We start from the raw sequence: 72,089 nt of genomic DNA, 5'->3' as shown, positions 1-72,089 counted from the left end.
TCCGGCAAAATTAAATTCCTATTGCACTTTAGCATCCAAATAGAGTCTCGGTGCTGCCATCTAGTGTGGCAGAAACTAGACGTCCAAATTAACATGACCAACGGTATCTCATACCATTTTGGTGGTCCTGAAAGAGTAGATACCACCTATGGAGAACGCACTAGGTCTGCTCATCGGCAAGACCGATTGTGCAGCTCATTGGAAATAAAAAATATCTATATAATATAATATAATATAATATAATATAATATAATATAATATAATATAATATAATATAATATAATATAATATAATATAATATAATATAATATAATATAATATAATATAATATAATATAATATAATATACGCCCCCTGCTCGCTAACGCTCGCCAACCCCAGAAAATTGGTAAGCAATCTTATATGGTTTGCTTCGCAAAACAAGCTCGCTTCGCTCGCTACCAACTTAGGTACATTGCAAATGCGCAAAACTCTAAGAATTCAAAACAATCATTCAAATCCATATAACAACTTTTTTTTAAAAAAAATTACTTCTTTTTAAGAAATACTAAGTCTTTAAAATAAATTTGAATTCAAATAAATGATATGTAATTCGTTAAACCTAATAGAAATGTGCTAAAGTATAAAATTTTAAGATGAAATTTCTAAAACTGATATTTCTTTAAAAAGGTTAAAATTTTGGATATAATTAAGTCTATTAAAAATTGAAATAAGTGAATTGCAATGGAAAAACCTGCATAAACAAATAAATTCTAGTAAAACAAATAAATTCGTGATATAAATCAAAAATCGTCAAATAAATTCGTAATGTATGAATTCGTGAAAAAAAAACGCTTTCGACAAAATACTAAAATAGAGATCTATCGACAAAGACTACTCACTTCTGCCTAACTTATTCTCTCTCTGGTTATTTCAGTTTCCGTTTTTAAAAGCGCTATATGTTGAGCCCTCTCAGCTAGATTTGGCATGTGACATTTTCAGCGGCAATCATTGGTCGGTTTTCTAGCGTTGCCATTCGGGGAGTTGTAATGAGGCTTTTTTTGTCACCGTGTAAGAGAAATATATATATAGATATAATATAATATAATATGGTATAGTATAGTATAGTATAGTATAGTATATAGTATAATATAATATAATATAATATAATATAATATAATATAATATAATGTAATATAATATAATATAATATAATATAATATAATATAATATAATATAATATAATATAATATAATAAAAATTTAAAAATATGACTTTCTTGTGATGCCCAAATGCACAATAAGATGAATTAACATAGAGGTGTTAAAAATTTCAACTGCTCTCTTGACCAAACTATTGAGACCCAGATTAAAGCAATCCCCATATTTCGAGGATCAAGAACATGAATTTCTTGAAAAAAAATACGTTTATTCAGAGTAAGTACGGTTTTGTATCTGATTTCGTAACTTAAAATATACTCTGCACTAATTAATTAGCATATTTTTTAAGCATTTTTTATAGCTGTCGCTGAACAGCTAACCCAATTTTCGGTTTACGAAATTTGCCTTCGTGTAGGACTTTTTGATAGAACTAATCCACCTTTTCGTTAAATGACGAGGAAAACCACGAGAACCACCCACGGTTAACCCTGACGGAAAGGGGACTCTAACCCGTGATCCGCCCACCACTGAGGTCATTTTACGTCAGCACAATGGTCGGTGGAGTCAGCACTGTGGTCACCCATCGCTGAGATAAGATTGAATCTTAGTTCACGAAAATCCGAACATTAGATAACAAAATATTATTCAGGGGGTTTGCTTTTCTTTTTTCGAAACATAGGAAATGGGTGTTGGATTCACATAATGCTTTTAGGATTTATTAAACCAGTTTGGGGAATTCATAACCGTTCCTTTTATTTAAATGCATGATAAATTTAATTTGCAATTCAGATGGATTTGCATTTGGTCTATTATTAATATTAAATTTTCACACAAAACTTTAATGTTTTATTCATAAAAATGTTGAATTTCTTTGCGAAAACCTTGTTTTATTAACAAAAGTTAAGGTTTTTTTTCTCACCTATATAATCAATCTTCCTGAATAACAGAAAAGTTCTGATAAAATAAAAAAGTTTCTTCATATGTGGGTCTTTTGTTAATGTAATCTTATGTTAGCATTTCTTTCTTCTTTTTTTCATCTTCAACTTACAAAGAAAAACTCCGTTAAATATTGTTGCCCTGTATTTGACTTATCGCACGAACTTTTTTTAGAATTATTTTGCTCTCTGCCTTTGTAAGTAAAATAAGTTAACGTAAATATTTAGAAAGGTAAGATATCTTAGAAAACCATTGAATAAAAAAAAATGGAATAAATACGATTTATGTTTAAGTATATCTGAGTTATATTTTTATAAGAATCAAGAAAATAGATTTTAAACGAAACATTTTTTGAAAGTTAAAACTAGATAATATTATCCGAAAGGAAAGGGTTTACTTTGTCCCACTTAGACTAAAGTGAAAAGCAACGTAAATTAATCACGAATAAAGTACAAAAATAAATGCATTATAGTTTCGATTCACTAGACAAGAACTTTTATCAATGTCAAAACACCAACGACCAAAAAAAATGATGTTTAAAGACGATTCTTGCTTAGAGAACCGAAACTATAGTACACCTATTTCTGTACTTGATTTGCGTTTTACTCACTTTTTACGTTGTTTTTCACTTTAAACAATATTAATATCGCATTAAATGTGTGTGATATTTGTGCAATTTTTGAGTGAATCAAGAACTGAACTGTTTGAAGAGAATTATGTTTTTTTTTCTTTTTCTTTTTTTACTTTCTTCGATTTTTTTCATTTTGTAAAGTTTTCGCTATTATTTTTCATGCAATGTCTATTCATGGTTTCTTTTTCTGCAGAGATGTATGTCAAAACTTTCAATACGGTAAAACGCAAATTTTTTCGTTGAATTTTAGATTTTTTTCTAAAACATATATAGGTGAGTAGCCGCAATATGGTCCTAATAGTCTTGACAAGAGAAGAGGGAAGACAGATTCATATTAGTTTTAATTTTTACGCACTTCAACATATTTCAGGTGGAATATGGAAAAATTAAATCTATCTTAGTATAATTTGTCTCAGTTTTATCTTCTCTATCGTTATTTATTATGCATTATTCTTTATTAATATTCTTTTTCATTACTTTTCAATGGAGGTAAAACCAGCTTATCCAACTTTATCTAATACAAGTAAAAAAAGTAACTATCTATGATTTTTTCATTTAATTAACTAAGAGTCAAAAAAAACTTTTGAATTATATTCCTAAAATGTTTTGACCATTAGTTAATTAAATAATAAAAAAACTACTGATAATTATAAAAAAATATTTTAGTAATTTGCTTAATATTTTTTATTAATTTTGTACCAATTTAAGGCACGCAATTTGTAATGATAATTATGATAATTTTATATTTCAGGATCCAGTTACACGAATTAAGACAATTTTGCGTACAATTACAATACAAAACTTGATTATCTAAAAATTCCATGGAGAAAAAGCTATGTTTAATAATTATTTGATAATTTTTTTTATTTCATGATCATTCATTTATTATTTCAGTACAGAAAAGTGATTGTAATAAATAACAAGATAGATTTGCAACACAAACAGAGAACAGTTCAAAGATGATTCTTAGAAAAACCTTCAAACTTTGGCCAATTAAACCTGACTTGTTGTTTATTTTATTACATTTACATAACATTTATTATTTCATTTATTACATTTGCCTTCCTGTGCTGTTATTTCACAAATTACAATATGATTTTTTGTTCCTGAGTAAAATATGAATTGCGCACCTTCGTTTGTATATTTTTTTTTTGTTTTCAGTTTAGGTAAGGGATCTTAAAATACGTTTTAATAGTGTTCTTTCTGAATACTCAGTACAGTTTCAAGGATGGCAAAATATTTAGATATGTGTAAATACATCATTTTCTACATAAAACACCGTAAATGAACAAACCTGGTTCAAATAAACAAATCAGTGCTTATGAAACATGCAGATTTAAGTGATCAAGTCACTGGAATTAAACAAAAGTAATATTCGAGCCTTACTTATTAACAATGGCAAAACAATGCATCGAATTACGAACGATTTGTTGACAAGATCTTTCAGTGAAATACGTACAAGAAATAAAATGAAAATAGCAATTACTTGATTGAGCAAAGAAAAACAATATATTTTATTCATATAACAAATCATTAAGTAACTTCTAAGAGAATAATTTCTCAGAATATTATAGTACTTCCATTTGAACGTTTCGCAATATGGATCACTTACATGAGCCAAGTGCTCTGTGAAGTAGGGGACAAGTACTTAAGCAAGTACTATATGACATTTAAAATAAAAATATCTAGTTTTATAAGTGAAAAAAAAACATTGAACAATTGAAAAAGAAGTTAGAAAGTAATATTCAAAAGCATTTTACAAATTTAATTTATGCAATTCTTATAAGCTTTCTTTTTAATGAAAATTTTTAGAAGCTTCAATTTTCTATTTTCACTTATTTATTATTATTTATCATTTACTTATTTATATTATATTTTACTTACTAACTTCTTTGTAAAAAAAACTCCTGATAAATGATTTATATTGATTCTCATACACAGTGGGTGGACAAAGTAATGGAAACACTTCTATACTAATACATTTATTCATATTTCTCGAGAAATACTTCAAGAATCATTTTATAACTTCTGAGGTACTTAGATCATGCGATTTCTCCTTCTTATTAATGAAATATTAAGCTTTTAGAAGTTTGAAAGAGCGACAATAAATTACAAACGGAAAGTAATGTTTCAGAACATCCTTTGTCAAAAAATATAGAAATACATTTGTAACTTTCATAATACATTTGTACTTTTACATTACAATACATTTGTAACTTTTATTAATTACTTTAATTATTATATGTAGTAATTGCACAAAATTTTGTAAGCCTCAGGTTTAATATTTATGAAAATATGGACATTTTTATAAAAAAAAAACTACTTTTTTTGTCTTACGTTTTTTTTGCTATAACTGTAGAAATACTGAATACAAAAATTTTAGAGCAATTTAAAATTTGTTACAAAATTATTGTCCTAAATTTGAGAAAAACTCTTTGAAAACTGAGTAAGATAGGAGTAATTGCAGTAGTACTTTTCTACTGCCCATGTGCGGTAAAAATTTAAATTTTTTTTTGTCTTAATTTTGTAGAAAATCGAACTTGGCAACTAATAAAAATGTCCGATTTAAATATTTTATAAAAAACTTAAAAAGTTTAAGGTAATTTTCTATGTAGTTTTTGCACTTTTTAAAAGAAACTCAAAATGTAAAGGGGTTTTCTACAAATATTATTTTCTATCATAAGACAAATTTTAATAACAAATGATAATGCCTTGCGATGAATGTTCATACACCTAATTAGGATTGTATAAAGAAAGAAAACAGGCCAAAGGAAAGATACTTTTATGGGGATGATCTCCAACAATACCTGTGTCATTTTTAATAAATATTATTTAATAGTATAAAATAAAATTTGAGGAAAGTCCATCATTATTTTGAATTTCTTTTAAAAAGTGCAAAAAATTCTCAGAAAAATGCTTGAAACTTTTTAAATGTTTAAGATATTTAAATCGGACTTTTTTATTAGTTGTAAAATACAATTCTCTGAAAAATTAGGGGAAAAAATTAAATCTTTCCAGCACTTGCGCAGAATAGAAAAACTGCTTTAATTACCCATATCTTGCGCAGTTTTAAACGAATTTTTCTCAAATTCTAAAACAATAATTTTGTAACTAATTTTAAAATTATCTAAAAATTTTGTTTAACTGAATTTTTTCGTAGTTGTATCGAAAAAAAGATAAGACAAAAAAATTAGTTTTTTTAAAAAATGTTTCTCCATAAACATTTAAAATAGACTTACGAAATTTTGTGCAATAATTGCATATGAGTACCAAAATAACTGTCGCAAGTTACAAATCCATTGCTACATTTTTTGGCATAGATTGTTCAAAAACGCCATTTTCCATATGTCGGTCCCTTAAACTTCATGAACAAATGATATTGCCTAAAACACTTCTAAAATTATAAAATTATTATTTAAGTATTTCTTGAGAAATGTGAAAAAATGTATTAGTAGAGAAGTGTTTCCATTATTTTGTATACTATTAGGTAATTTTTGGAAAATACTTTTACAGTGAGAACTAAGTGCTCAGTAAAGCAGTGAGAAAAGGCATGCAAGGCTCACAGATAAATAAAATTAAAATATCTTGTTGAACATTAATTATTAAAATTTGAATTTTTATTATTAAAAATTGAAAAATTATCGGAGAAAAAAACTTTAAATGTATTTTTTTTTATTTGATAACAAAACTCTTAAAAGTATTCCTTTTTACAAAACTTCTTATAAACCGAAACATTTTTTCTGTTTTTAATTCTCCTTAATTTTGCATAAGACACCTTGTAAATTATTTCAAGTAGATTTTCATGTATTTTTCGCTGAATTTTTTTTTACATTCAGAACAAAGCGAAGCACAGCACAGCGACACTTAGATAATTATAATGGTAATATTTAGTTTTATAACTGAAAAAAAAAGCTCAAAGTAAAGTTTTGAAGTAAAATTTAGAGACAAACCTGCTATCCTACTTTATGGCAGCAGCACCTGGAAACTGACAAAACAACAGAAAAATCAACTTCACACGTTCAAAGAGAAATTCATTATTAAATATTTACTGACCAAATAAAATATCTAATTTTGAATTATATAAACGAACTAATTGTGATAAAAATTAAAACAAAAGAAACAGTTTAAAAAAACGGATGGACATGATGGGCACATTTTCAGAACGGCCATTCGACGGTACACAACTAACGCTGACCTAGGCCCCAGATGGTGAGAGAAAGATAGGGTTACGAAAACTAATCTGTAGCCAAATGATCCTAAAATAAAGAAATGTTTTTGGATTTTTAGAGGAGTGCAAATAAAGCGGCACTGTACCGGAAAAAAAGTAGTATTTGCTTTGCTGGTGGCCTCCTGTGCCACTCGAGCGTAAGGAGAAATAAATTCATAAATTTTAATTATGATATTCTTGATTTGGATTTTGTATATTAGAAAGCTAAATGAAATCTCTACTTAGATTATAATTGCACTCCATCTTATTCACAAGTGTGACAAAGGGACGTTATAAAAAAAACTATACTTTAAGGAAAAATAAATTAAAAAAACTGTTTAAAACAGTTCCCTTTAAGTTATTTTTTCTTTACACAGATTAGAGTAACGCTTGAGCTTCATTGTGATTAAACCTTGCAACACACATAGAGCAAAATATATTATCACTATACTCCGTTCAAGTTAAGAAAAGACCTGCGCGGTATAGGATTTCAGTTAATCTTACGCGACAGTAAATAGTTCCTTCGTTATCAAATTATACAAATATACTAACAAAACAGAATAATAGTTTTTAAAAGTTAAACACGTCAGACAAAAATTTAAATTCTTGCTATCTCTTACGATATATGTCATAGAATTATTTAAAAAAAGAAAGGGTTATAGTTTCGTAGCATTACTGGAATTTTAGACTTGGCGACATATTTCGATAAATAAGAAGAACATTCGTTCATGAAAAAGAATTACCTATATCACGTTGCAAGAAATTTGATCGGATCACTAAAAATGGAGCTACTTATACTGGCATGCCCTAACAAATCAAATGCGAGATAATTTTTTTACCCATTGGCAAAATGAGCTTTGTTTTGAATTTGATGGAGTGCGCACTTTATTTGGACTTCTTCACACTTTTCAACTGTGTTCAAGAGTAATAACATGGTAAACAATGCACATGAGTTGTCATTTCATGTGTTGCTATGGCGACCGCTGCTGTTGGATAATTTTTTTAGAAATCTTTTTTTCACATTTAATTTTGTTATGCATTAAGTTGGTAAGTTTATTTTTGATATATGGGACCAGAGAGATCCCATAAATACTTCTTGTGTTTTGAATAAAAGAGAATTTCATCATTTGAACGATATTTTGGTTTTCATTGTTTTAAATTAGAATCAGAAATTCTAACCGAGTTCATACTGGATCATTTTCAATACCATTTCAGATGAATATTACAAATAAAGAGGGTATCAAACTGATCGACACTGTCCCGAAGGTTAGAGTTGAAGCAAGAAATGGGTAAACTGTAAACTTAACTGAGTTTCATTTAAGTTTTTTTATCAATAAAACGGTTCCTTGGGGTATTCATCCACTTTTTCTTCGAGGTTAATATCTTACTTATCTGTACTATGCATGATTCTTTATCGCTTTACGAGATCATCGCCAACAAAACCAATTATTTTTATTTTTTTAAATGCCGGATGCTATTTAGGCAAAGTATGAAATAATCGTCCTGATGAGGTTATTATGTAAATGATGTGCGTGTTACTGTGAATGACCGAAATCGGTGGTTGTTGACTTTCACCTGTGAATATTGACAATCAAATTAGTCGCTTTGGTGAACGTCCGAAATATTTATTACAACCAATTTGATATTAATTTATTCGTGGATATAATTACATTTATTCGATATTTTAATGCTTACTGACGATAGATTAGAACATACATCAGTGTTTGGAGTATTGGTCAAATATATATCGGACAATGGCACTTGAATTTTGAAAAAAATCAGTGTAGAGTATACCGGGAAGTGGCACTTGACCTTAAAAAACATCAGTGTAGGGTATCCGGGCAAATGTATACCGGGCAGTGGCACTTGACCTTAAAAAAACATCAGTGTAGGGTACCCCGGGCAAATGTATACCGGGCAGTGGCACATGACCTTAAAAAAACATCAGTGTAGGATATACCGGGCAAATGTATACCGGGCAATGGCACTTAACCAGACCTAGTATGACTAGACCTTTGGTAAATGTCCGAAATATATACTAGGTCTAGTGCCAATTTTGCTATAACTTAAATATTTAAAAAAAATTAAACAAAGCGTTTGAATCAATTTTAAACTGATAACGAAATTATTACTTTAAAATTAAAAAAATAATAATAATAACTGCGCCAGATAAGAGTAATTGAAGTAGTTGCTTTATGCAGTGCATGTGCGGAAAAAAATTTTTAAAAAATTATCCAGGTGCATCTAAAAGTGGGTGAATATCCAAGACACCCATTAAAACAACCATTTAATAAAAATTTTCTCGTGACATCCGGGATTTCGTTAAATTGAAGTTCGTGAAAATTGATTTTGACTATATACATTTATTTGCTAATTGTTATATTAGCTTTTACAGTACACTTATTTAGGAGTCACTGAAAATAACAAGCCATTTTCTAAAAATACAAGGACTCTTCAAAATTTTGGACCGTGATTATAATTCATAAATACTTCCTTGTACGTTTAAATCAGTTTCTACTCTTGAAAATTATCTTAGAGTATAGCGATGCGTTGAAATATTCATCATTTAGAATGCTTTTGAAAGCAAAGAACTGACTAATGAGTAAATTACTAATTGCAAACACTGTCTATAGTAGGAATAATTTGTTTAAAATCTAATCACACATCCAATATAATGCCAATCCCCAAAATCATTAAGATTACATATTTAGATTACATTATCGTTTAGATTACGCCGTTAGTTAGTGATTATATATTTATAACATTAATGATTAAAATTCAATGCTTAGGAATCAGGACTTCGTATTCCATAGTTTATTCGATATAGCATTAATATCTAGTTTCATTACTTTTTAGTATTAATTTAGAATTTAACTATTAAATTGTATTTCTTTGCTCTCGTTATTTTTGCATCAGCAAAATATATAAATATTGATAATAAAACTAGATACATAAAGTAACATTAGTACAATAAAATATAAATTCACCCATATTAAGTTGGCAACTAATTTTTTTTCCTTTTGATTTTAACAAACCATAAAATATTTTTAAGACAAAAAATTTTTAAATAATTCGAAAGAAAATATTCTACAGTGATTTATGTTTTGTTTTTATAATCCAGCTCATTTATGTTAATTTTCCGATGTATTTACATGGAATGACAAGTTGTGAAAAATAAGCATGTTCTACAAACCTTCTTTTTGCTTTTAATTAGATCTCTAAGACCTCAGAAGCTGTTCATGAGATTTGTGCTGTGTATGAAGAGGGGGCTAGAGCTGAAAGAATTATTTGTGACTAGTATCCACTTTTAAAAATTTAAATGTTGACGTCAAAGGTACCCCTCGTTTTGACCGTCCTTTGCAGTTCGATGAAAGATGTATTGAAATTCTTTTGAAGGTTGGGAAGGAATTTTAAGAAACAAGGAAGAATTCATAATTGATTAATTAGTTATTATTTTTTCATTATGTATAATTTTAAGAAATTTTAATAAATTGCGGAAACTTATTTATTAACTGAGTAACTTAATACAGGTCACTGCAAAATAATAGAAATGTAATGAATTAGCACAGAAGTTATCAAATTGTGTACCGTTACTACCAGAGATAACGCACATAACTTCAAAACTAATATAAACCTATAATAGTATTCTCTAGCTAGTTAAACGAAGAAAAAAAGAAATCAAAATAGAGAAAATAAAAATTTTCATATCTTCAAGGTATAAATATCATTTTCTAATCACACTAAGAAAAAAACTGTGGTCAGAACTACCAGAATATGTTAAAATTTACCTTATTTCTGGCTCTATGGGAATGGCAAAAAGTGTGCAGGATCTCGTAATAATTTCGGTAAAATGAACAATAAAATATTCGCTTTATAAAATAAGATAAAATTTGGTAGATGGTTTAATTTTGGTTGGTGTTAAAATTTGGTAATTTTTTCATGTCATTTAGTAGCATGGCATAAAATCTATTTATTCGGTAAAATCTACTTTTCAGTTTTGCATTTTATACTTAATGTGCGGTAATAAGAATTATAGTTTCGAAAACCAGAATTCCGGTAAGCCATTGCCCTATGAAGGGAAAAATTACAGAATAAATGGTTTAAATACTGTATGTTTTGGTTTTATTAAACAGAATTATGTTTTTTTTTTCAGAAACGACATTACTATGCTACGTAATTTTACCAAAACGTTTTCCCTGTGGAAAAAGGTTATAAAAGAAAGCTCTCATTTACTTTTCTACTACATACCTTTAAGTTACTTGGTTCTAAAGAGCAAATTGTGTTTGAAAATGAATGTTGAAGTTGCATAATAGGCTGCAAGCTCGCTCATAGTACCATTCGATCTCAAAATACGTTTGATAGTAGATTTTAATTTTCTTAATTCATATTTTTCCTTATTTATCAATTCATATTAAATTATCTATCAATAGTAAAAGTATCTTTTCTCATTAATTGAAATTAAATTTGGATGTATTTTAAGCATGTATCGTAATTACTATCTTAATATTTTTACAACAACATAGACTAATTGTTTCTGTTTTAAAAATATGTGAAAGTTAATTTAATTTGATGCAGTATGACTTTCTTGTAAAATTATGAGAAATATAAAAAATATTTTCCGTAAAAATGAAGAAAAATATTCACAAGATACTCAATAATGTTACAATAATCCTGTAAATTACTTCTCGGATTTTAGACAGCAAGCCTCTCCCGATTATGAAGATATCGGGAATATTCCATTAGAGTAAAGTTGGCACTTTTAAAACACTGTCAGATATTCAATCAGAGAATTAATATAGAGCGCGAGGATTTGAACATCGGCTAAAGACGTTGTAAAAAAAGATTGAACCGATCACAGGTTAGCAAAAAATTAACCGAACTCAGAAATCAAACACGATACTGCGAAATTTAACAGATTTTCTTTCTTTTCTATCTGTATTTTTACAAAAATATTTTTTTAGCATTTCACTTAGATAACTGATTTTATACTACTGATTTTATACTACAGACAAATATTATATGACTGGGGTTCAATTAAACTATGTTAAACCTCGTAAGGGGATCGCAACTTGACGAAGTCTGAGAAATCCGTAATTAACATATATTTTACAATCATTAAAAATTAAATAGAAATAAAAATAAAATTTAAAAAATCATCAAAATAGCATTTCATTCCATGAAACTTTTAAACAGAATATTTTAACGATTTTTTTCCACTAGGGTTACAGAATTTGATATAGCAAGAAATACTTAAAGCTGGGGGATTAAAATTAAAGAAATTTTTACTTTTCCAGAAAAATGCAAATTATCCTTTTACATAATTCATTCTCTTCCTCTTCTAACTTAATGACGTACAGATGTAATTACGAAAGGAATAAAAAGAGTTCATTTACTGAAATGCTGAAAGCTAAGGATATTTCATTGGACAGTTTTCTTTTTTCCATTTTATAGGAATCAGAAAGACAGATAATGCTTCTAAATACTTTTTAACGATTCAAAGAATTTTGAATAAAGTCACAATTAAGTAAACTCAAAAGTTCCCATTATCTTTAATGCATTTTCAGCGCTTTTTAGAAGAAAAAAAATTTTGAAATTGCTTTTAATCTCAAGATTGAGAAAAAATATACTAATCAAATCAATCGAACTGTAAAGATGCGGGATAAATTTTAACACATTAATCACGCAGTTTTCGGTATATTTTATGATTTGTTTATAAATTTATGAAGTTCAGTTCTTTCTATTTGAGGAACTACACTGTTAGAAACTGTATAGTGTTTTTATTCGACGTTTTTGAACCATTTGCGACTAGCACAATTTCAAAACCGTAAAAAAGAAATTTAACTGGACATTAGAACTAGACTTTTCGTTTGATAATGGGCTTCGGAGTTCGATTGTGTTGCGTTTAATCAAATGAACCATGGAATGTGATTTAATTAATTAATCTGGTTGTGGAACTGGACTTTTTTTTTCACCAGTGGAAATCAACAACAATCAATTCTCCACAACATATATATATATATATATATATATATATATATATATATATATATGTAAGAAAAATAATAATAAGTATTATTTACTGAAATAATATTAAGTGTCATTTACATAAACTGCAAGTACAAGTATGGGTTCTAACTCATAAAATAAATAAAGTACACAAAGAAGACGTGAAAAAAAAATTTAAAGAGAAAAATATTTAATAATAAATGTTTTCATGTTTTTAAAATGTTAAGTAATGTTTTTGAAAAAACAATTTGAGAAAATATTCAAAAATTAAAAAAAAATTACAAATGAAATGCCGGAAACGAAAATAAGGGAAAGATATATTCGGGCAATTCCATATGTGACGGAATGACATTTTGACTTGCATGATGACAATTAATTGAAGTTTCTATGCATCTAATTTCAAATAAACATGATTTTTTCTCATGCATATCATTATTATTGGTATAATGTGATTCATAAACTAAAAAAAAAAGAATTTTGTATTTTTTTTGTTTTTAATTTTATGAATTTTTTACTTGTGTGACGGAATGACATTTTGGCAACCGAGCTTTCGGCATGCCGCTTAGAACTGGTAGTTTCTGTGAATTTTGCAACTATTATTTTCCTGAACTATTTTTTACTTTTAGTATAATGTGTAAGCAATGTAAATTGTGAATTTGGAAAATTAACCTCATGTTGGCTAGCAGTTATTAACATCTATTTGCTGTGACGGAATGACCGTGACGGAATGACAAAAAGTTTAGTGAAAGAAAGTCTCAATTTAAAAAGTGTTTTATTAATATGTAAATGATAAACAGATAAGCAGAATTAATATTTACGTAGGAATCAGTTAAAATTTCAACAATTTGAAAATCAGGTTGTCCCAGAAGAGGTTTTATATCTAAGTTGCCAATGTCACATCTTATCTTCGTTCTCAGGAAATTTAAGCATAAATCAATTTTTGTCCCATGTTCTTTAAATACTTTAACATCTAAATCGTCTTTGTTTATCAAAGTAATTTGCGCTGCATATAAATGTGCCTTCTTTTTTTTCGCAGTATGGGACAAAGATTAAAGAGCCGACTGCATACTCCTCAATCATATTTTCCATTTCCTCTTCAAAACAGTGGCTTTTCAAATCATACACTTGGTTTTGGTTAAAATTAGAAAGCATTCCAATTTTGATGATTCGCTTCTCAACTACATGAGCATCTAGTGCAGGTCTCTTGTTCCTGGCAATGCTAATGTAGCAAGTGTCTAGCTGAAGTCATTCTCTTTTGCCCTCTCTTAAATGGAATAGCTGGACAAAAACAAAACTTCAACGATTTGTTGCTTCGACCTTATGAAATCATAAAATTCTTTTACATATTATGTGCCGTTTTACAGTAGCCAACATCTTGTTTGGCCTTTTAGAACAACATCACAATTACATGGTATTTATAGGTGCATGTGCTGTGAGGTATTAATGAAATACACTTAACAAAAATGAGAATAAGAACAAAAATGAGATAAGACACACTTTACATCAATATATGCTTCTTTATGAAAAGCCTCTTTTAAGGCCATAAGTATATATTTCATCTGCACTCTTCGTTACTCTGTCAGAGTTTGTATTATGACTGAATCCTTCATACTTGGGGGCTTGTAACTAACATCATCTTGACAGTAAAATTTTTTTAACCAAATTAAACAGCTCATCAACATTACTTTTCTCACTTAGTTTCTTTTGAGTTCGATGTTAAATACTTCTTACATAAAAACTGAATTAATTTTTTTACCTCTATTGGTGATTTTGGAAGTGAGTGTACAATTTTTTTTATGGTGAGTGTACAATTTTTTTTATGGCTTTACCAAGACTCTGCAGGAATTTGTATAGGGAATTTAAATCATTTGTATGTGAAGAGATTGGTAGAATTTGATTTTTTCTTTGTTTACACAATCTCCGCACAACAGCGTTTGCACTTCTGAGTTTTTTAAGTCCAACTTTTGTCGCGGAAGCTTTCTTCTCTGCCTTTCTTTCTCTGTTTTTTTTTCTTTATCATATCATGGGGATCTTGGTCTTTTTCAACATTTTATCTGTCTTTCAACAGCTGTTTTAGCCATTAGGTTAATTGAAAAAAAAAATAATTCCCTAGTTTTTGACTAAGCTTCTCAAGGACTCGCTTTGTCATTCCATCGCCGAAGATGTGTCATTCCGTCACGCTAATTATTGGAAGTTAATAATCAATTGCATAGAATTTTACAATTTCTCATTGATTCTTATGCCACATCTGCTTTATATTCCAAAATATACACATTTTCATTCAAAAACGCAGTTGCTATTTAAAAAAATATACTAAAACATGTGACGGAATGACACAAAAAAAAGTTACTTTTATTTAATATATTAAACTTAAAATGACTTAAAGGCTATGTTTTAAATGTTTAAATTTTGTACTATATGCATATTTTTATCAAAATATTGCAAAAGAAAGATACATTTCTTTTATTTCATAAGTATTTTTCAAGAAAACAATTTGAGCACAAATGTGAAGAATTCAATTGTCAGCCATGTGATTACTTTAGAATGCTGCCAGATTCAAAAAACTTAAAATTATCAAAAATTAAACAGTAATATGTAGATTTTGGCTATTTTTGAACATATTTTTAAAATTAAAATATGCAATTCATAAAAAAAAAATTTCACTTAAAAGTTGACACTTTCGTGGAATTGCCCATTCTCGTCTCCAGTTCACAGAAATATATCCTCAAAATAGAGTTCTTTTTTTAATATTATATTAATAATAATGCCAAAGCAAAATACATCAATAGTGTGAGGAGCACGAAAAATATTGAAATGAAAATAGAACATATCAAGCAAAAAATGCAAAATAACAATATCAAACAAAAATAAAAAATAAAAACTCAAGAAAATGCAAAATAAAATCGAGGACAGTAGGATTATTTTATGGCCCGTACTTATTGAAGTACAGAAGCGCATTGAATTTGTTAGTTGCTTTGGATTGGCCAGACACTGGATATGAGAAAGAGAGTAATTATACTGGATAATTCAAAGTTCATAATTAATAAGGTTGTGAGTTTTCTGGCTCAGAGAATTGAGCGCTCGCCTCCCAATGAGGTGAACTGGGTTTGAAACCGAACCATGGCTGGTAGATTCAAATTCCACACCCGACTCGCACTGACCACATTGCTGACGTAAAATAACCTCAGTGGTAAACGGATCATGGGTTAAGGACCTCTTCCCTTCATTCAAAATATGGGTGATTTTCGTGGCTTCCCTCTCCGTGTAACGCAACTGTGGCTTAGTTCCATCAGAAAGTTCTCCCCGAAGTCAAATTTCTCCCAATGCTTGATCCGGGAGTTCCTTTGACCTCTGGATTGGGTTCAGGATTACAAGGGTACAGAGATGATGATTGGTAGTCGTAAACCCAAAATTGGGTTGGCTGTTCAACGGCGGATATAAGATTAGTAAGGTTGAGTTTTAATTATAAAATTATATTATTCATGATTTTAGGAAAATTATTAACATTTATTGAAAACATTTTAAGCAAGAATTCCTTATTAAATATTAAAAGATTTTTAGCCATGGATTTGTCGAAATTGGATTCCCACATGGTAAAAATGTGAATTTCGTTAACAAATGTATGATATAATTATTAATATATTTATTAAAAATTTCTTTGTTAACTAAATTTATATTTTTGCCATGTGCTAATCCAATTCGGGCAAATATGTTGCTAAGAATCTTCTAATACTTAAATTTTTAAAAAAAATTTCTATAAATGTCAATAATTTTTGTAAAATCATTTATATTTGATATTTATAAGTAAAAATCAACCTCATTGATTATATACTTTGAATTATCCAGTATAAGATCTTCCTCATATCCAGTTTCGGGCCAATCCAAGGTAACTAACAAATCAAACGAACTTCTGTACTTTTTTAAGAACACGCCATAAAATGATCCAACTCTCCTCTAATTACGCTTCTATTTTCACATTTTCTAATCTGGAAAACTTGTCACGAAAATATCTTAAATCATTTTCGAAAGATGCCGGTAAGTGTAAGTTCATTTGAATTCCCTACTCACCTTATTACATTTTATTATATTTTTTTATGCTGTATTTTCTTCAATTTCTATTTTTGGCTTGATATGTTTTATTTTGCATTATTTGCTTAATATTTCCTATTTTCGCTTCAATTGATTTTGGTTCTTCTCACTCTGTTGTTATTGCTTTGGCTACATGCAATATTAAAAAACACTCTTTTTCGCTGATATAATCGTGGGAGCTGAAGACGAGATTAAATCTTTTTCTTATTTTGTTTTCCAGCATTTTAATTTTAATTTTTTTTTCAATTTTTAAATAATTTTCTTTAAATATTTTATCGATTAATAAATTTTCTTCTCCTAAAAAAAAAATTATATTTTTTTTCCATGTCTTCTATGTTTATTTATACAAGCATTTAAGACTTTTAGCTTCTTCTTAAAAATAATTTTCTTCTTAAAAATAATTCTGATAAATTTTCTTCTTCACTTAAAAAATATTATATATTTTTTTCCATGTCTTCTATGTATATTTATATAAGCATTTAAGACTTTTAGCTGTTACATGTGATAAATCTAAATAAAGTCTTTAATATTTGCCTAAAAGGATTCCATTTTAATGTATAAATATGCACTCAAAGCATATTTTAAAAGATTCTTTTAAAATTCTATTTTTACATTTAATGGTAGAACGTAAAACACTGTTGCTGTTATAATTAAAGTCGTACAAATAAAATCACTTAAGTTTTAAGCAGCTTAATTTTTTGAAAACTAGCAAATTTTCCAATGTTATTAGTTTTTACTTTTATTTAATAAAATTTTATTAATTTATCAAAAAATAATGAAATAATTAATCCTTTTCATTTTTGAAAATTGGAATATTTTCAAATACTTTATTTCTAATCAACACTGTACGAAAAAAAAACTCTTGTTGAGAAGGAAAAATTTAATTTATTAAAACGAGTTCTATTAATATTACTTTGTAACTATGCTCTTCTAAAGCGCATCAAAGTTGAACTTTGAAGCAAGGAAACAATTTTTTGGTAAAGCAGTTTTTTAAAACGAGTTCGAAGGGAACTTTAATTTTATTTATTAGCTTCCTATATTTTTATAAACCATATACAAGGTTTTTAAAATATGAGCTCTTATTATTCAATATCAATTTCGATAAATTAGATGTAAAAATTAAATACTTAAACATTAAACTAAAATTTCTTATAAATTTATTCCTCAGCTGAATTATAAATAAATCCGTACATGACATTTCTTAAAATAAAATAATATGATTTATTTAACAAAAATCGTTGATAATTTGTAGGTAAAATAAAATGAGATTTTTTTTAAAATTATTTTAACATTTGATTATTATTTTCTTAACATTCATAAAGACGTAGAACTGGAACTCTTACTAGTATAATAATTTAAATTATAAAAAATTATATAAAATCCTTCTTTTTTTGTAAATTCCTTCTTTCTCAAAAGTTCCTTCTTTATTTTAAACTCCTCCTTTTTTATAAATTCCTACCTTTTTATAAATTCCTTCTTTCTTATAAATTCCTTTTTTCTTATAAATTCCTTCTTTCTTAAAATATCCTTCTTTGTTATAAATTCCTTCTTTCTTCTTGCTATGAATTCCTCTTCTTTAGGGATAAATTCCATTAATAATTATTGGAAGTTTTCATTCTATTTTTTTCTTTACTTTTTTGAACATACCTTTACATAATTTCGATAGCTTTCTAAGCAATTGAGAGAAATTTAATAAATTAATGCGGTTGCCGAAAAGTTTTTAATCGAATAAATACACTCATGGACAAAAAAATTAGCGCACCAAGAAATAAATGCGCCCGCCCATCGACACCTCCGTGTGGAGTTTTGCCGCGCACGAGGAAACTGGACTGCAGCGGAATGGAACCAGGTCGTCTTTAGCGATGAATCCAGATTCAATCTCAGCAGTGATGACAATCGTGTTCGCGTGTGGAGACCCCGTGGTGAACGCCTCAATCCTGCCTTTGCTGTACAGCGACACACCGCTCCCACAGCTGGTGTGATGGTATGGGGTACCATTGCCTACAATACACGGTCACCCCTAGTATTGTTCCGCGGCACCATAACAGCTCAGCGGAATGTCCATGAAATCCTGCAACCACATGTGTTGCCACTCATGCAACGGCTCCCAGGAGCCATTTTTCAACAAGACAATGCTCGGCCTCATGCGGCAAGGATGTCACAAGACTGTCTCCGTACTGTTACTACCCTTCCTTGGTCTGCCCGATCCCCAGATTTGTCTCCAATCGAGCATATCTAGGATCATTTGGGACGGCGAGTTGGGCATCCCACGAGTTTGAACGAACTAGAGGCAAGGTTACAGCAAATATGGAACGAAATATTTCAAGACATCATACAGAGCTTGTATGCCTCAATGCCCGATCGTATCGCATCGTGCATTCGCGCTAGAGGGGGTCCAACGGGGTATTAACTCCTCCATTCTTTTACCTTTTTCTCTGAAATAAATTATCCTTTTTCCTTGATTTTCTTTGATTTTCCAATCATTTACTTATATCAAAGTAGTCATTACGTATGTAAAATTTCGTTTCATTTTGACGACTCCTTCTTGGTGCGCTAATTTTTTTTGTCCATGAGTGTATAACACGAGATATCACAGATACATAAAAAAAAAACGTGTACTTAATTACACTTTATCCAGATAGGTTGCGTACATTAAATTCTGCATTTTAAATAGGTCATTCGAAGATAATAAAAAAGTGTGAAATTTAAACATAACTTTAATAGCAATTTAACAACTAAATTAAAAGCATCCCGGATCATAATCAAAGACGTTGAACATAAGAAAAGATGAAAAGTGAAGCGCAAAGAGAAAAGAAACAAAATTTTACTATTTTATGTATACATTTCATTCACTCGAAATTCTGTTCAGTTCGTTATACTTCAGAAAAAAAATTACAGTGAATACATTGAAGATACAAGTTTATAGGTTCGAGAAGTCACTAACTTTGGTACTTCAACCCAGAATGTTTATTACACCACAATACTTATAATATCACGTTTTGCATCGGAATTTACCCAAATTTTATGGATCTCTCAATCTTTTAAGAAGAAAAAAATTTTGTCAGGAATTATTTACAGTAATTCTCCTATAAAATTCACAACATTAAGCTATCATCCATAAAATAGCTAAGAAAATAGGAAAATAGAATTCAATAGTTTACAGGAGATTTTTTTAATTATTTTTTATTTTACTTTTAAAAAAATATGAAGATAAAAAATCAGACATGACGTGAAAGTCAAAAGAAAATTTCTTGCTTATTCAGGAAAATAAGTGATTTATAATTTCTTTATTTCAAGAACTTCTAACATTCCGTAATCATTACGCTTATTTCCAATTCTGTTTGCACTTATTTTTCGATTACATTAATAATTAAATTTAAAAAAAATCACAATTTTGATTAATCATATTAATCAATTTTGATTAATCACACAATTTTGATTTCTTTTTTTTTTGGATTTCATTTTAATTTTTTAAACCTAAAACGAAGAGAAAAAATCTACATATGACGGAAACTACAATACTTATAAACGGAGAAATGAATTCTGGCAAAATTACCTTACTTCATGGTAATAACATTTCATGTTAAAAAGAAGAAAAAACATTTTTTTGGTTAATAAAATCAAAGTATACCATTCATTTAGTAATTTTTCCGTTCTTACGGTAATTCAAAGGGTACATAATTTCGACGGAAATTTCGCGAAATTATGCTTTTCAAAAAGACAGTTCTTTTTGCCACACTTTTAGTAAAAAATACGATACTAAAAAGTAATTTGAACGAAATAAATGATATGCCATACTTTAAAGTATCAAGAAAAAAATTTCCAAATTTTACCTCATTAACCGAACTTTTGTCACACATTCTAAAACCATATTGTATTGCTAATTTTTGATCACTTCGGTAAAAATTACCGAGTTTTCTGACATTTTCATAGTGCCAAAAGTACAATAAATTACACCATATTCTTGTAGTTTAACCGTACTTTTCCTCAATATTAAATTGAAATAAATGAATTAAATTTGTTATCCACTGTTTTAAGAAATACCATTTGAATTTTGTGAAATCTCATAATAGAAATGCGTAAAAATTACAGCAATAAATAAATAAAAAAATTTAAATTGACTTTCTGACAATTAGATAAACAAACAAATACAAACATTACAAACATTTTTAAAATCTTACAAACATTCACAGCAGTGCCCTACTGTGAATCAGTATGTCTCAGTATATACCCCTTAGTATATCTTAATGTATCTCAGTATATCTTATCAAAAATTTATGTAATAAGAACCAACAAACTCATTCGCTTTCTGAATTTAATTAACGCCTACACAGAAATAAAGGTCATACCTCATTAAGTTTATTTCCTCATCAATAATTTAAAAATTTGATTCATTTTTCTCCTCTCCCTTCTAAAATTTAAAAAAAAATCTTTGATAATGATACTTAGAAAAAACTTTTATCAAATAAAAGCCAAGTTAAAACAATTTTTTTTCTCTAGAGTGGCTGTTTTTCACCTCAAGTGTTGCAATTGCAAATATTTCCCGATTTAACGACCACTCACTCTTTTGTTCTTTGAAAAACATCGAAAATCCAACAAGGGCTAAGGAAAACAAAGAAAATCTACCAACAGAGAAAAAAAAATTTCTTTAGAGTGGATAAAACTCATTAGGAAAAAAACTTAGCGAAATGAAATGAAAAAGTTTTTTCGATAGGATTAATTTAGAAAGAAAAACTTACTTTTTATAAATTCGCTTTAAAACACACTGTGAAAAAGTTTGTGTGGCTTTAAAATCTTCAAATATTTCCTATCAGCAAAGTTGTAGATATACCCTAGGTGAATTGAAGTACTTCTTTTCAATATTTTACACTATGAAATGTTTTTTATTAATTAAGGTTCAATGAATAAACTCTCTTAACTTAATTACTTTACATTTAATTATCGAGATAAAAACCAATATCAGTACAATATTTTTTTTCACAGACTTTTAAGTCCAAAAATTACATGTTCCCTTTGAAAAAACAAATGGAGTGATTAATTAACAATTTGCCCAACTTATATTCGTCTGAAGTTTATTCATCTTTCAAAATTCACGCATTTTTATCAAAAATTATTGCAAAATTACAGCAAAAATTTTCAATTGACCTCTATCTAATTTTACATTTATCTAATTTTACATTATCTAATTTTACATACATTCTTTTTAAAATACATATTTTTCAATGTTTAGCAATTTTATTTTCCTCTTTGTTCTGCTATTTTATTTTAATACTTAGGAGACAGCACCTTGTGCTCACTCTTATCACAAACCCCGATTATTGCTTTAGTTCATCATTATTTTAAAATGATTAGTTTTTTTTCTTTAAAAAAAGCAAAATTTTAATACAATGTATTATTGTTATTGTTTCATGTAAGAGCATTTAGTTAATATGTTAATTTAATTGTCACGAAATGAATGATTATCTGTTTTTGAAAAATAATCAACTGAACTTGAATATAAAAATTAAAGTTTAGAAGAAATGAAAGAGAATTAATTTTACTCATTAATGATATCTAACGAAAAACATTATTCATTACAGTTTTTATCTCTCTTGATTTTGTATTTTTAAAAATTTCATCTGAAATTATCTTAACTCTCTTTTTCGCTCTTTTTTTTCTGTTGTTGACTTTGACATCAACTTAACATCAACTCAGGCACAAACTTATAAAATTATCTCAAAAAATATCAATAAACGTTTCTGAAACAAAAATAATAGTGATTATTTAAACCAAAAAATAGAGTCATAATTTTCTAAAAGAAGCATTTAAAATTACATTAACTTTCGAACAGACAGAAATACTGGAAAAAAACTCATAGGAAGTTCATAAATAAAAATGGCCTTTTTAACAAGTCAAATTTCAGCTCTTTAATTGCATTCCTGGAGGCTACAGAGATGCCGACAAGGCATTTTTTACCACGAGTTTAAAAGTTAATAATTCTCGAACCATCACTTTCATAAACTTAATTATGCTTCGCGAAAAGAAATATGATTTTTAAAATAAGACAGCTATTTATAAACAATATTGTAAAAAAAGATAAAATACATAATATCAGTTGCAAAATCGTATAAATTTCATGCAAAGAAAAAGAATGAAAAACACCGTCTAGTTGTTAAATTCATGATTTAAAAATTTTAAAGAATTTGATAATTTAAATAATATTTTAAATAATGTGAAACACATTATGTTTGATTCCAGAAACACCAATTAATGGTTGCTTAGAGATATAATTGAAGAAGATAAATAGGAGAGGGGTTTCTTTGAAATTTTGCAGATATATAGCACAAAATTTGCTACAGAATTCATAAAATACATAAAATTTTCATCTCTAAGTGCTATTACGTTCAATTGCAATAAAACGAAAATAAAGGGAAAAAATCTGCGTAATTGCGCTACAAGTTTTAATTAAGGAAGAAAACACAAAAAAATCTGTGTAATTAAGCTACAAGTTTTACTTAAAGAAGACAACACAAAAAAAAAAATTATAAGTAATGCTTCAAAATAATTCATTTTATTTTATAACCGTCGTTGAACAGCCGACCCAATTTTAAGGGTTTACGACTACTAATGTTCAACTCCGTAGCCTTGTAATTTTGAACCCAATCCAAAAGACAAGGGAACTCCTGGATCAAGTATTGGGAGAAATTTGCATTCGTGGAGAACTTAATGATGGAGCTAACCCGCATTTGCGTTACATGGAGAGGAAGACCACCAGTACCTCCCCCTGTTAACGTGATGGCAAGGACAAAACATACCGTAGATTATAAAAGGGTTGGCGAAACTTTCAATGGGCGTTAAACAAACGTTCTCGCAAATCACCAAACAGCTGTGTGCTTGTGTTTTTGTTTTGTTTTTTGGTATCACGTATCTATCATTCAATAAGTTACATATGGGTTTGACATTTCAGGGTTTCAAATAAGCTGATCTTCATTAGATTCTTTTGCATTAAATGAAATATAAAGCATACTTTTTTGTTATAGCTCCGACATAATCGTTTGTATCTGTTGGCATAATTGTGTTTATTAACGTTTTTTGACATAATTGTGTTTATTAGCGTTTTTTAGAAGGTCGTAATAAAACTAAGATAAAAAAATTATATATTATTACCTCCATAATTCTGTACTTTCATAACTTTCATTAAATGTATTTCGAGTAGTGAACTTCTTTACCTACTCATCCACTAATTAAATTATAATTTCACAATAACCTCTAATCCTTAATAATGAAATGATTTTATTACAATAAAGTTTGCTTACTTAAAAGATTTTAAAAAAATTTATTGATCAGCAGAGACTTTGTTACTAATTCTATATTCATTAATTAAACTTAATGGTTCTGCTCGATAACCATTTACAATTTTCTTAAAATTTTATTTAATTTTCAGTTATTATGGAATTCCTTAAATATTTTTCGACGTAGAGATTATTTAGTAATAATGCGAAAAGCTGAAATTTATAAATGTATAATATTTATAAATGTTTAAGAGAAGTTTTAGCAGCTATTTTGTACTTATTATTTTAGTTGAAATGTTCATTATACACAGTTTTATAAAAATAATCGTAAAATTCATTGAACGATTGAGTATTACATTTTAAAATGCAAGTAGAATTCAATAATTATTTCATTTTATAATTGTAAAACGGTAGATAAGTAACTTCGTCATAAAGTTTTACATGATACGAGAATATTATGCGATTGCTTTATAATGAAAGAACAACATTTTAAGTTTTAAACTTTTTGTGGAAAAGAAAAAAAAACGAATTTTTTTTCCTGTCATCGGTTTTAACGATTAGAGAGTGTTTTATCATATAAATATTCAGTCAGCACTGTTCCATTTTAAATGAAAATGCATTTTGCTCCGGAAAAAAAATTACTTGAATTTGTCAATAGAAATTCCCTAATTATCGCAGCAAGAACTTTTAAATTTCTAATCAAACTTTCCTTTATTATAATTTTGTGCAAATAATTATTATTAATAGTATAAATGACTATTAAGAGGAATTAATTGAGAATATCCAATTTTAATAAATTAACTGTTTACGCAATCAGATTAATAACTTTTTTCATAATTTACAAATGGAGAAAAAGTCTTTTGCAGTTTAAAAGTGAAGAGAAAAACAAAATTTAGATTAAATTTATAAAGCAAGCATAACAGGTTGAAGTAAGGGCATTAAAATCAAAATTTCAAAAGAAAAAAAATCTCGTTTTAGTGTACAGTGAGCAGTAAACGAAAAATCTAAAACTAACTTTTGATCTAATGATCAGATGTTTACGTTCTAGGACTCAAACTTTAGATTTAGAATTTCCTTAATTCCCTACTACTACTGTAAGATATTTACTTTTCACCTAACTTGTAAAATTATAAAGTTTAGAATTCCTTACAAAATCACTCAGGCGAAGAGATTGTGTTTTATTTAAATATTATTTAGAAAGAATTTTTCTAAAAGTATTTCATTTAAAGTTTTTATCAAATTTTTGTTTTTTATTTATCTATAGTTATTGAAAGTTAAGTTGATGATTTTTAAGTTGAAATGAATGCCGCCCTGCTTTGCATATTTCAAATATTATTTCTAAAGAAATGTATAACTTAACATTAAACACCCAGGACTTACAATTGTAAATCAAACAATCACTCCATTTATTTATTAAAAAACACTCTTATGACCTGATAATAAATTGATCTAATTCTTAAATATGAGTTTTATAACATATAATTTATTTAAACTCAGCACATACATCTAACCTCTGTTGTCGCCTATGTCTCAATTTTAAAATATAGTTTTTCTTTTATAAATTTTCTGATATTTTCATATGAAGGGTAGTATTAATTTCGAGAATTAAAAATTTGTACCTAAAAAAGTTGTTAAAAAATTCTAATTATTATTAATATTTGACAACAGGAAATTTTTAATTGAAGGTTGACATTTTTTTAATTATGTTAATTTTTTAATTATGTTATTTTTTAATTATGTTATTTTTTAATTATGTTATTTTTTAATTATTTTATTTTTTAATTATGTTATTTTTTTATTATATTTTTAATTACCCAACTCATATAACAGTATTTAGGAATCTATAAATTTATGTTACATATGATAGTTGCAGATTAACCTGTACGCAATATTTGTAAATAAAATATATTAATTGCATTTATTATTCTTATATTGAAAAAGTATCAAGTTATCTATGACCTCCATAATGAATGAAGTATTTACCGACTTTTATATATATATTAAGGAATTGAATCAATTTTTCACAAAGTTTAAGATCTCATCTCATCGCAAAAAAAAAGTTACTTAATAAAATTATGCAAACAAAGCAATTTAATATTTTTTTTTATAATAAATGCTTCTAGTAATGGAACAAACGCTTTCAAACTTTATTTTAAAAATATTGATTATTTCGTTTACAAGAAACTATTACTTTAAAGCGTGATAACATTTTTGAATACTCTTTTCTTTTTCTAGTAAATAATATGTCTTTGTTAATTTCCAAAAAAAATAATCTTTATAAAAAAGCTTACATTATTCTTTTATAGAGAATATTGATTTAATAGAGAATATCACTAAAATAAAACAGGTTATGTTTTCTTACAATAAAAGCTAAATAGAATTAATTCTTCAAAATAGCGTTTCAATAAAACATAGTATTAAAATGTTACGTTATTTTTTGTGATTGGTTCATTAATAAATTCTTTTTATTTCGTCGCAAACACAATTCTTGCGAATTGCCAACACAATTCTTCTAAAAAAATTAAAAAAATGAATCTGTTATATCAAAAAACTAGATCGTTTTATAAAATATAAATTATAGCGTTTAATAAAATATGAATATATCGTATTTGTAAAGTTATCCTGACAGTAAAAAGGTCATTTTCTTTTCTAATTCTCTTCTAAAAAAATTAAAATAGAAAATTAAATTAGATCAAAAGTTAGTTTTAGATTTTTGTTTACTGCTCACTGTACACTAAAACGTGATTTATTTTTATTTTGAAATTTCGATTTTAATGCTATTATTTCAATCTCCTTCGGGTTGTGCTTACTTTATAAATTTAATCTCAACTATATTTTTCTCTTCACTTTTAAACTGTAAAGACTTTTTCTCCATTTGTAAATTATGGAAAAAATTATTAATCTGATTGCGTAAACAGTTAATTCATTAAAATTGGACATTCTCAATTAATTCCTTTTAATAGTCATTTATATTATTAATAATAATTATTTACACAAAATTATAATGAAGGAAAGTTTGATTAGAAATTTAAAAGTTTTTGCTGCTATAATTAGGGAATTTCTATCGACAAAATTCAAGTAATTTTTTTTTCCGGAGCAAAATGCATTTTTATTTAAAAGGGAACAATACTGACTTAATATTTATACAATAAAAGACACTCTAATCGCTAACACCGATGACAGGAGAAATTTTCAATTTTTTCTTTTCCACAAAAAGTTTAAAACTTAAATTGTTGTTCTTTCATTATAAAGCAATCGTATAATATTCTCGTATCATGTAAAACTTTATAACGAAGTTACTTATCTACCGTTTTGCAGTTATAAAATGAAATAATTATTAAATTATACTTGCATTTTAAAATGTAATACTCAACTGTTCAATGAATTTTATGATTATTATTATAAAACTGCGTATAATGAACATTTCAATTAAAATAATTAGTACAAAATAGCTGCAAAAAATTCTCTTAAACATTTATAAATATTATACATTTATAAATTTCAGCTTTTCGCATTATTGCTAAATAATCTCTACGTCGAAAAATATTTAAAGAATTTCATAATAACAGAAAATTAAATAAAATTTTAAAAAAAATTGTAAATGGTTTAAAAAAAATTGTAATGGAAAATTGTAACCATTAAGTTTAATTAATGAATATAGAATTGGAAACTAAGTCTCTGCTAAACAATAAATAAAAAAAATTTTAATCTTTTAAGTAAACAAACTTTATTATAATAATCATTTCATTATTAAGGATTAAAGGTTATTGTGAAATTATTAATTCGAATTAGTGGATTAGTAGGAAAAGAATTTCACTACTCGAAATACATTTAATGGAAGTTATGAAACTATAGAATATGTAATAATGTGTAATTTTTCTATCTTAGTTCTATTACAACCTTTTAAAACACGCTAATAAACACAATTTAGTCAACAGATACAAACGATTATGTCGGCGCTATAATAAAAAAATGCGCTTTATATTTTATTTGATGCAGAAGAATCAAATGAAGACCCCCTTAATTGAAATGTCGCACCCATATCTAACTTGTTGAATGTTATGCGATACCGAAAACATAACAAAATCATAAGCACACAGCTGTTAGGCGATTTGCGAAAACGCTCCTTTAACGCCAATAGAAATTTTCGCCAACCCTTTGTAATCTACGGTATGTTTTGTCAATTCGCGATCCGTCTACCGGTGAGGATATTTCACGTCAGCACTGTGGTCGGTGCAAGCCGGATGCGAAATTCCTATCGACTGATATTCGAACCCGGTTCGCCTCATTGGAAGGCGAACACTCTATCCCCTGAGCCATCGCTGCTCGTTTTAAAATATTGAACATTAATTGACCTCAAGCGTTGTATACAATCAGTTTTGATTAGAATTAAACTAAACTCAGTGTCGCGACATCCCATAGAGGCCCAAGGCCTGATGTGCCCATCTCAGTTTTTCTTGACCTTGGGCTCTGGGGTGCAGGAGCAGATATTTCGGCTAGGTGGTCCGCCGAACGCGAGACCCCCAGTGTTTTGTTCCCAAGTTTGCTTGGTACTCATTTATCGACCCACTGAAGAGATGAAAGGCTGGGTCAACCTTGCCTGGCCCGAGGATCGAACCCAGGATTTGCGGCATAGGAGCGCGAAGCGCTACCACTCAGCCACCGGGCGTTTTTTGATTAGAATTAGATTTGATAAAAGAGGTGGGCTTTTTTTCGAAAAATGTATCATAAACCAATGAGATGTTTTCAGAGTCAAGTACAATAGTTCTCAGAATTGTGATATTTCAACATCTGCTTCTCAAAATAAGTTTTATGAGGTATAATTGAGAAAGAAAGCCTAGTGATGAAAATATTTAGAAAAAAGTAATCATTCTTTTATTAGCTAATTCTCAGTAAGATTACTTTAAAGTAAACAAACAACAAAATTATTTTATTAATGAATTTACGATAATACAGGGCACTTTAACCAGTAAATAACACCTTCCTTATGCGTTCGAAAGACAAAACTCGAATAAAATACATATCTATTTCTCTTTTACCACCTAACAACCTAATTACATGAGAATATTAACGTGTTAATGAATTCTTAAACTCTTTCGCTTAAATCATAAATAAATAATAAATTTACTTCAACCCATAGTGATGTTTGATGGTTTTTGAAGCATAAAATACATTAGCCATCTTTCTACTTATAACCTACTAATAGTTTCAACACTAATATGATCAAATTTACTACAACCGTTTTTGCATTAGCGGTTTCATGTTAAGCTTGTCAAAATGAATAATGATGAATATTTTTAATGTATAAGAAGTTTCTTTTAGAAAAGTATAACACATTGTACACGTACATTGCAAAACATTCGAGAGCAAAAGTGCTGGCTGCCTGAGTGCAGCATCCGTAAAATCTATTTCACCGTAAAATCTATTTTTACAGTAACATTTCATACCGTGCGATTTACTTTAATATTTATTCTCAAATTGATGAATAATTGTGAATATTTTTAGCATACTATAGGTTTCTTTTTATATTCAATAATCTATAAATTGTTCATATGATGAGTTTTATGTTGGAATTCTGAAATTGAATATACATATTTTTTTTTAAATAAATGAAATAATATTTTCTTTGTAAAATTTAATCTTACATTAATTATACACTTGTTGATTTTCATGAAAAAAATATTCAATTAAAATACGCATTCATGCTTTTAATTTGCTACAGCTTTCTTCAAAAGACTAACAACACACAAATAGTTTAACTATACTAAAATTTCCGTTGTTTGAGTTCATCAGCCAGATTAATCTTTGATCGAAATTTATCTTCGTTTTGCATTATTATTGAATTATTGTCATTATTGCTTTCATTTTCATTCATTTGTTTATTTCATCAGAATATTAATTCTGCTTAAAATCATTTCATTTCTCAGAATCATTTGATTTTTCAGAACTATCCGTGTCAACAGGAGAGTCGTTTTTAGTTACTCCAGCAACCACTGCACTTGCGGCACCTATAGCTGCTTTAGTGCTGGCTGCTAGACCAGCAGCTCCTATGCTTTGCATTCCAGCAAAGATGCCTCCTGATGCTATAGTTCCTCCAAGGAAGGTGCTCTGGATCCAGGCAGCTACAGAGCCTGCAGCAACACCACCAGCAGTAAAACCAAGTGCTGGAACGACTACAGCGGTTCCACCAATAACTGCTGCTGACGCCCCAGCAGTTTTCAAAGCAAACCCTATAGAAAAATATTTCAGTAATACATTGACATTGATCAAAAATAATTTATTTTAAAATTTATAGTTAGTTCAAATATTATTTTTTTAATCAAGTTATGCTTTTTACACTAGCTTAACGCTAACGTGACTTTTTTTATTAACATAAATTTTTACAAGGGACGATTAAATTGATAAAAAGATACTTTATTTTGATATTTATTGATTTTGCTGATTTAAATACCACGTTATAAAATAGCATAATCAAAACTATTTTATAAGATTGTTTAGATACAATTATTTTTTAGTATTTTCTCACTAATGATTTAAAATCGTAATTTAAGTACAGGGATTTAAAAAATTGATGGTCACATTTGTAACAGGAGATAAGACACATAAGAATTATGATTTTATGGGAACCAAAGACCCAAAATGTCCATCGTGCGCAACTAGGGGTGTCTCCCAATTATGAACTGACTGTTCAAAATCACTTGAAATGGTACTTTAATAAACTAAACTATCTAAATTTCAGGTTTATTTCATGATTTCAAATTACTGGCTAAAATTATTATTACATAGATGTAGAAATACTGCTTCATCGAAATTTCGTAAACTAAGACAATTGGCCTGATAGATTCTTAAATATCGATAAAATACCTTTTTCTGTCCGTGCCTACTTAAATGCAATTTCAGAATTTATAATTAGAAAATATAAATAAATTTGCATATGATTACGATCAAATAGATAAATATAAGTACTGGTTCCAATGCACATGAACAGCCAGTACTCGATAGGTTGAACGCTCAAGACTGTCATGTGTACCTAAGCGGTTCTTGACTCTTTAGATGTGCCAAATCTTCTTTTCACTATTATGACTATTAGTTTTGTTGCACTTTGCATAAGATAAAAACAATTACAAAAGTGTTGATGAATTAAACAATAAAATATTCCTTTTGGAATGTTTTAGGTTGTATAAAATTTTAACCATTATCTATAAAGTTTAAAGGAAATTATAATAAATAATTCGTTTTTAATTTATTAGAAAATAGCCATTTATACATATTCTCTCTATATAAATCCCTATTATGACCTCAGAAAAAGTACCGAATTAGTACTATTTGCCAGTGTCACCCGTGATGAAATAATAAATTAATAAACTGAAAGTAGTAGACGTCAACATAATATAATTTGTAATTAAAATATGCTTCCTGGACCTACATTATCTCTATATTAAAAATCTGTAAGAGACACCGACGCCGTCACTATTTTGAGTATTCATCTTTACGTTGGATTTTGTTTTACTGAGCGAAAGACTCAAGAGCTTGAAATTGTTTAAGTCTATAAAGGGTGTAAAGGAATTCGATGAAATAAAAAATAAACATACAATAATTCGTTTTAGAATTTAACCCCGAGAATTTATGAGAATTAATCATCCTCAAAATGTAACAGATGGCAATTCAGGCGTAATTTTCGTAAAAAATGGACATACACCGTTCTTTTCCCTTGATCTTCAATTATGAGTGGGAAGCAACCAAGGGGATTGATGAGAGAAGCAAACAGGGGAAAGGGGAAGACTTCTAGCAATTTTTAAAAAACGCCTTTTTACTTAGAAATTTACGTACGTTTTTTGAATGAAAAGAAAAGAGGTAAGCGACTGGAAATAAACAACTAAGTGTGTCTTTTTGTTTAAATAAAATAAATAAAAAGAATCTCTGCGCCCAACTGTCTGAAAAATGAAAGTTTTAGACACTCAATATATGGGTAATAGCTGGGGGACACATTTGACCTCTATTAATTCAGACAAATTGTTTATTACGCTCAAGAAATAATTTGAATTCGCTACTCGCTTTATAGATTTCGTTTTGTGTTTTGTTCAGTATTTTTTCTTTAAATTTTATTTTCTGTTTTTTGCCTGATATATTTAATTTCGTATATATTTTTTACTTAATGTGTTCCATTTTTATTTTAATTTCTTTGAGTGCTGCTCACACTATAATATTGATATATTTTGCTTGGCTATATTGATGCAATATTAGAGAGCACATCTTTTTTCGGATATAATCGTGTGAGCTGATGAAGAGATGTTACCTAACTGTATATATATATACATATATATATATATATATATATATATATATATATATATATATATATATATATATATATATATATATATATATATATATATATATATATATATATATATATATATATATATATAATATAATATATATAATATAATATAATATATAATATAATATATAATATAATATAATATATAATATAATATATAATATAATATATAATATAATATAATATATATATATATATATATATATATATATATATATATATATATATATATATATATGTATAAATTATAAGAAATAAATAAAGGAGAAAGATAATAAAAATTGTAATTGTATTACAGAAATATTTCAATTTAGTAATGAAATATTCGTTAAGTAATGAAATAATGAAATCATTCTTACTTACATCCATATTCTTTCCAATTAATTTTACTTTCCTGAAAATTACAAAAATTGAATGAATTACTTAAGAAAACATAGTTATGTTACATTAGTTAAAACTTACGTTAATTAAATAAACATATCATATTTTATAAAAAGTTAGATCATGAGTTTTTCCTTTTGAGCTAGATATTAATATAATATGTATGAGCTAGATATTAATATAAATGTAAATTAATATAGTTAAAAAGTTTAGTTACTTACTTAGTTAGTCGTATATCTATGGTTAGTAACTTAGTCATTCTTATATATAGTTAGTTACTTAATTATTAGTATAGTTACTTAAATGCATTTTTAAAGCAAATTGTCTAAACTAAAGAGGAAAATGTCCACATTAGTGAACACAAATAAAAAAGACATTAAGACATTTTAAGCTGGTAAAATACCGATATATTGTTAATATCTGACAAATCACTATTGAAAAACACTAGATTGAAAGCTTTGGAACCTGTTTGATATCGGAAAAAAATGAGAAAGAAGAAAATAAAGGCCATTTTTAAATTTCATTGAAAATGCAACTGTTTTTTATGTATTGATACCACCTTTATTAGTAGTGATTTCTCAGATTTTAATAACATTTTTGTTTTTAAATTGCTTAAATTTTATTTAGAGATCCCCTTTTGTATAGAGTTTTTACCTATTTCGTTAAGGTCATTATGGATTCAGCAAACATTTTTTTAAAAGAAAATAAATCTGAGAAATAAAATCTGATGAGTTAATCAGCTTCATTATCAAACTAAGGTTCTATTTGAAGTGAATAAATGCAAGACACTGAAAAGGAAAGATGTAAATGATAATGAAAAAAACTTCATTTACATAAATATGTATGTCAAAATTTATATATATGTAATTTTTGAAGTTAACGAAATTTTTACATATTGAAGTATAAAATTTTATTTTTATTTTGCATAAGATTTAAAACTCTACATGAATAAAAGTATTTCAAATATCAAAATAAATATTGTTTACTGGAATAAAGTAGAGAAAAATACGTGTTTCTGCCTCAATAATAACTGTTTGAATTTTCATTCTAAAATTATGGTAAAATAACCAGCAGCAGTCTGCCCTACCAATTAACCGTAAAGTTTACAGCAAAGACATTTTTTACCTTTTCTGTTTTTAACCCGTTTACTTCAAGTTTGGTTTTAGAAATTATAAAAAGGAAGTTGAATAGGACATTGGAGCTAGGCTTTTGGAGTCCTTTGGTGTTAGGTTGTGATGGACTATGGAATGTGGTTTAATTAGTTTGGCTGATTGTTTCACCTATCGTAAGTGATGAAAAATACTGGATTTTTTTGTGTAAAGTAGCTTTATGGTGCCTCCGTCTATGGGTGAATAAGTGTATCTTATTTTAATAGTCTACAGTCGCAAATTGGAAGTCCAGACTTCATGTTTTGAAGGAATGGAGGAAATGTCATAGTTTCGACGCAAGGACTTGAACGCCCATTCTGTCTGTCATGAGATTGACAGATTTGTCCTCTCGGCTATAAAGTCAAGTCTACCCAGAAGTAAAGCTTCATTAGATGGGCCTAGTTTGTGTTACAAAATTCTGGTTATTAGGCGAAAGCAGTTAATGGATGTTTTCTCACAGTTAACAGTTTGAATACCATCTCATTTATGGTTATTTGACTGTTTTGTTTGAATATGGTAAAATATCATTAAAATAAATTGTTATTTAACCATTTTTTTCCAAAAAAACTTCTAACAGCGTGTAATAAATTTTCGACTTTTTTCCATGTGATAAATTAATCTGCATTTTGTAATTTTGAAGCAACGCACTAGCTAGAATAAATAAAAAATTAATGAAATGTGATAACAGGAACGTTTTTCACCTTTTTCAAGTATATTATGCTTCAGAAAGTTAATGAAAAGTCATAATAATATGTAGCAGCGCGCCACGGCTTAGAATAACTTGGAAATTCAATTTCTAAATGTTATTGAAATTTTATATTGGTTTTTTTTTTTCATTTTAAAAAGCAAGCAATAGCTTTCTCCCAACCTTTCTGGCAAATAAAATTTTGATAATATTAAAATTTTCGAGAAACATTTTTTTCTTCCTATTCTTTTCTGAAAAAATTCGATTAAATATCAATTAGTTTTCTTTCTTTCTTTGTAGAATTGGGTTCTGTTTTTCATGACTATTTATTTATTTATTTTTAATTCCATCATGGTTAAGATTTTCCCTATTATTTTCCATTCTATACTGTTAATTTGATAAAATATTACTTTATATCATTTATCTATTATTATTTTACATGGACAAGATCATCTCAGGCATAAATATGTTATTAATATTGGAGTGGCTATTACACCGATCAGTCAATTCAAATAGTCTAGTAGTCAAGGCAATAGAGCTCAAAAATGGACGTTTCCTGAAAAAAATTTGCGGGAGCTTTTTATTTTCTAGATGCTTAAGTTAGTGGGATGCCAAAGACGAATCCGCATATTGCGACAAAAAATTTTCCGGGAAACATTTTTTTCCAGGAAAAATACAGAAAAAGTTCAATTTTTTCTAGATAACTTAGTCATAGTTTCGCAGAAGAAATTTCTGGCATCATATTTCAAAACTGCAAACAATTACTTACATGTTCTGTATTTAAAATGTGTCCGTTGGGTATGAGTATTAGAATGAGTAACTATGAGTATTAGAATAATAACTACCATATTGGAATATAGTCATTATTCACAATTATTAATTTTAACGAACGGAATGATTTGCACTTCCTTGGTAAACGCTACACTGTTTCTTTAAGGTCAAGTGCCACTGCCCGCTTTATCTTTCACTAACTTTTTTTTATGGAAATATGCTCGAATTAGTTACTGCAAAATGGCACTGTTATCAAAAGTCATCAGAGCAGCGGTGATGACATTTTACCTATAGTCGGTGCAATAGTCACTGACTTTTCCTACCTTCAATTTTCTTTAATTTAGTAAAAAAAAATTATGCTAGTAAAACAAATTAAGACGATAAAAAAATTAAATTCATTGAATTTCATTCAACTCGGAAAAATATATTGTATGTTATTAAATTAAACATATAATTTTTAAAAAAAATTTGATTACATAATTTGAACATATATGAGTAGACTTACCGTAATGAATATAGCCTCACAATGCACATATTATTAACTAGCTATTCTAACTGAAAAATTATTCAAACCTAGATGTACATCAAAGAAGTTTCTATAATCAACTAATGTTTCACCAAAATTTTTCAACAGTGTATTTGCGCAACAGCGCTGAGAAAAAATGAATAGCCCAAACTTCCCCAATATAGTAAAATTTACTGTGTTTCCAGTTCTATTGAAATACCAAAAATCTTGATAGTTTAGTAATGGTTTAGTTAAATTAACTATAAAATATAGTTTTTTAATTTGTGATAAAATTTCGTAACTGTGATAAAATATGGTAATTTGGTAAGACATTGAGCATAACTGGGTTCCTCAGAGCATGACTTAAAATCCCTTATTGTGAGTAAAATTTACTTTTCAGTTTTGTATTTTCACTAAATGTGTGTGATAATAAGAACTATAATTTTGAAAAGCAGAATTTCAGGTTAGCCGTCACCAAAAGAATGGAGAAATTAGCAAACGAATGATTCAAATACCGTATATTTTGGTTCTATTGTCCAGAAATATAGCTTTTTTCCTGGATTTTCCTTAACACACAGTACGGTAATTTTAGCAGAATTATTTCTTAAGAGAGTTATCTTTGATGGAGTCTTCATCAGTGCGGTACCTGTAACACTAATTCAGCCCTAAAAAAAATCTAAAATCTAAAAATTATAATATATTTTTTGCATCCTTACTAGAACGAAGTTAAAAAAATATGTAATTTATGTGGAGCAAATTAAAACCTATCTATGAAAAGAATAATTTTATAAATCTGATGAATAATTTTGAATTTAGCTCAATGGAGTAAAAGAAAAATAATTAGAAAAAAATTAAGTTTAAACTGTCTAAATCTGTGTTAGAATCCTAGAAAAAGAAACTACCAGTAGCTTATAGTACCAGTAGAAAATATGAAATAAGAGTACTACTTTGTACTCTTATTTCATATTTTCATTTTTTGAAGGCTTGTTCTCAAGTAAAATAACATTTTTATGGAATAATATGCTATTCTCTGTTGTATTTATAAACTGTCCTAAGTTTATGACAGTTACTCATGTATGTTAAATCAAATTTCGTTTACAAACCCCCTTTATGCTTCTTCTGAAAGTCCCAAAACGTTAATATGATGGAACGTGACAGTTTTGGAGAAAGTAAAAGCGATTGTCGTTTTTTTTAAGTATAAAATGTTATTTCAATTGATTTTCTGAAATTGAGAATCGTTCATTGATTTTAACGATTTTTATCTCAATGAAAAGACCATGCGAAATTGGCAACCTTTAAAAATTTTTATTATTTTTTTAATAGCTTCAAGATTTATACAAAAAAAATTTAACTGAATAAAAATTATTAAATCAATGAATATTTCTCAACTTTTGTAATTATCCTTAAAAAGCGTTCCACCATTTTACAGTCTTTTTTATCGCACTAAATAATGCTTTCTAGACAATAATATGCCATTCTTATATCTGACCTAAAATCGTAAGAGTTATTCATGACTGTTAGATTACATTTTGCTTACCTCTCGGCAGAGTTCTATGATAATTTCGAAAATATGACAAAATAACAATGAAATGAAAAAGACCCACAAATGTTAAGAAAGTAGAAAATCTAATTCTTAATGTTTGAAATCGCCTTCGCTGCATAGTCAGAGTTCATAAAAATACATGAATTAAAAATTAGGCAATTTTTATTTAATATAATTTTGAATTATTTAAGCTACTTTTCCGTTGAAAATCCCGGATAATTCTTTGCGACAATATGGTTGATGTAGATTAAAATTATAGTTTTGTTTCCAGTTAGGGGTTCTTAAGCTGTGGCTTATTTAATTTACTTACTTATTTGGGGAGAGAAAGCACCAATAAGCACACTTAACTAAAATATTCCAGACAAATATCTAACAATGTAAGAGTATAGAATTTGTAACAATCAGTTGTTGTTGTTGTCGTAGAACATTAAGGCAAGAGGTGTGATTATTCTTATTTTCCAGTGGCACCATCTATGGACAAGAATTGAACTTCTGTCAAGCCCATCCGTCACACCCGTTTACAGGGCGGACCCATTCATGCATCCACAGAACGTAATTTTGACCTGAACCAGAAAACGATTAATCTTGGATTCAGTACCAACAGAGGTATAATTTGTTATTTGAACACGGAGGACTTCGTGATCTGTCATATTCACCGTGCACCAGTCACCATTTACGACTTGGGGATTCCTTGGCCTTCTGGCTCACGAACGGGAGTTCACACCCTGCCCACCAGACTATCCCGGCCACAAACAATCAGTTTTGAGGTGAAAATTCATAACCTTAACCTTTTTTATATCATTAAAGTCACTCTCAAGCAAACTAAGAACATAGAAATGTTGAACTAAAAATATTATAATTTTTCTTGCCAAGTACTAGTTACTTAGTACTAGAGCCCAAATGCCAAGTATATATATATATATATATATATATATATATAAGAAAATTTTGTCACATTATTTCAAAGTTCATAGAAATACTCTCTCAGCTATGTAACTTCAACTTTATTGAAAGTTATTTTAAGAAATGGATTCTACACCTATACTATTTTGCTTTTGTTTGCATGATTTAAATATTTACAATCTATTTATTTTTTTATGAAAAAAAAGGTCTTGTTTGGGAGAAATAACATGAAACTCTAAACTCATCATTTATTAGTCTGAAAATATTCAAAGAAAACCTTTCCCCTCTTTAACCATCATAGGTTGTAGAAAATTTTGATAAAGAGATTTTCCGTGTTGTTCTGATGAAAAAAAAGATCCCGGACACCTTAGAAAGATTAAATATTCTAATCAATTCAGTGACCTATTTTTAGATAAGCTTATTTCAAAAGTGCTTTTAGCATTGCTCTCTCTTTACTTGTAAAAGGAAAACTTTTCAATCCGATTATGAATTTAAAATTTCTTGATTTTTATCTTAGAATTCCACTCGAGGAAGTAATATATTTGGATAAGTTTGTCTTTGAAAAAAGTTCTTTTTCTGTGATCCCTTTGATGTCTTAAAGCGCAGTTATTGTTGAGCGCACGAATAATGTGGAAATTTCGATGCTATTAGGACCAAGTAAGGAATACTTTTTGACAGCTACTGATGTCAGTAAAAATACCATTTCAAAGCACAGATCTCAATTTTTTTGCTGAAATTATTATGATTAAGCTATTCAATTGAGTTGTATTTTGAAATATTGTGAAATAAATTTGTTTAAAATACCTGAGAGAAATACATATAGAAATTTTCAAAAAGCTCTTTAAAAAAATATTGATATTTAACAACATTTTTCGTCAAAATCAAAGAATTCAGGATTGTCTGTTGTTCAAAATTTTCAGATCTAGTTTTTTCAAAGAAGAGGATTTAGATGTGGCTATAAATATAAGAGTGTAATTAATTAAAATTATTATATTAGTTTCTTTCAAATTATTTGAAATAATTTATTAATTAATAATTTATTATAATTTATATTAATAAAAAATATAGTTTATTTAATTAATAAAGATAAAATATATTATTTCTTTAAGTAATCCTGCGATATATTTATAACCTTAATATCATTTCAACGTAGCATTTATATTGTAAGTTTTTATGCTTTTTATTGTTTATTTGTATCTCGCCCTGCCCTATTTAAGGGCATGCGAGAGTAGATACATACAACATACATAAAACTTACACAAAACATCAGAAATTATATCAACAACAAGAAGAAAAAGAATAAAACACAAGCGAACAACAGTTAAAAACATGACCCCAAATCCATCCAACACATTGAAAATCGCAAAGATCATAATTAAAAGAGTAAAAACAATATATACATAAAAGTGAATAAAACATCCATATCGTGCGCGGTAAAAGCAATGCATAAAAGTAAAAGATTACATAAGGAACAAACTGGAATAAAATTTACAGTTGAAATATGACCCAAAACCAAGTCAAACATGAATAAAACCGATCATATAAAAGGAATAAGTAAAAGTGAAATATTACATTAAGAAAAAATTGGGAAAAAAAAACTAGCAGTTAAAAACATGACTCAAAACCAAGTCACACAGGTATAAAACCAATCAAATTAACAATAAACGTACATAAAAAAGCTTGAGACACCCAATTTGGAGTGCGGGGTTCCGAATCCTTAAGTGTCACCACCCAAAATATCTTCAAGTGTCTTTTTTATGATACATTTAATAATACCCCTGCAGGTCGAATTAGCAAAACATTGAATTTGATTGAAATTTCTAAAATGTTCTCCACGGAGCGTTCGGAAGCGTGGACAGTATAAAATTAAATGATCAATGCTTTGAATTTCTCCACAATAATTGCAATCAAGGGCTCTATTAAAAAATCTATTCTGATACTCACCGAACACTCTATGGCCCGTAAGAAATTGATTAAAATAAAAATTCGCCTGAAGTCTACTAATATTAGGATCCTTAATAAACTTATACGTTTGTCTGCCTTTCTCGGAATCCCGCCACTCCTGTTTCCAACGCATGAGATTATAGCCTTTGACCACTGTTTTGACTTGGGCGGTGGAGCTCGGGACCTCAATGTCAACATTGCCGAGACTGATGGCGTTTTTAGCAACTCGATCCGCCTCCTCGTTGCCTTCAATACCAATGTGGGCTTTTACCCATCCGAGAAGAATATTATTTTTCCAGATTTGTTTGGTGTTTTCTACCAATTCGGAATCGGGTTTAGGATTTTTTAAAGCTTGCAACGAGGAGAGCGAATCAGAGTAAATAGTTGCATTGGGATATTGGTTATTTGCAAGCCATTGTAAAGCAGTGTTAATCGCCATCATCTCGGCCTTGTAAACACTGCAGTTATTGCTCAGTCTGATGGAGGTTGCCAGAATGAGTTTTCCATCTCTCCTGACTATCATTCCCATTCCTGTTCTATGTTCAGAGGTATTATTCATAGCATCGGCAACCTCCATCCGCGAGCCGTCCGCAAAAATCTCAATTCCCTTGTTAGTTGGGGTCAATCCACCAAAGGGGACGGATTTATAAAGAGAAGGGTGAATATTAATAACTGGTTTCTCGAGTATCGTTGCTCTTAGAATTTCTTGAATATTACGGTCGTATTCCTCAATTCTGTAATTCCATCTTAACCTCTTTATACAAGTATCTTCAATAATTCTTAAATGAATGGGTTTCACCCCCGCCAGTATCTGGAGAGCCTCAGTGCTAGTTGTTGAATAGGCCCTTGTAATTACTATTAAGGATGTTCTTTGAATGGCATTAATATTATCGTTAATTCTAGTAGTGTTACGATACCAGACACAGGCGGCATAAAGTATGATTCTCTCCGTTGCTCTCTGGTAGATAATCTTTAAAATTTTTGGTTTCAGGCCCCAAGTTGCCCTGGCCACCCTCTTAATCAAATTATTAAATTTACCAACTCTCTCCTTAACGTGATTCAAGTGAGCTATCCAAGTCAATCCTGGGTCAAAGAGAATTCCTAGATATTTAAGAACTTGCACCTGCTTAATAGATTGTGTATGCTGATAACTCATCTTAATATTTGGTAACCTCCTTATTGTCTTCTTGGTTTTTGGAAAGGTTATACATTGTGTTTTGTTATCACTAAATTTAAGATTATTATTATGAGCCCAGGATGACAGTTCGGAGAGACAGAAGGTGGCCCATTGGTCAAAGCGATAAAGAATTGGATGTCTCAATAACAACAATATATCGTCCGCAAAAGCAATAATACGGCAATCTTCAACTTTCACATCATTAAACTGGCTAAAATTGATTCCATAAAAAAAGCTAAAAATTGAATTAACATAAATCAACCAAAGCACCGGGCCAAACTATGCTTTTTATAATAACTATTTAAGTAAAGCACTTATTTTAGGTTAATTGTAAGTAATTTTTGTGGTTAAGAAGATAAACCTTATCTATTTAAAATGCAATATTATATATTATATTATATCATATAAATTATAGATTATATTATATTATATTATATTATATTATATTATATTATATTATATTATATTATATTATATTATATTATATTATATTATATTATATTATATTATATTATATTATGTTATATAAATTATATATTATATTAAATATTGTATTACACTATCTACCAATAAGTATTTGGACACCTATGCAAATGACTACATGTCGGCGGAGGTGAAAGTATGGTCTGGGGGTGTTTCTCCTGGTATGGATTGGGACCCTTGGTCCCCATTCATGGTAAGCTCAGCGCCGATGCCTACTGCACTATTTTGAACGACAATGGGCTTCCTACGTTGTGACAGTTTTACGGGGTGGACCCCTGTTAGTTCCAGGACGCAATGGGGTTAATCGAATGGACTGGCCTGCCCAGAGCCCAGACCTGAACCCTATCGAGAACTTCTGAGACGAGTTGGATCGCCGAATTAAGGGGTATACTAACCGTCCAAAATCAATGTAGGAACTTGCATGTCATCTCCAAGCCAAGTGGAAGAAAATACCACTAGCCGTCACACAAGGACTTGTGGAAAGTGTGCCCCAGAAGGTACACGCTGTAATTGTCTCTCGTGGAGGCTATACCAACTATTGATTATGAATAAAGTTTGCTTTTCTTTTCAATCACACGTGTCTAAATACTTATTGGTAGATAGTTTATGTATCATAATTATAATATTTATATTGATATTGATTGCTATTTTTACAATATTTATATTATATGGATAATTATTGTAATATTATTATTTATATCTGTAATATTATAAGTATCAAAAGAAAGAATCGAAAAAGATGCAAATATTATAAAAAATGCCCGACTTTAGGAAATTGGAAAGTATGATTTTCAAAACCGGTAACTGTACTTGAGAGAACTTTTACATAAAATGATAATTTACGGCAAGTTTTGTTACCTCAATTGTCAACATATTACTTAGGTGGATACTTATTGCGATACCAATTGCTTTGAGCGTTCCACTAATATACCAAATTTTGAAAAACTGCTTAGAGTGATCCAGGCTCAGTGGTTACGGTACTGAACAGTTTTTAAGAAGGACAGGGGTTTGATCTTCAGTTTGGGCTTGAAAACTACCCAGCTTCAGATCGATGGGTACGAGTTTACCTAAGCAGTAAAGGCGGAATTCGCACAATGCTGATCACATTGCCACTATCATGCCATTAGTCACGAAATTATTGAGCCTTAACCTTCATAATCCCCGAGTTGTTTAAGGAATGCTTTGCTATTTTTACTTGCTTAGAGTAATCCACTGAAATACCAAATTTAGAAAATTTATATGTATGATTTATAGTAATATTGATATCATTGGGGTAATCTAGTGATGCCAATGGATAAGAATTATTCACTTATATAGCAAATATTGGAAAAATTTTTAGGTATGTTAAGGATTTTTTATTTTAAATATAATAGTCAAGATATTGCTTTGTATAAAATACAGTGATAACTATAGTTTAAAGTGATTCGCTTATATGAACCATAATAACCTAATCACAACTTCTTAAGGAAAGAAAAATGCTTTATTTAAATTATTATGCTTTTAACAATTGTAATTTGTATAATTACCAAATCTAGCATGATCTACGCTCGCCAATAAATTCGCAAACGCAGACACGAATCATTTTATTTCAATATTGCTGAGAAAATTGTTGTTGATTAAGCAAAATCTTCATAATCCCTTAACTTAATTTAACAATTTGTGGTCCATTGTTTGCATTACAAAAATTTTTTTTCGTCTTCAGCAGTTTAGAAAGAGAAAAAAATCCAATTTTACATGTGTAATTATTTCACTTCTACTAAAATTCATCTTTGTTCCTATTTTTATAATTCAATATTTTAAAATATTTTAATTTTCTTGAAATTCCCTGGCTAAGAATATTAATTTAAGACATTATTTTGTGTGTTTACATTTTTGCTCTTCTTATTAACATAATTTTTCATTTATCTTCCTTCTCAAGACTTTCGTTTATTTCTTCTAAGAGTTTTAAAATTTCGAGCATCTTTCTTGCACTTTCTTTTTCTCCAGCATTGCTACTTGCGTCAGAAAAGTTCTTAATATCATTCACTAAGCTTTCCCAATTTCCTGAGTCTAAGGTTTCAGATGTTTTACTTTTCACTATATTAGGTTCAGTAGGTTCTTTGGAAGTATTTGGACCATTTGAACATTTATTTTTGTTTAATATATTCCTAAAGCCTGAAACTAATACATTAATAGTTTGCGCAATTGCTTTTGCGCTTACAGCCAATACAACAGCTACAATACTTTGTATTCCTGCGAATATTTTGCTGAGAGTTCCACCGAAAAAAGTACTTTGTATCCAGGTAACTATAGAGCCCGTTGAAACACCACCAACCGCAAAACCAAGAGCTGTGACAACAATACTGATACCAACTATTACTATTGCTAAAATCACTGTGGTTTCCATTGTAACCCCTGTGGAAATATACGTTAAATAAATTAATCACCTAAGTTGAAGAATTATTTTTACTAAAATGTGTGCTTTAAAATTTATTATTAAAATTCATAAGTTTTCAATTTGCGTAAGAATAATTTTATAATTTTATACATAATATATGATCGAATTACTTTTTATGTAAATTTTAGTTGACATTTAAGCAATATATTGCAAATTAAATTTGAAAAGGTTTATTTGGTTTTTGTAATAATGCTTTGTGTATGCATCCTTCTAAGCACAAAAGAAACCAAGCCAATTATATTTTTTAGTATTTTCCTCAAAAATTTTAAATTATTAATTTTTTACGAAAAAAGATTTGAAAATAAGGTTAAGCAAACAAAAAATATTAAAGTTGAGATTTCAAAAAAATAAAAGTATCAAAAATTAAATATGCAGATATATTTCGTCGTTCAAACGCTATGTATGATTAAGCATGAATTAACTGAACTAATTTCTATTTAAAAATCTTAGTTTTATATAATTAGAAGCTTATGGACAATTGGAAAATGAAGCTTTAAATTACGGAAAAGGTCGTTCTACCCCGTTAAGGGAGAAAATTATACCAGAAAATACAGTGAATTGATAATTTAAATGCTTCCAATATTCAATAGTTAAAATTATGATAACAACATTTAAAAATTTGTAACAATTTTAAGAGATTTAAAAAAGTAAAGCAGAACTAATAGGAATTTTTCTAGGAAAAAGCCCGATTATCATCACAGCTTAAGGAGCAATAATTGAAGTTAGATTTTACGCTCAGAAAAGTGTAAGAACACTAACGTTTTGATTTATTTATATTTGTTTAAAACTGAAAGACAATGAGACAGAAAGAACAGATCGAGTTTCCAGAATTTTCTCTTATAAATTTGTTATTTAATTGTTTGACTTTGCTTATTTCTATCAGATTTTTTTTATTGATTAAATGTGATTTCAAATGATAGGATGACTATGATTCTACAAAAAGCGTCTAAAAATCATATAATACTGAAGAATATTATAATTATTATTATTATTATTTTATGAACTTGATTCACCCTTGCGTAGTCGTCGCTTTCCAACTCTTACGAAATTAACTTAACACACTTGCATAAGAAACAAAAGTTGGATATCATTTATTTTTAAATAACCATATAAGAACAGCAAATAATACACCGAAAATATCAAGAAAACAGAGAATAGAAAAAGGCACAAACATATAGATAAAAGCAGAAAATAGAATTTTCAATTCTATAGTTTCACATTAACTGTATTTTTCGAAACTCGTTTGCTAAGGAAATGAAAGTAAAAAAAAAACAGTTTAAAGGCCTTTAACTTTAATTAGTATAGATGGTTGTGACTGAAGATAGGCAAAACATAATCTAACAATCATGAATAGTTTGTTCCTAACTTACAAGAGGAGATGTAAAAGAATTATCATGTTATTCACTATATACAGTGTTATTTCATGTGAGGACAGAGACTTCGAGAAATATATGTAAATGTTTTTTCGTACAATTATGACTAAAATCTACTTTTTATATTTATTATCTTTCTTTCAAATCTTTCCACAATTTCCTTACAATTATACTACTATATTTACTTATATATTTAAGAACTCTATCACTAAGGCTTTTCATTTTTAACAACAATTAGGTTTTTCTTAACATTGACAGTTTGCGCTATTTTTAGAATTAGAATAAAAGGCTCTGACTTGAAATTGGCAAAACATCTGACAATCATGAATAAGTATCAATATACAAATTCGCCCACCTTTTTTTCGTTAAAATCTTGCCATAATCTTCTTGCAATCGTATCGTACTCCTACTAATGCATATTGTGTAACTCTAGAAACTGTTAGTATTTTTAAAATAAGGTTTTAACACAATTTCTTTTGAGATATAGATATAATGAGAAGTATTGAAATTAGGACAATTATTTCATTCTATGTTGATCTAGTAATTTTATTCATTTTTTTTAATATAAAGATTTTTTATCTCTATAATCTGATAGTTATCAATCATTTGAATTCAGCTAGCAATTGTGAAAATAAAGTTCCATTTTTTTCCATTTCTTATTTTTAAATCTTACCTTAATAAATTACCTTTTTTCAACTGAAAATTAAAAAGTAATGTTTCTTAAAATTTCAGGTAATTAATTTTTCTACCCAGATTGTATTAGCTATTGTAAAAAGTTTAGAAAAAAAAACTGCCAAACTTTAGATAGTCTATATTTCCTTTTAGTAAAATAGAAAATATATATTTATATAAATTTCATTACAGAGAATTTGATTAAACGAATAAGGAATAAGGTTAAAAAATAAATTAATTAACCTAAACGTAGATTTTAATATATTGTATTAAATTACAACAGTTACTTATCTTATTATTGCATTTTCAAAAACTGTGAATAAATATGTATTTGCTTTTGCTTCTAGAATTCAGAAAAATTATTGCTCCACCAGCAAATAATTATTTTATTACTTAAATTGTATTTTTGGAAAAGGAATTTAAATGTGCTAAAAATTTTCATTTTATGTTGAGTTTAAAAACAAAACCTATTATGTAAACATTAAAAAAAAAATTTAAAAAAGTACGATTGAGCTTTAACTTACCTTCTGGTTTTTATCTTTGTCAGGCACCTAAAATAAGACATAAATAAAAATTCTTAAAGTTTTGAAATAAATTCGCTTTAATTTAAAATACGCCTCTTTAAGTCTTAAATAATATCGAGGTTTCTTCATAAAATTTATAATAATTATCATCAGCATAAAAATATGGTAATATTTAAGTGCTAACATAATATACCTTTATATACAGAATACATATTTTATTCCATTTTTTTTTTATTATCTTCAGTTTACTCCTTGTTTCGTATCTTGTTTCTTTTTATTTTGCTATAAACTGCAAGTGTTTTCTTAGAAAAATATTAAAGTGACAATTTTTATGTTAAAAAAGAGAATTCGGAGAAAATGCTTAAACTTTACCGAAATTTTCACTTTTACATAAATTTCTTCACTTTTACATAAATCATCGCCATGTATATATAAATTCAGGAATTCAATGTGACGAGCTCGAAGATATGTAAAGCAAATGCTAACACAATAAATGTATTTTTGAAATTATCTTTAAACTTTTTTAATAATAGAAAGACAAAAAGTGTATTAACATGTTAAAATTAAAACAAGGACTTTCATAGATTTGTACTTTTACCTTTTAAATCATTATAATTCAAAAATTATTATGTTTAAAAAACTTTTCTTAACCGCACTAATGAAGATAATGTAGAACATATTTTGAAATTTTCAAAGCCCCCATATACATCGAAATTTAATAAAATAATTTTATATCATTGTAAACATTTAAAAAAAATTATAATAACCATAGATAATAAACTAATCCAAGCAAATTTATGCAAAACTTACTGCTTCAGCTAAGACAAATATCTGCAACACCCACAAAATTGATAAGAACTTAAACCTCATGTTGAGAATCTCACACTAATGCCGATACGAAGGGCAATTTGCATAAAGCAAGGCGAAAATATCAAACGAGATAAAAAAACAGTGATAAGAGGAAATGAAAATCATTTTAAAATGCGCAATAATAGAAATATAGCTTAATTTACTTGTGTGATTTATAGTGCAGTGACTTTTCAGATCTTTCTTTTATTTAGCCTATAGTATCAAATGAACTATTAGACGAGAATTTAAGGCAGAATGTTTTGAAATCACTGCCAAAAATCATAAATAAACTTTAAAATTAATCAAATTGCTGTATGAAAGAAAAAACTAAGAAAAAAGTATTTTTCAAAAAATAAAAAAAAATGAATTATATTCTACTCTTTCAGCCATTGCGAAAAATCGATAAAAATTTATTAACATGATCTAGTCTGTATACTAAAAACATTTTTTATTTTTTTTATTTTTGCGTAACTTTTACGCAATTTAATGATTTGGTGAGAAAAAGGTGGGCTTTGCAAGTTATTCATCAAATCACTGAAGCTATTCTTTAGCCTATTCTGACGCAACTTTTGAAAATTACCATAAAGCGAAAAATTAACATAAAATTAAGGTAATTTTGACCAATAAAAATACGGTTTCTAATGCGCATGGATGGCCAGTTCATAATGAGCAGACACCCCTAATGGTGTGCTATGCCTTATTTGTTCTTTAAAGTAGTAGTTTAAGCCTACAAAAATTACCTTACGCGTGCGTGAGCCTTGACTACCATCTTGAATTTACTAGGAAGAGAAAGTGGTCAAAAGAGTGAAAACAAAAAAACTTTAACAGTTCTATGTAGACATATGAGATCTTGTTTCTGATATATTCCTTTCTTCTGAATCAGATGGCACTAAAACCAAGACGACAGAACTAATAGATGAATAGTTATAAAGGCTTTTGTTTTATTTTATAACCGTCGTTAAAAAACCAACCCAATTTTTTTAGGTTTACGACTTCGAATGTTTAGGTTCGAATGTTCAACTCCGGAGCCTTATAATTTTGAACCCAATCCAGAAGACAAGGGAATTCCTGGATCAAGTAATGGGAGTAATTTGCCTTCGTGGAGAACTTGAGGAAAGCAACGAAAACTTTTTATGGTCAGCGTAACGCCAAGAAGATTCATGATACGTCTACCACAAAGGATATTTTACATCAGTGCTGTAGTCGGTGCAAGCTGGGAGCGGAATTCGTATTCACCTGCCATCGCTGGGATTCGAAACCGGTTCCCTTCATTAGAAGGCGGATGCTCTATACCCTGAGCCACCACGGCTCTTATAAGGGATTTAGTAAATATAACGAATGAAAAGTTTAGTTTTGGATTTATACCTTTTTATATCAAATTGCTGTTACTTATCATGTATTTTTTGAACTGAAAAGAAAGAAAGACAAAAACAAACTCTAGAACAAATAGTTTAAATTTTAAAGTTTTTGAGTAGAAGAAATATTTTGTTGTTCTTATACCCATGTACACATCTCACATTGAATTTTAGAAAAGCTAAGTATTAGATGCTGTGTGTTTTTTAAGCTAATTTGACTGAGATCAAGACTAAGTCGATTGAATAAATGGTATATGGAAGTTACAAAAGTTGCGAAGATTATACAAATGTACAAAAAGTACAATTTTCATATTTATACTTATTTAGAGGTCTGAAATTTCAATCTAAAAAGTGATCGAAGTGCTGTTTTTAGCTTAATTATTTATTAATAACACATGATATAAAAATTATGCTATTACGTATTTCTAGAAAATTAACTCAATGTTAATAATTTTGACAGGTTTTCAGATAACTGAGTTATTTACAATGAGTACAATTTTCGTATTTTTACTCATTTAGAGGTCTGACATTTCAATCTAAAAAGTGATCGGAGCGTTGTTTCTAGCTTATTTATTTATTAATAACGCATGATATAAAAATTATGCTACTACTTATTTCTAGAAAATTAACTCAATGTTAATAATTTTGACAGGTTTTCAGATAACTGAGTTATTTACAATTAGAGTACAATTTTCGTATTTTTACTCATTTAGAGGTCTGAAATTTCAATCTAAAAAGTGATCGGAGCGTTGTTTCTAGCTTATTTATTTATTAATAACGCATGATATAAAAATTATGCTATTACTTATTTCTAGAAAATTAACTCAATGTTAATAATTTTGACAGGTTTTCAGATAACTGAGTTATTTACAATTAGAGTACAATTTTCGTATTTTTACTCATTTAGAGGTCTGACATTTGAATCTAAAAAGTGATCGGAGCGTTGTTTCTAGCTTATTTATTTATTAATAACGCATGATATAAAAATTATGCTATTACTTATTTCTAGAAAATTAACTCAATGTTAATAATTTTGACAGGTTTTCAGATAACTGAGTTATTTACAATTAGAGTACAATTTTCGTATTTTTACTCATTTAGAGGTCTGACATTTGAATCTAAAAAGTGATCGGAGCGTTGTTTCTAGCTTATTTATTTATTAATAACGCATGATATAAAAATTATGCTATTACTTATTTCTAGAAAATTAACTCAATGTTAATAATTTTGACAGGTTTTCAGATAACTGAGTTATTTACAATTAGAGTACAATTTTCGTATTTTTACTCATTTAGAGGTCTGACATTTGAATCTAAAAAGTGATCGGAGCGTTGTTTCTAGCTTATTTATTTATTAATAACGCATGATATAAAAATTATGCTATTACTTATTTCTAGAAAATTAACTCAATGTTAATAATTTTGACAGGTTTTCAGATAACTGAGTTATTTACAATTAGAGTACAATTTTCGTATTTTTACTCATTTAGAGGTCTGAAATTTCAATCTAAAAAGTGATCGAGGCGTTGTTTCTAGCTTATTTACTTATTAACAACGCATGATATAAAAATTATGCTATTACTTATTTCCAAAGAATTAACTCAATGTTAATAATTTTGACAGGTTTTCGGATAACTAAATTATTTAAGATATTGTAATTTTAAAAATACAATTTTTTTTAATTATTTGCTCTAATTTTTTGAATTAAAATATCAAAATAATTTTTGTATTAGAGCAATATCAAAGCAGAATCTAAGTGACATTATTAGACTTCTGAGAGAAAAAGACTTAGTTTAGTCTTCTTTGAATATTCAACAATCATTTATAATTAAATTTCGGAGAACTCGAGGAAAAAAAAAGGCTTCAAGTGCATTCTGCAGTTAACACTGGAGGAATAAGCTTGGAAAACATCTTTTGGCCACAAGATTGGGAATGGGATGACTCTAATGTTTAAATGATAGTTAAAACAATTTTGATTTTGACTATTAGAATCTTGAGGACAAGAGATGAATGCATAGTCTTCAATTTATATTGTCAAAATATCACCTATTTAAAGCTCATTTACTCATAAACTTGGAAATGTAGCCACTCAGCTTTAAAATTTTATTTATAAAATCACAGCATTTTTGCATTGTAAAGAAAAATGTGTTTTCAGAGCATTTAATTTGAGTGTGAGAAATTCGCATTAAAAATTATTGACGCATGAGGAGAAATGTTTGTAGATAACATTGAAGTTTTAAAATGTTGCTGCCATTTGTGAGACATTTCGTCCGTTTCCTCATTAAAAAATTCCTCTTAAACTGACATTAATGAATTAAACTCATTAGTTTACACCAATACCTTCAGTCACTTAAACCACGAAGTTGGAAACTAGGGAATATAAGTGGCATGGTTTAGAAATATATAGTGAATTCGCACCTCTCCACCTTCCAATATATATCCAGCACATCTTGGAGATACATTCACAACATTATGTTCATATGTACAATGATAAAAAGTGCGCTTTTTTCGAGAAATTAAAAAAAAAAATTAAGGGACCGACTAGAATGGTATAATTTGTAGCCATCCTCGGGAAAACCTCTAAATGATTTTAAAAAAATTAGGTTTAAAAGTTGCAGATTTAAAATTTATTTTGAACCCTGGCGATTGCAGTTGGTGCAACAGATCATGACGCAAAAATATTCCCACTCTGTCTTTGCCAAGTGAGAGTAGGGTATTGATACTTTAAATGTTAAAAATTTATTATGTACAATCTAAGTTGGTGTTGTTAACTAATTTTCACACGCTATACCTTGAACATGAAATGAATATCTGTAATAATAGTATTTTTCGGCTACGCAGGCACACACAAACAGTCGCCAAAAATATAGACCTCAGGCAACTTGTTATATTTTTATTTTTTAAACACTGAATAAATTGGGCGTTCACAAAAAATTAAATAAAAAAAATAATAAAGCTTAATTTCCCAGCTCTAGCCTAAAATAAAAGTACCGTAATAATTAAGGTAATAACTATTTAATCGAGATAACTAAAGATTACTTTTGTTAAATAAAAACTATCTTTTCAAAGAGGTTTAAAAGTTTCAGTTGATATTCATTCGAAAAATACGAAGGTTTTAAACAAAGACCAACCAATTTTTATTTTGTAGGCAGAGAAAAAAAATTTTTTGTTTATTTACAGATTACTTTGTCTGGAATAATTTCCGAAATAAATGTATTATTGCATTAGCATTTCTTTAATCTTTTACTAAACTACTTAAACGCAGTTTCGCATGCATATCCTGAATTATCATCGAAACAAAAGTATGTTTTTATGAGTATGTTATCTTTTAAATGCCTCATTTTATTATCTGATTAAACACTGAACGATTTTTAAGAGCGCAGCTGTAGATATTTACTGAGATAGCCTAAAGATAATTTAAATGATTAATGAAGTGGAATTGCATAAATGAAATCTTTACTATTATGCTTTTATGATAACTTGCAGTCGAATAATTTTATTAGAAATATCAAAAAAATAAATAAATAAAATAAACACTTTTGAAGTGTTGCAATATCCTCGTAACTCGTAATCTCGACCACAGGGGATAAAAAGTTTTTTCACTTAAACGATCGCGAACCGAATTAGCTTAAAAATAATATTATCTTGCGCTTTCTGGCATAAAATTATGTATAGGTAAGAAAAGAATATTTCGGGGAATTTCAATTTATTGTTTTCCTTCATAAATAAATATTTATTAATTAATAATATGAGGTGCCTTTTCACAAAAAAGAGTGATCAAGCCGTAAGCAATGAAATCGATGACAATTTTACAAATTCAAAGGTTAAATCGAATAATATTAATCTAATATAATATTAGTTCTAATATTTGAAGTCTAGCGCTTCTTTACACGGCAGTATTATATTGCATCTATCTGATACTAAATAATATCGTTTTGCTACCTCAGAACTATGTCCAGAATAAAAAGACGGTACATTTTCCTGTATATATTTCGCATATATTTTTCATTACATATTTTCTTCATTTACATATAAAGATAATAATTCAAAATTAATTAAGATTTCAAAAAATAAATTTTATTTTAATTCTACTCTACTCATATACAAATTAAATGAAAAGTTTTTTCACAACGATAAAAATTTATCACCAACATTTTCGTTCAAATTAAATAGAAGGTATAAAACCTTTATTTGTTATAATTTCTGTAACATTCCTATAACGTAAAATTTTTCTAAAGCTTTGTAAAATTATTCCTCTACGGAAAATGTTTAAAAGATAACTTTTCCCTGCGTGTTTTGCACCTCTACAAACACTTCTTTCTTTACTATTTTCGAAATAATATATTAGTACTAGTGCATTTGGCTGTTTTAAACTTTTTGCAAACTAACTGTGTTTTCTTTGGGGACATCTCTTATCCTGAAGTAAAACATTAGCTGACGATTTTCTCTTTTTGAATTTCGTTTGAAAACTCATTATTTTAGTTTGAAGTTATGCAGCAAATAATTTATTAAAAAATAATTTCGGATGCACAAATTGAAAAATAATAATAACAATAAATTAATAAAAAATTTCAACTGAACAATTATTTTCTCACTCGTTACATAGGTAGCACAAAATACAATTTAAAAGATGTTTTGTTTAAACTTACAACATGATAATTTATAGGAATATATATATATATATATATATATATATATATATATATATATATATATATATATATATATATATATATATATATATATATATATATATATATATATATATATATATATATATATATATATATATATATATATATATATATATATATATATATATATATATATATATATGTATATATATATATATATATATATATATATATATATATATATATATATATATATCCAAGCACAGCAAATTAAACCACAGCCATTATTAACATTATTGTGGGTAAGAAAGAAAAGAGTGATCAAAAAATTTTATGAAAGAAAAATGAAATCAACTTAATTAACACTCATGATTTTACTCAAGTGAAAAATAGCTAACAGATATTCACTCACTACATTGTAAAAACTATGGTGAAATATCTCTCCAAATATGATGTTGAACAACCCGGAAAATTGTGCGACTAAACTTTTATTTCTTTTTCAAGTTAACACAAAATCATCGGTAATAAACGTTCTGAAGTAGCTAAACGTTTACTGTTTAATTATTTTGCACCAAAACAGGATAAATTTGGGTACGAATTCCATTTATTGTTTAAGCGTGTTTCAAAAAATATATTTTGAATCAAAAAAGAATTAGAAAATGAAATTGACGTAATTTAAAATTATTTAAAGAGAGCTCGATTTCCTTATTACAGTTTAAACGCCAAGAAGAACTTACTTCTTGCACCTGTCGATGAAAATATTTTTCATACCACACTAACTCTCTCAAAGAAAAAAACTGTCATTATTGGCTTTTCAGTAAATATCTAAAAATGTATAAGCGTATGTATTTAGAGTTCATTTCTCTTTCAAAAATTAATTTTAAATTTATTAAAAAATATACAAAATAGACAAGTAGCATTATATATATTTCAAATATATTTTATATTAATATTCTTTTACAAGGTGTTGTGTTATGATGACTTCATCAGTATAGTTACTATAGGACGCAGTTAGAACCACGTCTTTCCATTTGGGGTTAAATGTTTCGATGTCATCTTCGTCAAAATATTTGCGTATTTCGTCAGCCTTATTTACGCCATTCTTGGAACGAATTCTAAAAAATTTTTTCCACAAATTTCTATCCTTGTTTAGAAGATTACTTTCGTGGTTTGCTCTTTTTGGGTTTTTCGAATCCTTCGTTTTAATAACTTGATCAGTATCTTCCTCTTCTTCTTCCTTGTCGTCATCGTTCTCATTTTGCTCCTCTTGGATTCTGGAAGTATTCGATTCACATTTTTTGTTTTTCTTCAAATTCTTTACTATTGAGTGGGTTCCTGCAGCAGTTGCACTAGCAGCAACAACAGCAGCTTGCGTACTAGCAGCCAGTCCAGCAGCTCCCACACTTTGTAACACTGCAAATAAACTACCAGCCGTAATAGTACCACCAAGATAAGCACTTTGAAATGCAGCCGCTAGAGAACCCGCTGCAATTCCTCCAGCAGTAAAACCAATAAGAGGAAGAGCTAAGGCAGTCCCGCCAAGAATGGCGCCTGATATTACTGTAGTCTTGGCAGCAAACACTATAAAAATATTTATATATAAATAAATAAATATAAAAAAAATGGACAATCCTGAATAACTTTCGATCCATTGATCGGATCTTCACGCTTCAGGACTCAATCTTAATGGTTCGATGGGGTGACATAAAATATCCTAATTACTTTGTGCAGACAATACTTTAAGTTACGAAATCAGACGAAAAAACGTACTCTGAATAGAGATACCTTTCTTTTTTATGGATTCGGATTTCTGACTTATAAAATAATAGGGTGTAGCCGCAATCTGGGAAATATGGTCTCCATAGTTTGGTTAGGAGAGCGATCGAAACTTTGGACCCCTTAAGGGGGAACCCCACCATGAGATGGTAAAATATTAACGTTTTTCCTAATTTTTTTTAAGTAATAGAGACAATGCAGAGACTCCTTGTTTTTTATGTTATTTAGCTACAATTTAGGTCTATTTTAAAAAATTTTCTTTTACAAAATGATTAAAAATAAGTTGGTGGCAGCTAAGTGTGTGACTGGTCATCAAAAAGTAGCATCTCACTGGCCTCATGGATTTAGAATTCCTGAAACATAGGAAAACCATTTTGTTTAGGTTTTCGGAAGCATAAAGACATTATCTAAAAAGTAGCATAGCGGTTTTTTGATATTCGCAAAATTACCAAAATGGCGGCAACTTGAAAAAAAAGTTTTTCATGAAAAAAATATTCATTAAAATGCTAATATAAAATCGAAATATAAAAATATCAAAAAAAATCCTATGCTACTTTCTAAAGAATATATTTTTACATAATTTAAAATAAAGAACAGCTTATTTCATTGTATAGATCATGAAAAAAACGTTAGGCCAGATCAAAAAGCAGCGTTTTGAGAAAAACGCGTTTAAAGTTTTGACTTATGGTAGGGGAAAACGTTTAATTTCATATATATAATGGTCAATAACTGAAATGCCCACAATAAGTTTCTATATACAGTCAACAGAATGGATGAGACACAAAAAAAATGTCGCCCCTCCTAATCCGGCCGAACGGGCCTTTCTACCTGCTTAGCAACGACTCTCTATTTTCCGGCATAACTTCCAAACGAACTTTGGTACCAAGAAATCGTTTTAGATAGACATTAGAAAGGGTACAAAGATTCGAAAAATGCAATAAAAAATTTTTCGGAATTTTTGAAATATTCAGGGTGGGGTCACCCCTTAATGTTCATTTCTCCTTTGCGTATTTCGCCATATCTCAAAGAAGATTTAAGTGAATTGAAAAGTTTTTGTACACAGTTTTAAACTTCGTTAATCTCATGTAAAAATAAATTTCAGTAAATGTTTGTTATTTTTTATTATTTTACTTAAAAAAAAGTCTGAAAATTTATGAATTGTAGGGTCATTTTTACTTCATTTTGAAGCATGTAATTTCACATGGCAAAATTGGTTAAATAGTTCCTGAGAAATCGAATTTCAATTAATTTTAAAGCAGGTATATATTTAAAAAATTGATTTATCAGAAACTATTCAACCTATTTCTCTAAAATTTTGTTTTTTACCATGTAAAATTGTATACATTTTAAATTAACTACATTTTGTGGGTCCGAAATTTGAATCCATCGAAAAAAAAGCATGTCTATTCAGAGAAATTACGTTTTTGTGTCTGATTTCGCAACTTAAAATATCGTCTGTATTATTTATTTATCATATTTGAGGTTACCCTCCTGAACCATTAAGAATGAGTCTTGGAACGAGAAGATTCGAACATAAGATTGAAAGTTATTTAGGGTGATAATTTTTTTTTTTTTTTTGGTGCAATAAAGCTATTAAACTAAAAACTCAAAAAACGGGATAAATATGTAGGATTTATGAATGAGTGATCGAATGAATTAGCAAAATAATGAGTTCGTTACTTTATAGATCAACGATTCAAAGAATGAATGGAATAAAAGATTAATAAATAGGGGATTCGTTAGATCGAAGAATCACCATTTTGATTATCTGTTATTTCAATAGTTCACTCATTCAGTGATTTATTGATTCGTTCTTTCATTGGTTAACTGATTGGTTGGTTGATTGATTTCATTGGCTAATTAACCCTGATTCTAGTGGAAGCACCAAATAAGGATTCAAGGCTCTGCATTGATTACCGACGTCTCAATATTTCCTACTTCCGAACATAGATGACAGGGTTGAAGAGATAGCCAAAGCAAAATCTATCAGCCTTTTAGATTTCATCAAGAGTTATTGGCCAATTAAACCTAGTCCAAACGTTCTGAGATAAGCTGCTTTTGTTACCAATTTCGGATTTTACAGGCCATTACAACTTCCATTTAGGTTGAAGAATGCCACTTATTGTTTTAGTAAGTTACTGGCCTGACTATTAAAGGATTTGGAAAAATTTGCCATGTCATACCTTGATGATATAACAATTTTCTCGGATACCTGGGATCTTCATTTAGAACATCTGATGTGTGTATTGCAACTGAATATTACCTTAAAACCTTCAAAGGTCCGTTTTAAGCAGGATCATGTTCTTTATCTAGGATATATTGTCTGACAAAGTAATAGAAAACCCTCTAGTATAAAGATACAAGCAGTAGCCCAATTCTCTATACCTAAGGCCAAAACTGAGATTAGAGTATTTTTGGGGCTTTCAGGTCATTATAGTCGATATATACCGATGTTCTTTGTTTTAGTTGCACAATTAAACTGACACTCAAAAAGGAATAGCTAAAAAGAGAGAAATTGAGATCTTAATATGAATTGGACGAAAGTTTAATTGAGAAATAGGTAATAAAAGTAAGTTAAATAGTATGTTTTTTCTTATTGATGTTTTCTACAGTCCAGTCTTATTTTCTTATTCATATGTATGATTTGACAAAAAATGACTCGTAAAGAAAATAATTTACTATTGAAGTTTGCCCTAAAGTTTTAAATTAAGCTGTTATTATAAAAAAAAATTTTACAAATATTCCAGATTATGAAATTGAACAAGTTTAATTTAATAAAGTATTTAAAATAATTAAACTTGAAAATGAAACATATGAATTTGATTGAAGAGAAGAAAGCTGGTATTCCGTAAATTATGTTTCGTAAGTTATGTATATAAATAAGAGTGGGTTTCGATCTAATTATATGAAATTTTAAAAGCTGTTAAATATTTTGATAAGCTTTAAAAGTAGTGTTTATAAGCGTTTTTAAAAAAAAGAAGAAAAAAGCATTTTAATAAAAGAGATCTATTTGACTTTAGCCTTCAGATATTGTTATGCATATGTAAATAATTATATTTTTTTACTGTTACATTTTTAATAGTTATAATCCCTATATTGCTTTGGTACACAATACATTTATTCATTTATTTATTTGCTTCAAGACAAATTTGGCTAACAGCGGTTATTATATACATAGTGAATTCGAGCTCTAACTAAAGATTGAAGCAAATAACAAAAATGAACCTTTCTAATCTCTTTAGAACAAAAAATGAGTAATAAGTACATGAAACTACGGGTGTTGCTGTGTTACCAGAAGAAATACTGGCCAACTATTTTTACACAATATCCTTTAAGTCTTAAAAGAATGTTTGGTTTTCTTGAAAATATTAATTAATTTTTAGAGTTAAAAAATATAAATATTAATATATTTATTATGAGAAAAATCATCAATATATTAACTTTTTAATCATACTCTATTAGCAAAGATAATAAAAAACCAGCTAGCGTTAAATTTAAGGCAAATGTAAGGAAAACTAAATTCAATTGAAGCGCAAAATCCGTTTCACCTAAATCAACAAATAAATACTCATCAGTATTCATTTTTTCGAAATAAATTAATGCAAATATCTAAATAAACAAACAAATAGACATTTAGGAACAAAAAGCTCTAAAAAATTTTAGAATTTCAATTTATTTTTAAATCAAATGTCCTTAGCTTAAATATACATAATTTAAATCTAAAATACTGAGTTTAAAACAATACTTACATCCAACTTCTTTTAATATTTCTTTATTTCTTTTTGATATCTATAACAAATAGAACCACTTTCATTATGCGTAACGAGTTTAAATACAAAATAAATACAAAAGGAGTGTTTTTAGTATTATTTATTGTTGTTGTTGTCTTGTCCAGTAGTGCAAGGAAAATTAAATTTGTCCAAAAGTATCTAAAGCAGCCTTGGCCACTTCAATAATCTCGATGGAATAGAGGAAGTATTATTTATTAGCTTATTGATAAAACTGCCGGACAGCCACACTGTTTGAAATTTCTCGTAAGAAATGGTTAAATAACAACTAATTTAATTGGTGTTTTACCATATTCAAACAAAACAGTCAAATAACCATAAATAAGAAAGTATTCGAACTGTTATTTGTGAAAAAAACCGTTTATGTATTAACTGCTTTCACCTATTACGGTTAAACAACCAGAATTTTATCGCACGAGCTAAGCCCTAATGAAGCAACTTAGTTCCTTGCCGCTGGGTACAGATTATAGCCGAAAGAGCTAATCTATCAGTCTCATGACTAAGGATGGGAATTCGAGTCCCAGCGCTGACACCTTGATATTTCCTCCATTTTCTTTAACACGTGAAGAGTTACCAGTGTCCTGCACTCTCGAATGCCCATTATCCAATGAAAAGCTTCGCTCCAATGGTCAGTTAAATTTCCTTTTTACAGTTTTACAACTATGCTAGTTACAAATTGTTAAAAAAAAAATTTTGTCAGTCAGGTTTTGTCAGTCAGGCTTCAAGGTTTTATAATACTTGTTGTAAACGGTTCAAAACCTTGTAGGTAAAAAGTGTTCCTTAATGTAAACTTTACGGTTAATTGCATGGATGGAGTGTTGTTCGTTATTTTACCTTATTTTAATAAAAATTCTAACCATGCAAAACGCAAAAAAAAAAAAAAAGAATATTTAAAACCACGTTTTATCTGCATTATTCTTTGCTCCAACAAATAAAGCTAATCAAAATGTATTAATGAGTTGAACCCCTAAGCAGCAGCGGAGGGGACGGCCCTTATGATCTTTTAATTTTGAAAGATTTAAGAACTATCAGAGCATGTTTTATTTAAAGAATTGTTAGAGACAATGACTTAACTTTAGATTTACTTAATTAGTCTCTTTAAAAATATATTTTTTGCTGAAAATTAATAATGCGTAAATTAAAAATTAAATATCACATATATTTATTTTGACAAACATAGACTCACATACGCCTTTAAATTAGATTATAAGATCGTTATAAGATTAGATTATTATAAGTTTAGATTATTAGATTATTTTAGATTATAAAACTATTTCGGGAAAATTTATAGTTTCTTTTCATTTAATAACATTTAAACTAAAAGTATTTATGTGAACAATAGAAAATTTAGTAATTTAAAAGATTTTTTGGTAGGTTTAAGCCAGCCAACCCTTGTTCTTACAACTTCAGTAGAACGTTGGCCTAACAATTCCTCGCAATACAACACTGTATTTAATGAAACATGTAGGTATTGCAGCTTTTATAACAAATAAGAGGTTTTTTAACAAATAAGCGTTTTTTAATGTGAACATGCGTCTCACAGAATGGCGTACCTTTGCACAGTGAGCTAAAAATGGGGGTAAAAAAAATAACTGCCAAATTGATCTAATAACCAGATTTATACGTACTAAGTGCTAATTTTAATAATTTAAAGCGTCAGCCTTAATCATGAAAATAGTTACGATTAACGCAGTTAGACACAAGAACGCTTTTTCTCTAAATCGAAATACCATTCTTTCGAAAGAATTGAATTTTTTACTCACAAACTAAAGGAAGAAAACCATACACAATCTGGAAAATATGGTCACAATAGTCAAGTCTGATGAGCCGTTTAAGGTTAGGGTCATTTAATGTTGAATTCCCTTTACCCCATTATCGCTTAACATTTTTGAGAGAATCGAAACATTTTTGTACAGAATTATAAATTTCACTTATATGGAGGTAATTCCCCGCAAAAAAATATTTTAAAAATTATATTTTAATAATGATTGAAATTTCAAAGCGCAGCATACACAAATTTTTTCAAAATTTTTAACCGTAATTATAAGAAATCAGTCGAATAGTTTTTAAGCTATAATAGAGATCAGGAAAACTGTTCGAACAATTTTAATCAAATTTTAGATATTGTCATTTAAAGTTTTATAAGAAGATGAGTACATAATTGTATATCTTACTGTTAAAAAAAAATTTCGACCATCAGTTAATAAAAGAAAGAAACATAAATACTTATTGTACATGAATATTTTTTGCATCTTTGAATAACCGATATTTATAAATGAGTACAAAAAGTTTTATATTGTCTTAAACACATATTTCCAAAGATATCGCTAAATGCTCAAAATCTAAAATTAATAAAGGGACAAAACTTTTGGCAGACTACTCTCTTGACAAAACGATGCCGCATTCCATGTAGTAAGACTCAAAAGTCCAAATCCGTCGTAAGAATGGTGTGTTTATGCAGAGACAGTAATGTAGGCAGCTTTTGACTTATTTTCGGTAAAAATAACTTAACCATTAACGGAAAATTGCATCTTAGTCTATGAAAATCTGATTATTGGATCTCAAGTTGGCAATATTTTCTATGATATATATTTATTTATTTATATTTTCTCAATGTACAAAATAATTTTCACAGGCTGAAAATTCGTAGCAAATATTAGGTGGACCGGAAAGTAATGTCGTTTTGTCACATTAAATATCCGTTAGTCTTAAAAACCAATTAATTTTTTTCGATCCATTTCGATTCTTTTTAGATTCGGCAATGAAAGGTTGTTGCGTGAATACATTATTGATTAAAAATAAAATCTTGATATCAAATGTCAAATGCAACGAAAAGACATTACTTAATTTCCAGTCCCCTAATACTTTTCTCTTTGCATGTAATTCCAAACAATTTGGAATGGATAACGTTGTTCAACATTCATATTTTTAATGGTTCGATAAAAAAAGTAATACCACTTTCAAAACTTCTTTTACATAAATTAACAATAAAACGTTACAGGTTTTATGCGTAAATATAAGGTTACTTTAAATGGTTTCGTAAGCACATTAACATACCTTTCTATTTTTCTGAACAGTAGACATCTTACTCAAGTTTTTCATCTAAGTAAAATATCATCAAGTATTATTGTTATTAGAATTTTCATATTAAAAAGTTAACAAATTTCAAAACTATATTTATACAAATCACAAATAACAAGAAAAAGTAATAGTTTATGAGAACTATTATAACTCATACAGCGCGCTGCACGACTTATAATAGTACACAAAATAGTATATAGAGTTTATAAAATAAGTTAAAAAAATACTACTTAAGTAAATAGTTTTTAACTTTTATATATATATATATATATATATATATATATATATATATATATATATATATATATATATATATATATATATATATATATGTAGTGCCAGTTCCTATCTGTAGTGCCAGTTCCAATCTATAGTACCAGTTCCTGTGCTGTAAGCTGATCTAGCTAGAGATCTAACCAGATTATGACAGATTATGTAAGCTGCAAGTTAGACCCCGTGTGAATTTCCCAAAGACACGAGAGACACGGGAGCGCGTAATGGAACTAACAAAAAAGGAGACGCTGATAAATTCCAAAGAGGGGCAGCAATGACGATTTTCTTTTAACTTCACGATGACGAACTCATTTATTTTGTGTTATTCCTGTGTTTGTTTATCGTCCATCTTTATGTAAATTAAGCGTTTAATATATGTTTTGTTAAAGTACAGTGCCTCTTATTTTCAAAGACGACCACTCATGCCGTCCCCACATAATCAGAAGTGGTTTCAAGAACAAATTGATGGTGAAGAAATTAGATTGAGAAAAAATTGCTAGTAAAAAGAAAATTATTGGCGAAGAAAATTGGATGCCGAATGGTTTCATTCTTGTGAGAGTTAGTAACGGAATGGCGTTGTGATGAAACTTTCATTTTTTTTATTTCATCTCTGCAACTACAATTGGGGTACGTATCGTACATTTGTGACATCTACATTTATTATTAGACTTTTATTCATTAATCAAAAATGATTCTTAACGATATTAAGCAAGTAAGCAAAGCATTGAAAAATTTTAAAAAAGACAAAATAGGACTTTTACATAAATTTATTTTCGATGTAGAAGGCGATCGTTCAAACAGAAAACGATTAAGAAATTTTACTGGTTTCAATTTTACTTTAGACAGCGAAGAATTTCAAAATAAATTAAAAAATATTGAAAAAGAATTCACTCTTAACCAACTTATAACTCTTTCTAATATTCTAAATATTTCGTACGAAGGCAATGAAACCGAAATTGCAATAAACATGTTGACGTTATTAATGGATTTGAATAAACTGGCAGAGTTCGCCAACAGCGCCAACGCGTCTAGTTCAGAGTCGGACGACGACATAAGCAATCCTCGAAGTGAAACTGAACCTTTGATTAAAGAGAAGGAACACAGTTTTCCAGTGCAGAGAAATGATGAAAATAAAAACAGTAATTCGTGTTTAAAAGATAAAAATAATTCCTGTAGAAATTTCGAATTTCAAAATGTTGCTATTAATTATTCTGATATCGAAAGTACTATTTCTAAGTATAATGCAGGATCGCATGAAAATATTGTTCATTGGATCGAACATTTCGAAAATATTTCAAAATTGTTTAATTTGTCAGATTTACAAAAATTTATTTTTGCCAAAAGATCTCTTGGTGGTAACGCCTCTTTATTTGTCAGAACTGTACCGGAAATAAATTCATGGCGAAAATTAAAGGAAGCTTTGATTGACGAATTTTCTTTTGAAATTAATTCTGCCAATTTGCATGATCTTTTAAGTAGACGAAAAATGAAGGATTGTGAATCGGCTCAAGAATATTATTTAAAGATGAAAGAGATCTGTAATTTCGGAAAAATAGACGATGCTGCTTTTATGCATTATGTAATTAAGGGGATTAACGATAAGCATGAAAACAAAATTGTTTTGTACGGCTGCAAAAATTTGTCCGAATTTAAAGAGAAACTTAAAGTTTATGAAATAATAAAAAGTGATTCCGCAAAGAGTAAAAATGCTTTCGATAAAATCAGAACAAAACATGACTTTGATAGTAAATATAATTATTATGATAGAACAAAAGCAAAATATGATGATAGGTATAATGTGAGAAAAGATGTTTCAAATAGGAATAAAAATAAATATGAAAATAATAATGAAAAGATAAGGTATAATAATGATGTTGAAACTTTTAATAATAAATTGTGTTACAATTGTGGTTCAAGAAATCATATTTCAAAATATTGCATACATAAAGATAAGGGTTTAAAGTGTTTTAAATGTGAAGCGTTTGGACACAAAGCTTCGCAATGTCCAAAATCAAATGCAAAAACGGAAGTTGCTACTTTAAATGTTAGCGTACAGCCAAAGTTGTTTAAAATGGTAATAATTGATAACTTAACTGTGAAGTCTTTGATTGATACAGGAAGTCAAGCCACTTTAATCAAAAGATCAATTTTTAATAATTTAAACTCCAAAGAACTATTTCCATTTAATTGTACTCTAAACGGATTTGGTAAATCAAAAGTGACTCCGTTAGGTTATTTTAAAGAAAGTATTAAAATTGACGATTTCAAATATTTGGCTGAAATATGTGTCGTAGAAAATGATATGATGCCGTATGACGCTATTATAGGCCTTAATGTCTTAATGCACGGTGAAACAATAATCAATGAAAAGGGTATCACAATTAAAAATAAAATTCCGTGTTTTGATGAAGTAAACTATTTGTCTATGTTACCAATCGATCTTACTATATCTGATGAAGTTGAAATTAACATAGATCCTTGTGTTCCTAATGTATTAAAAAATAAGTTACAACAATTAGTTTTCGATTATGCGCCAGATAAACTTAAGACAACTAATGTGGAAATGAACATTTTGGTTAAAAATCAGGAACCGATATTTCACCAGCCACGTAGATTGCCGTTTTCTGAAAAGAAGACTGTTGAAGCTCAAGTCGTTGAATGGTTAAAACAAGGAATAGTGGAGCCTAGTTCTTCCGAATATTGTAGTCCCGTTGTAATAGTTAAGAAAAAAGACGGATCTCCTCGTATTTGCATAGATTATAGAAAATTAAATAAGATAATTGTCAAAGATAGATTTCCCCTCCCATTAATTGAAGACATTTTAGATAGACTACAAGACTCGAAAATTTTCAGTACAATTGATCTTAAGAACGGATTCCTACATGTCGATGTAAATAAAGATAGTAGAAAATACACTTCATTTGTGACACATGAAGGACAATATCAATTTCTTAAAGTTCCTTTTGGACTATGCAACTCTCCCGCTGTATTTCAAAGATACATAAACACCATTTTCCGAACTTTGATTAATGAGGGTATAGTTTTACCATATTTAGACGACATTATAATTCTGTCCTCCTCCCTTGAAGAAGGTATTGAACGACTTAATCGGGTTTTAAATATTGCTAGTGAATATGGACTTAATATTAATTTTAAGAAGTCCCATTTCTTAAAGAAGCGCATAGAATTTTTAGGTCATGTGATAGAGGATGGAAAAATATTCCCATCTACCTTGAAAACCAAAGCAGTTCTTAACTTTCCAGAGCCAACAAATTTGAAAAAAATTCATAGTTTTTTGGGATTGACCGGATACTTCAGAAAATTTATTCCGAACTATTCTATAATAGCTAGACCGCTGAGTGACCTGCTAAAAAAAGATCATAAGTTTAAGTTTAGCATTGAAGAAAAGAAAGCGTTTAATCAATTAAAATCTTTGTTAGCCCAAAATCCTGTTCTTTCAATATATAACCCTAAATACGAAACCGAGTTACACACAGACGCCAGCTTAGAAGGATATGCTGCCATTTTAATGCAAAAACCCCCTGATGAAAAACATTTTCACCCCACTTACTATATGAGCAGAAAAACGACTGATGCTGAAAAAAAGTATTCCAGCTACGAACTTGAAGCTCTTGCTATCGTAGAAGCCCTCAAAAAATTTCGCATCTATCTGTTAGGTATTCCATTCAAAATAATTACTGACTGTGCTGCTTTTGAAAAGACTATGTCAAAACGAGATTTGTCGACTCGTGTAGCTCGTTGGGCACTTTTGCTGCAAGAATTCAACTACATAATTGAGCATCGTTCTGGAAATAAGATGGCTCACGTAGACGCCCTTAGCCGATCTCCAATTAATCTATTTTGTGTTACCGTCGATAATATTTTACCAAGACTCAGATCAGCCCAAGATAAAGATACTGGAATTAAGACTATAAAAGAACTACTTAAAATTTCGAATTATGAAGATTATTGCAATAGAAACGGAATTTTGTATAAATTTGTTGATGGCAAAGAATTGGTGGTTGTGCCAGAAAATATGCAAAACGAAATTATAAGAACAGCTCATGAGAAAGGACATTCAGGAATTAAATATACGGAAAAAGAAATCGAGGAATATTATTTCATACCCAAACTTAGACAGAAAATAGAAAACATCATAACAAATTGTGTTCATTGCATACTGATGAATCATAAAAGAGGAAAGAAAGAGGGACTATTACATCCATTGCATAAAGAAGATATGCCTTTGAAAACTTTTCATATTGATCATCTCGGACCTTTGGAGAGCACCCATAAAAATTATAAATATGTGTTAGCGATAATAGATGCTTTTACCAAGTTTGTATGGATTTATCCCACGAAGACTACTACGTCAGCTGAAACTTTAGCCAAATTAGAAATCCAAAAAGCTGTATTTGGAAATCCTTCCCAGATAATTTCAGATAGGGGTACAACATTTACCTCCAGTGAATTTGCTGATTATTGCTCGAAAGAAAATATTGAGCATCATTTAATAACAACAGGTTTACCAAGAGCTAACGGACAAGTAGAGCGTATTAATCAAACCATCATATCGATTCTTTCAAAATTATCCATAGAAAATCCAGCTGAATGGTACAAGCGTACAAATAAAGTTCAACAAGCGATAAATTCAACCTATCAAAGAAGCATAGACACTACTCCATTTGAATTGCTTTTTGGGACAAAAATGAACACTAATGGACTGGGAAAACTAAAGGAAATGATCGAAATTGAATTTCAGTCACAGTTTGACACCCAAAGAGAGGAACTAAGAAAAAACGCAAAGCAACAAATTTTTAAAATTCAACAAGAAAATAAAAAGACCTATAATTTAAGAAGAAAGGAGCCAAAATCCTACGAAATTGGAAATTTGGTCGCCATCAAAAGAACCCAATTTGGACCTCATTTGAAGCTAAAACCTAAGTACCTTGGCCCCTACAAAATAACAAGAGTAAAAGGAGGAAATACCTATGATGTAGTAAAAGAAGGGAATCACGAAGGACCCAACTGCTCGACAACGTGTGCGGAGTATCTTAAATCATGGAGCGGTTGCCAAGAAGAATTTTAGCGGTTGCCAAGAAGAATTTTAGTACTTGCCAAGACAAAAAAATAAAGAATGTAATTTTTGAAGATGAAAAATTAATTGCTAAAGAATTTGATTTTTGAAGAAGACGTAAAGAAAGACGAAAGAATTTAAAGACGAAAGACGTAAGAGATGACGAAAGAATTTAAAGACGTAAAAGAAGACGAAAGAATTTAAAGACGAAAGACTTGAAAGAAGACGAAAGAATTTAAAGACGAAAGACGTAAAAGAAGACGAAAGAATTTAAAGACGTAAAAGAAGACGAAAGAATTTAAAGACGTAAAAGAAGGTGAAAGAATTTAAAGACGTAAAAGAAGACAAAAGAATTTAAAGACGAAAGACGTGAAAGTAGACGAAAGACTTTAAAGACGTAGAAGAAGTTCAAGACGAAAGACGTTAAAGAAAGAAAAAAAGACGAAAGACGTTGAAGAAAAAAAAAAAGACGAAAGACATGAAAGGAAAAGAAAAGACGAAAGACGTTAAAGAAAAAAAAAGGACGAAAGATGTTAAGGAAAAGTTGTTGAAGAAGAAACAAAAGACGTGCAAAGATGGAAGAGTGAACGTGCCTGAATTGATACACTCTTACCTGAAAGATTTTTTTTCATGAAAGACACTAACCTAAAACATTTATTTTTCAGTTATTAATTTTATTTGTCAGTCTGTTTTTGCTTTTTCTTTTTATTCTTTTTAGAGTCGCTGGAGGACCAGCCGAAATGCAGGACGGCCGATTCTGTAGTGCCAGTTCCTATCTGTAGTGCCAGTTCCAATCTATAGTACCAGTTCCTGTGCTGTAAGCTGATCTAGCTAGAGATCTAACCAGATTATGACAGATTATGTAAGCTGCAAGTTAGACCCCGTGTGAATTTCCCAAAGACACGAGAGACACGGGAGCGCGTAATGGAACTAACAAAAAAGGAGACGCTGATAAATTCCAAAGAGGGGCAGCAATGACGATTTTCTTTTAACTTCACGATGACGAACTCATTTATTTTGTGTTATTCCTGTGTTTGTTTATCGTCCATCTTTATGTAAATTTAGCGTTTAATATATGTTTTGTTAAAGTACAGTGCCTCTTATTTTCAAAGACGACCACTCATGCCGTCCCCACATATATATATATATATATATATATATATATATATATATATATATATATATATATATATATATATACTACTTTATAAGCAGTGACACAAATGTATGGTCAAAGTTTTCAAATTTTGATAAAATTTATCGTGTTTTTCATCAAAACGCTTTGATAATGATTTTGTTAAAATTAACAATAAAATATGGTTTTCAATTATGTGACGGAATTTGGTAAACGTGATATAATTTTGGGTAATTTTATGATGATATTTCAGAGCATGGTACAAAAACCTTTTATTAGGTTAAATTAACTTTTCAGTTTTGTTTATTTTACTAAATGCGTGGTAAAGAACCATGATTTTGTAAATCAAAATTTTCGGTAAAACGTTACCATATGAACGGAAAATTTGCCTAATTAATAGTTTAAATACCGTATATTTTACTTTTAATACAAAAATTATGTTCTTGTTTTTTAAAGGGAATATCATTTCCATACAGTAATGTAATTTAACGGAATTTTTTTACCGGAAATAACTTCACCGACTCTTACGTGTATCAAATCTTACTGTAATTATAAATTTAACGTTATCGAATACTGAAAATGATGCCATGTTGTGTAAAACAAAATTCTTGAAGTTTATCCACAATAAGAACTATTCTTTGTTCTTGTGTAGTGAATCCCGAAAAACCAAGAGTCATCTGTAGCATTTTCATTTTGTTTTAAGAAGCTACTACCCTTTCAGGTGCTGCGATAAACAAAAAAATTTTCGCAGTGTAGTTAATTAGAATACAGACATTAATTGAGACATCCTAAAGACATTTAATTTTTTTACAGATTCTATTATGGCATAGCTTCTACTTTAACAAAGACATCAATATCTAACAAAAAAAAGTAAATAAATAAAGGATAGATCTCTTTATTTTGCCCCAAATGAAAGGAGAAAGAAAATATAACATCAAAATTTCATTTTATCATAAGGGTATTGATAATTACGGAAAAAATTACTTACAATATGATGACCAGGTCTTTATCTCGACAAAAAACTTATGATGATCACCTTGTACTTAGAGATTATATATACATATTATCAGCATTATAATTATCGGAGGGATGATTTTGTTTGCGCATCAATCGGGGAATTCCCCTACGAATTTAAACGCTAGTGTTTTAATGCTTTATCTAATCCTTAGCGTTGCATCATAAAATGGTGTTAGTAATTGACAAAAATACTCCCTTTTATCACAAAAAGTTTATTTATAAATTTTTATTACTTCGTTTCATTATTGACAACATAGTTATTCTAGACGTTATTTTATTAAACAAAAAGTGATTTCAGTAAGATAGTAGTGTGTCAATAACAATAGTAAACAATATAATAACAATAGTAGTAAAAATAGTAATAGTAAATAATAGAAGACAATAGTAAATAATAGTGACTTTCTTGAATATCTGTACACATGAAAGGAAAGGCATTGTGTCAAGATGAAAATTAGCAACGCATGTGTCAATCTATATTAATGATCTGCTCTACAAAGCTACCGTCATATAAGAAAGTAAGAGTCAAGGGTGATGAAAGAGCAGTGAGTTTCAGTTTGGAAAATTAAATTTCCCTTACGAATGATATATTTTCCAATTTCAGACTTTATAAATGTATATATAATAATCACTATTACTATAAAAACTGAATACTAAGGCAAAGCCTTCGAAAAAATATCCCATAAATTAATATCGAAAAAATATTGAAAGTGACATTTTCAGTTTGTGACATTTTTTTAAATTTCGCAAGAAATACTTAAAAGATTATTTTGTAACTTTAGAGACGTTTAGATCATGCAATTTTTCATACTTAGCAATAAAATTTAATGCTTTCAAAGGTTTGAGAGACCTATAATAAATTACGAAATAAAGCAAGCATTTTTGAACACCCCATGCCAGAAAATCGAGCAATAAGCTTGTAACTTGCATCGATTACTTACTAAGTAAAATTTCGTAAACCTAGATTCAATATTTATGGAGATATGGACAATTTAAAAAAATACATACATTTTTTCACGATGTCTCATTATAACTTTATAGATGTTGAATGAAATTTTAAAATAATTAGAGCAATTTAAGATTAATTACAAAATTGTAGATTTAAATTTTGAAACATTCTGTAAAAACTACGCAAGTTATGTGAATTTAAGCTATTCTTTTATACTGCGCATGCACTGAAAAAATTTTTAAAAGTTTTTTCTCAATTTTGTAGCGTTCCGTAGTTGGAAACTAATAAAAAATTTTATTTGAATATCTTAAAAATTTAAAAAGTTTCAAGCAATTTTCTAAAGAGTTTTTGTACTTTTCAAAGGAGAGCTTAAAGTGATCAGAGGTTTTTTTGCATCATAAGACAAAATTTAATAACAAATGATAATACCTTACAGAGATATTCCAGAAACTGAATATTGATGGTACAGAGAAAGAAAACATGCAAGAAGTAAACATACTTTTATGGAGGTGTCCCACACAATGTCGGTCTCATTTTTCATAAAAAAGTCGCAGAGTTAAAATTCTCAGTAACTATTCAACCGATTTCGCCATGTACAGTTACGTACTTAAAAATTTTGTAAAAATGGTGCAAATAATTTAAAGTTTTTTCTAATATTATTAAATAAAACAATAAAAAAAATAATAAATGCTTACTAAAACCTATTTTGCATGGGATTATCTTTCGACAAATAAATTTTATGATTGGGTACAAAAATTTCAAGAGATATGACGAATTGCGCAAAATGTTAAATTAACATTAAGGAGACCAGACTTTGGATCGCTCTCGTAATCTAACTATGCGGGCCATATTTCCCAGCTTACGGCTATCTCCTATATTTTGGAAGTCAGAAATCCGAATCCGCCGGGAAAAAAGATGATTATTCAGAGAAAGTACGTTTTTGTGTCTGATTTTGTAACTTGTAATATCTTCTACTCTTATTAATTAGCATATT

The 72,089-nt window shown here is 28.5% G+C and overlaps 2 protein-coding genes across 3 annotated transcripts; both read right to left on the bottom strand.

Annotated features, from left to right (window-relative positions):
- Nucleotides 1-29,898: 29,898 nt before the first annotated feature.
- Nucleotides 29,899-48,077, bottom strand: LOC107455770 (uncharacterized). 2 transcript variants are annotated; one of them, XM_087156921.1, is made up of 4 exons: nt 47,976-48,077; nt 47,166-47,192; nt 32,983-33,013; nt 29,899-30,508 (listed from the first exon to the last, which is right to left on the bottom strand). In XM_087156921.1, the coding sequence occupies exons 1-4, from the start codon at nt 48,033-48,035 to the stop codon at nt 30,195-30,197; spliced, it is 432 nt and encodes a 143-aa protein (XP_087013047.1). In that variant the 5' UTR covers nt 48,036-48,077; the 3' UTR covers nt 29,899-30,194. The 2 variants fall into 2 exon arrangements, with proteins under 2 accessions (XP_087013047.1, XP_087013046.1); XM_087156920.1 differs by lacking the exons at nt 29,899-30,508; nt 32,983-33,013 and adding an exon at nt 43,621-44,553 and having other exon boundaries at nt 47,976-48,061.
- Nucleotides 48,078-54,869: 6,792 nt separating this feature from the next.
- Nucleotides 54,870-70,270, bottom strand: LOC107444501 (uncharacterized). The gene is made up of 4 exons (XM_087156919.1): nt 70,121-70,270; nt 62,624-62,668; nt 59,528-59,567; nt 54,870-55,583 (listed from the first exon to the last, which is right to left on the bottom strand). The coding sequence occupies exons 2-4, from the start codon at nt 62,666-62,668 to the stop codon at nt 54,949-54,951; spliced, it is 720 nt and encodes a 239-aa protein (XP_087013045.1). The 5' UTR covers nt 70,121-70,270; the 3' UTR covers nt 54,870-54,948.
- Between the last annotated feature and the right edge of the window lie 1,819 nt (nt 70,271-72,089).

This window comes from Parasteatoda tepidariorum, chromosome 2 (genome assembly GCF_982258835.1).
Source record: "Parasteatoda tepidariorum strain Cologne lab strain chromosome 2, Ptep-v5.0, whole genome shotgun sequence".
Taxonomy (NCBI): Eukaryota; Metazoa; Arthropoda; class Arachnida; order Araneae; family Theridiidae; genus Parasteatoda; species Parasteatoda tepidariorum.
Note: the sequence above shows the minus strand (reverse complement) of the source record. Positions and strands in the feature narration are given on the sequence as shown.

Coding starts and splice junctions, on each gene's coding strand:
- LOC107455770 (XM_087156920.1), bottom strand. CDS start 44,545: ATGGAAACCACAGTGATTTTAGCAATAGTAATAGTTGGTATCAGTATT.
- LOC107444501 (XM_087156919.1), bottom strand. CDS start 62,668: ATGAAAAACTTGAGTAAGATGTCTACTGTTCAGAAAAATAGAAAG. Junction 59,568..62,623: donor CTGTTCAGAAAAATAGAAAG/GTATGTTAATGT, acceptor TATTTGTTATAG/ATATCAAAAAGAAATAAAGA. Junction 55,584..59,527: donor AATATTAAAAGAAGTTGGAT/GTAAGTATTGTT, acceptor ATATTTTTATAG/TGTTTGCTGCCAAGACTACA.